Source organism: Muntiacus reevesi, chromosome 18, assembly GCF_963930625.1.
Source record: "Muntiacus reevesi chromosome 18, mMunRee1.1, whole genome shotgun sequence".
NCBI lineage: Eukaryota > Metazoa > Chordata > Mammalia > Artiodactyla > Cervidae > Muntiacus > Muntiacus reevesi.
In genome coordinates, this window is record NC_089266.1 from 19,152,183 (window position 1) to 19,215,555 (window position 63,373).

Consider the following 63,373-nt stretch of genomic DNA (forward strand, 5'->3'; position numbering starts at 1 on the left):
ATGTTTTGTCAAATAACTAAATGCCTTTACAATTTAAGTCATAATTCTTTAGGTATTGTATTACTTGCAACTGAACACATTTGAACATTTACAAATTAACTTATCCAACAAAAATTTAATGATCTCCTACTTGGTTGTTGCTAAGTCATGTCTGACCCTTTTTTAACCCCACAGATTGTAGCCTGCCAGGCTCTTCTGTTCAAGGGATTTCCCAGGCAAGAATACTTGAGTGGGTTGCCATTTCCTTATCCTGGAGATCTTCCTGACCCAGGGATTGAACCCGTCTCCTGCATTGACAGGCGGATCTTTAACCACTAAGCCACCAGGGAAGCCTGCTCCTACTTGATACTAGAGATTTAAAGATAGTTAAAATTCCAGCCCTCTGGGAGTATAAATTGTAGAGAAGACAGAGGGTTAAAACAAATAAACCCACGTGACAAGTGCTCTAGTAGAGGTGTGAATAAACTATTGCAGGATGACAGGAGGCAAAATGACTTCCTCTGAGAATAAGAGGGTACTTATTTATTTTTGTTTATTTTTGAATGTGTTTTTGGCCAGGCTGCAGGGCTCGTGGGATCTTAGTTCCCCAACCAGGGATCAAACCTGGGCTCTCAGTAGTGAAAGTGCAGAGTCCTAACCACTGGACCACCAGGGAATTCTCTGAGAGGATATTTGGATGGGATTTTGTTTTAGACATGAGGTTTGAGGGATATCTAGATGAAGATGTCTATAATGCTGCAGGCAGGTCTGAATTAAATATATATATTTGGGAGGCATTAGCAGAGGGCTGGTAGTTGAAGTCATGGGAGATGTTAGAATCTCCCTACCTGTGGATCAGCGATAATATCAGCAGTTTAAAAATGAGAATAGCACGCCCAGGCTAAGACTCATGCATTCGCTGGTTTAACTATATCAAAGCTCCAGTGCAACATCTTATGATTGAACCTGTTGATCTTCTCCCCAGGCTCACAAGATCGATGCCAGGGCTTCAGGCACCATATTCTCACATTTTGTTTAAAGGCACCAAAGTCTGCTTGTCCAACTGTCCCCTGAAGTGCCTCCCACCTAAACTTCTGCTAGTGCCCCACTGACCAGGGCTATGTCGTATGTCCACCCTTAAACAAAGCACAGGTAAAGATGAATTATTTATTGTGACTTCTTGGACCAATCATGATTTGCCCCTGGCATAGAGGAGAGGTCACCTTCCCTGAACAAGAAGGAAAAAGAATAATTGCTGCATGGGCGACCAGCAGTATCTGCTACTCACTAAGGGACCCAAGAGATTAGACAAAGGCCTAAGACAGAGAATTGGGAACTTGTCAACATTTTCAGGACAGAAAAGGAAGGTGGAGATGAAAAAGAAATGATCAGAAAAGGAGGAGCAGGAAGTCCCAGGAGAAAAGAAAAGACAGTTTCCAGAAGGAAGACAAAGCCTACCGCTTCAAACATTATAGGGAAGTCAAATAGATAAAAACAGTCCTGGAGGCCATTTGTCTTGGTTAGTGTGAGTTTACTGTTGACTTTGATAAGAATGTTGCCAAGAACATAAAAGCACATTAAAAGGGGTGAGTGGGAGGGGAAGTAAAGTGTTCAGGAAAAGGGAAGAACCAAAACTTGCAACCACTGGGAGAGGACTTGGAGGGAAAATTGTATTGAACACAGAATCTGCCAGAATCCTCAACTACAGTTAGACTGGATTGGAAAAGCAGGAAGACTGACCAGCTTCCTCTACTGCATATTCATCAGGGACCTTCTTGCCAGCTTGAGAGAGGATGAGACAGAAGAGCCCCTCCCACCCTGGCTCCATGATTAATTTCGTCTCTCATGGGGCTGGGCATAAAAGAGGGACTAATCATGCTCTCCCACCATCTGGGCAATTATGGTCTCCCATCAGCTGGTACAAAATGAGGGGTTTGTGACACTTAATGGCAACCTTGCCCCCATCACATCTGGGCCTTAATCTCTTGAATTAGCTGAATCAAGGGAAATTTGGAGTTGTATTGTGATTCAAGTGATGGAATAAATAACCCCTTGGCCAGGCTGCACTCCAAGTCTCCCTGCCTTGGTGATGCTTAATTGGCACAACTGGCAGACACCTTATAGGGGACGCAGGAGTCTGGGCAATAGGGTTGTGGTAGGAATATGCCCAGCTTGGATTCCTCCTGCATGGAGCCTTCCCAGACCTTCCCCATCTGCTGTCCACCCCGAACCCAAGAGCTAGAGCAAAGGGATGTCACAAAGTGGGCTGGGGGATCCCATGCTAGGCAAACATCCACCGCTCCACAATTCGAGGATACTGTGATCCTAGGGTCCCTGTGTGTCCCCTTATCCTGGTGCCTGTATCACACGGCATCAGAATCCTCTGGGACCCTATCCCATTGATGACTGCTTGAGGGCAAGGGCCAGATCTGCCTTGCTGAGTTTCTTCTATGCCCAGAGCCTAAAATAGGCACTGGCATAGAGCAGAACTCAAGAAGTGTTGGCCACGTGAGCAAGCAAAGAAATAAATGAAAGAATGAGGGGCCGCAGAGAATATATTCTGACCACAAAACACTCCTCAAAGGGCATTTCTTCAAGAATCATCATGTGTTCATAAGGAGACACTGTTTCCCTGGGCCATGGTTTCTGATAGGTAGATAATGCTTGGGCGCCTCTTCTGGTTCCCTTTTGATTATGAAGCATCTTCCCATCTAGTATCTCATGACATTCTCAATCACATTGATAGGTTGGAAAAGGAGAGAAAACAACCAAATGAAATTCCAAAACAGATTCAGCAGGGACCTTCTTGCTCCTATCAAGGATGTGATTAGGGCAGAATCCCCTTCCTATTTGTGATTCATTATTGCTGACAAAGGTCTGTATAGTCAAAGCTATGGTTTTTCCAGTAGTCATGTACAGATGTGTGAGTTGGACCATAAAGAAGGCTGAGCGACGAAGAACTGAAGCCCCCCTGGACCCTGAAGGACACAAGGCCACCTTGACAGTTAACAATAGCTACAAAAAATGTCTCAAAGTTCACCTTTGATCTCAGTATATAACCAAAATTTGCTATTCTGCTTTGACTTCATCCTTTGGAAAACTGAGTTGTTAAGTGTGTTCTTCAATGACATTTCTGAACTTGTATGTGATGGGTAATCATGTGGCCACATATTTTGCCATTATATCTTGTCAGTTATAACATCAGTTACACAAACAAGGCATGTCATACCAATTTATTAGTATATGTGAATATTGTTTTTCCGTGGAGATAAACATTCCCAATATACCTTGGAGTAAAAATCTCCTGTATGCTCTATGTGTTGAAATTATTGTGTCAAGGTTAAAATTTTCTAAGAATGAATGATGAATGTGAAAACCAATAGTTCTATGTACAAAAATAGTATACAACTTTCAAATGGTGATACAAAGAAACAGGTGAGCAGCTATGTAAATATCAAAGAGTGTGTTGACTAAATCAGTGCTTCTCAAACTTAGAGACTATCTGGAAATTTGGGGCAAGGAGAACTTATTCTCCAGACATCTGATTGGATAGGTCTCTGCACCAGCCCAAGAATTTTCCTTTAGAACAATTTCCAAAGGTGACAATGATGCTGCTGGTCTGAGGACCTACACTGAGTAGCACCAAGTGAGAAAACTTTGCAGAAAATATCATAGTCTTTTTGAACTGTGAAACAATTATGAAAATATAAATGATAATATAAAGCAAAATGATAGCTGTGCTGTGCTTAATCACTCAGTCATGTCCGACTCTTTGTGACCCCATGGACTGCAGCCCACCAGGCTCCTCTGTCCGTGGGGATTCTCCAGGCAAGAATACTTGAGTGGCTTGCCATGCCCTCCTCCAGGGGATCTTCCCAACCCAGGGATCAAACCCAGGTCTCCTGCATTGCAGGCGGATTCTTTACCGTCTGAGTCTCCAGAGAAGCCCAAGAATACTGGAGTGGGTAGCCTACCCCTTCTCCAGGGGATCTTCCCAACCCAGGAATTAAACCAGGGTCTCCTGCATTACAGGGGTATTCTTTACTGTCTAAGTCACCAGGAAGGTGCCTCGTTAGCGCAGTAGGTAGCGCATCAGTCTCATAAGTCACCAGGAAAGCCCAAAACTGAGATATGGAGAGATAAAGTAAATTTTCTAATGTCATACAGTAGGTAAGTAGCAGATCTGGAATTGACCCCAAGGCTCCACTCCCTTTTCTACACACACACCTGCAGGGCTATTGGGAAAAAAAGAAGGAAGATGAAAGGAAGGAAAAAAGGATTTTACAATAGATATTGTCCCAATTTTTTAGCTCATTGTAATGTCTCTTTTGGGAGTGCTTCTGGGGAAGATAGAATAGTTCATAGCAAGTCAACACTTTCTCCAGGAAGAGCTAGAAAAGTCAGATAAACCACAGAACTAACATTTATAAAAACATTAGATGTGGACAAAATTGTAATTCTAGAAGACACATGCACCTTTATGTTCATAACATAATTCACTATAGCCAAGACAGGGAAACAACCTAAATGGCATCAACAGATGAATGGATAAAGAAGATGTGGTATATACACATACAATGGAATATTACTCATCCATAAAAAAGAATGAAATAATGCCTTATGCTGCAACATAGATGTAGCTAGAGATTATCTTACTAAGTGAAGTCAGGAAAACAAATACCATATGATATAACTTATATGTCAAATCTAAAATATGACACAAACGAGAACACACTTGTGGTTGCCATGGGGGAGGAGGGTGGGATAGGGAAGGACTGGGAGTTTGGAATTAGCAGAGGCAAACTGTTATATATAAAACGGATGAACAACAAGGTCCTACTGTATAGCACAAGGAACTGCATTATGGCTTAATTCTTTCAGTATCATGAATTAAACCATAATGGAAAAGAATATAAAGAAAGAATGCTTACATGTGTATATAAAACTGAATCACTTTGCTGTATAGCAAAAATTAACACAACACTATAAATTAACTATACTTCCAAAAGAAAAGCATTAGAGAGCTGCAGAAGTTCGCTAGACAGACTAATGTTCTGGGGGCTAGAGGGGGATTTTATAGAAATGACTGAAAGTCTATAGCTCCTTTTCCCCTGGGAGCATTCATGAATTCTGAGCAGGACCAAACACTGATAATCTGGGCTCATCCTAAACAGAGGGCTTTGCTGCCAAGCAGAAAAGCCATTAGAGCTTCCAACAGTCACATAAGAACCAGAAAATCAAAATGAGAGACTTTAGGGACCTCCCATATGCAGCCAGTTTCTCCTCCAAACCCATGCTGAATTCCAAAGGTATGCAGGGAGGAAAGCTAAAAAGAGACACTGACAAACCTCTGAAAAGCAAAGCAGAAATTCTTATATTTCTCTTGGTGTTGAGGACACAATCTGCCAGGCCTCAGCTGGAAGCTGAGGATGGTCACATTTAAAAATAGGGCAAATCCAAGGTGCGCTGAATCTCATCAAATCTGTAATAGAGCCTCACCCGCACAAGACCCCCATTGGATTAATGGGACTGGCCACACTTTGTGTCTTACAGAGCTAGAATAAACTGTCTCTGGTGGAAAACAACCATTTTGTGGAGACTTTACAGTGCTTAGATACATAATTTCTAGCACACAATAAAAAATTACTACCTATGTGAAAAGACAGAAATATAAGACTGATAATCAAATGAAAAAATTACATAATAGTAGATTCGCAGTAGCATCTACTGTGAATTCACAGTAGAAGACAAAGGTTTTTAATTAATTATCTTAACAGGTTTGGAAAATAGAAAGTATACAAAATAGATGAAAAATGGAGAATTTTAACAGGGAATAGAAAATTTTAAATTAAGTGGTTATTTGATAGCAAAAAAATCAAATGGACACTGAAAATAAGATATTGATGGATGGGTTTACTAGCTATAACAGAGACAGGACAAATGCACTGAAATACAAGTCAATATCTCTTTTGAGAGGAACAAAGGAATTGGAAAAGAATATTCCTAAATACCTCCTTACTTCTCCTCCCAACCCCCACAAACTCATTCTATTTCCTGCCTTATATATATGTTAGTCACTCAGTCGTGTCCAACTCTTTGCAACCACGTGAACTATAGCCCACCAGGCTCCTCTGTCCATGGAATTCCCCAGGCAAGAATCCTGGAGTGGGTTGCCATTTCCTTCTCCAGGGTATCTTCCCAACCCAGGGATCAAACCTGAGTCTCCCACACTGCAAGCAGATTCTTTACCATCTGAGTCACCAGGGAAGTTTCAGCTTTATAATTTTAGGTGATATTTTTTAGGAGTAACTGCAACAGATATTGTTGTTGCTGTTATTATTATTTTTATTTTGAAATAATTTTAGATTTACCAAAGAATTGTAAAGATAATAGAAAGAGTCCCTGCAAATCTTCACCCAGTTTCCTCTAGGATATATATATATTTTTAGCAAGTACTAAACCTTTGGGCAAGTAAATGATCTTTGGTTTTTATTTCCTCTTATGTAAAATTAAAAGGTTGGACCATATTCTTTAAGATCTCTTCCAACTCTAATAACCTATGATCTGAATTGAAGATATATTTTAAATTCTGCCTAGTGGCCACTAAAAGATAATGAAGATGATGATTAATATTTTATATGCATGAGCTATTATTACTATGTGCCTACCACTCTCCATACATTATCCATCATTTAATCCTCACAAAACTGAACCTATGGGCTAGGTTCTATTATGATGTCCATTTAAGAGATGGAGAAATTCTTCACACAGACGTTATGAATTGGTGGAAGTCCTACAGCTCTCTATGCTGTGAAAAAGCAATCAGATTAACTCAACCAACCCAATTGTAATGAGTATTTACCTGGAGAGGGTGAGGGGGATAATGAAAGAGTGGAAATAGAAGAAGGAATTGGGATAGTCGTGGTATAAGAGAAATGGTCCTTGGGACTTCCCTGGTGGTCCAGCGCTTAAGAATTTGCCTGCCAATGCAGGGAACAGAGATCCAATCCCTGGTCTGGGAAGATACCACACGACACGGAGCAGCTAAGCGCACGTGCCACACCTACTGAGCTCGTGTGCCCGGGAGACCATGCTCTCCAACAAGGGAAGCCACCACAATGAGAAGCCCATTAACCGCAACTAGAGAAACCAACAAAGACAGCACAGCCAAAAAACAAATGCAATTAATTAATTTAAATAAAAATTAAAATGAAGGGCTGCATAGTTATGCAAGATATGGACCCTGAGGGAGGCTAAGTGACCTCCCTGATATTTTTTAAAAAGACAGAAATGACCTTTGATTTAGAATAAGCAGTCCCATTTTAAGCTCCAGCTCTACCATGTTTTGGCTTTGGGACTTGAAGCAATTCATGTCAAGTGCTCTAAACTTCAGTTTCTACATCCCCCAAATAAGGGAGATTCTATAATAGTAGCTGTTATAGACTAGATGTTTCTATCTGCCCCCCACCAACACACACTCAAAATTTATGTTGAAACCCTAATCCCCAGTGTGATGGTATTTGGAGGTGGGGCGTTTGGGAGGTAATGAAGGCTAATTAGGTCATGAGGGTGGGGCCCCATGATGGGATTAATGCCCTTATTAAAAGGAAGAGACACAAAATCTGTCTTGGCCTCATGGGGATGCACAAGAAGGCATCTCTTTGCAACTCAGGAAGAACCAAATCAGCCAGCACCTTAATCTTGGACTTACCAGCCTTCAGATCTGTGAAGAAAAATGTTGTGTGTCTAAGCCACCCAGTCTACAGCATCTTTTTTATAGTACCCTAAAGTGGCTCAGTGGTGGAGAATCCACCTGCCAGTGCAGGAGACCCGGGTTCGATCCCTGGGTCAGAAAGATCTCCTGGAGGAGGGCATGACAACCCACTCCAGTATTGTTGCCTGGAGAATCTCATGGACAGAGGAGCCTGGCAGGCTACAGTCCATGGAGTCGAAAAAGAGCCAGTACTGATTGAGCAACTGAGCATACACACAGTCCAAACTGACTATGGGAGCTAACACCTACAGGACATACTGTGCGCCTGGCTTGCTCCAGGTTCCTTCATTCATTGCACAAGTATTTTTTGCAAGCTTCTCTGTGTCAGGCACTGTTCTAAATGCTCCAGACACTCAGCAAAAAAACCAGATCCCTCCTTTCTATAGTTTATGGTTTAATTTGGAGAGATGAGCAATAAACAAGCAAACCATTAGTCCTTACAAAAACTATACAGAGTAGGTACTATTATTAGCCTCCTTATTTAAACAAGGAAACTGGGGCATAGCAGGTGAGGGGATTTGCTCACTCCCACAGCTGGCAAGTAATAAAAACAGATTCAAATGCAGACTGTTTGGCTCCAGAGGCCACACACTCCACGTCTACACTGTTCTGCCTGTCTGGTAGTGGCTTCACAAGGTTCTTGTGAGAATCTAGTGAGAGAAATGTACTAAAATTCTCTGCGGGACTTCCCTGGTGGTCCAGTGGCTAAGACTCCACATCCTCAATGCATGGGGCCCAAGTTTGATCCCTAGTCGGGGAACTAGATCCTGCATGCTGCAACTAAGACCCCAGCACAGCCAAATAAATAAAAATAATTTTGTAAAAAGTCTCCTTGTAAACTGGAAAGCACTGTACACACACTGGGGTCGATGGTGCGGCTGGCCAGGACCTGCAGAGGCGATGACTGTGGTGGGAAAGTACCTCCAGTGTACTGCTCACTATGAGGCCCCTTCAATTCCAGAATTCTCTGGGATACTCCTGATGTGAGTGGTGAGGGGCTGGCAGGCATGCAAAATAATGAATTTGGCTGCCTTCCTCGTGGCTCAGATGCCCCACAGAGACACAGTCTGAAACACTACCTTGATCTTCACTCATCTTATTTTGGGTCACCATCCTGTCAGAAGAGAAGTCCCGTAGGCAGAGTGACTCAGGCTGGTGAGTCATGCCCCCTGCCAACCTCCTCCATGTACCAGCATCCCTCAGGCGAGGGAAAGAGAGGAGAGCTTGTGCCTACCTGCACCCAGTGTCGAGGGCTGGGGGCTAGGGAAGCGAGGACTTCCCTTCAGACGAGACAGAAGCTCTCTATAGTCACTCACAGACCCTCACCCACACACACACACACACACACATGCATGCATGAAACAGTCTCCTGCCACAAAGAGGTACTTGTCAATCCTTCCTTAGAAAAGGGCCCTCGGACTTCCCTGGTGGTCCCTTGGTTAAGACTCTGTACTTCCACTGTAGAGGGCACAGGTTCGATCCCTTGTTGGGAAAGTTCCACAGGCCACATGATGCAGCCAAAAAATAAGAAGTCCCAGTAGCTACTGGCTGGCTGAGTGAGTGCATAAGCGGAAGGACAAATAACAGATCACATTTGCAAAGCGATTAACAGCTTACAAACAGTTGTCCCATATACTAGTTCATGTAATCTTGAAAAAAGAATGAGGTGGGTATCACCCGAATCCCAAATATATAAATAAAAATACTGATGCTCAGAGAATTACTGTCAACTCTTCAAGGTCTCACAGCTGATTAAGGGCGTTTACTGAATGAATGAATGAATGAGTTGGCGAATCAGGATCTGAAACCATGTTGTCTTCTCTGAATTCAGTTATTCTCTTTACCATATATGATGGCACTCTCCTCATGAAGAATTAAACACAGTCTCAGGTGGCTCAGATGGTAAAGAATATGCCTGAAATGTGGGAGACACGGGTTCAATCCCTGGGTCGGGAAGATCCCCTAGAGAAAGGAATGGCAACCCAGTCCAGTACTCTCACCTGGAATTCCATGGACAGAAGAACCTGGCGGGACACAGTCCACCAGGGGTCTGTAAGAGTCGGACACGACTGAGAGGCAAACACTTCTCCTTTTTCCTCTGAGGGAGGGAAGCTGGAGGCAGTAGTGATCATCAGGCAGTGCAGGAAGGTGTCCTGCAAACCAGTGTCACCTCAGCTGATGCCTTTCCACAGAGAGAATGACCCACCCTCTGAGTCCACCAAGTTCGTGCTCTGGCAGCCACCCCAGACCATACTGTTATAACATTTTCATTTACAGACTCACCCCATTTAGACTGTGAGCCCTGAGCCTTGTTCATCTCTGGGTCCCCAGCATCTCTGGCATCACCCAGGTAATGAATAAATGAATGAATGTGGCAGAACTCCTTATATTCTCCAAAACAAGGGATCAGCAGTAATCTGACCCCCAAGATTCCATACAATGGTTTGGTAGCAAGAAGATGTACAGGGCCAGTTCTGAAAATCCAAAATCTGCCTCTTCTCCCTGCCCCCGCCCACCTCCCTCTGTCTCCCTTAGAAAGCCCACTGATATTTAGGAGGCTAATATCAACAGGGCAATCTCCACTTGCAGAGAACAAAAGAGAACAAGGACATCCCAACTGCCCCACCCCAGACATCCCAGAGAGCTAAATTCTCTTTCTCCCTCAAAAGGGCCCACATAGCATGCTTCCACCCACGACTTGGCTCTCCCCCACACACACACATATACCCTTTTCTACCTCCCTGCAGACAGCCTGCTGCTGCCACCTTCCCACCCAGTCCTCAGCTATCAGAACTCTGAACACCCAAAAAGGGAAAAGCAATTTGTGCTGAGAGAAGATAGAGCCAGGGAGGAAGGGAAGGGCTGTTTGCTGCCAGCTGACGTCCTGCAGACTGAGCTGCCTGGTCTGTGCCAAGGGTGTGGCCACCGGCAAAATCTGATCAAGACGGGAGAAGGAGAGAGAGAAATGTATATTGACTCCTACAGCACTTTCTGAGTTCTAGCTTAAACTGTCCTGAATTGGCCTCACCGAGAAAGAGGATGATATCAAAGGCTGGGGACTTTCCTGGTGGTCCAGTGGTTGAGAGTGTGTTTCCATTGCAGGGGACATGGGTTCGATTCCTGGTCGGGGAACTAAGATCCTGCATGCCACCTGGTGAGGTCAAAAACAAACCAACAAACCAAAGGCTCACTCATGATGACAGATGGGAGGTCATGCATTCATTCAACAAACAATTACTCGGCATACTACATGCCAAGCAGCACAATCAGCACAGGGATGCAGCTGTGAAAGACAGCACACCTGTCCTGGGAAAACTCTCACTGGAGCGGGAGAGACAGACAAGTAAACACGCCACTGTTCTGCAGAGAGATCAGAGGAAAGGAAGAGACACTGGGCACAGTAAGAGGTCAGAGGAGGGGCACCTCACCCAGAGTCAGGAGTGAAGAGGTAGTCAGGGAGTCTGCCTGGAGGAGGCCACACCCAACACACTGAGTCAAGAGGAACGAGGAGGAATTAGATCAGTGATTGCGGGAGGAGAGGCATTTCTGGGCAGCAGCAGCAGCCTGTGCAAAGGCCTGGGGCTGACACAGAGAGAACCCTGCTGGCATGGGCCATGATCTGGAGCAGCCCAGTGAGGGGCTAAGCAGAGGAAAGGTCAAAAGAGGAGTGCCTTTGTCGCAGATGTTAAGGAGTTTGGATATTGTTTTCCAAGACAGCTGGGCTTTCATCAAAAGGCTTAACAGGAAGAGGTGACTGACCCAATTTGCATTTTGGAAAAATGAGTCTGGCAACCAAGTGGGGAAGAGAGTCCCAGGGTTCAAGAGGGGGAAGTAAGGGACTTTTCTGGGGGTTCAGTGGTTAAGACTTCACCTTCCAATGCAGGGGGTGCAGGTTTGATCCCTGGTCGGGGAGCTAAGATCCCACATGTTTCAGGGCCAAAAAAACAGAAAATAAAACAGAAGCGGTATTGTAACAAATTCAATAAAGACTTTTTTAAATGGTCCACATTAAAAAAAAAAAAAAAAACTTTAAAAAAATAAAGGAAAAAAAAAAGATGGGCAAATAAGAGAACACCAAGGAAGCTAGGATTGTAGCCCAGTGAGAAATGATGAGGACCTGAATTTAGGATGATTCTGAGGGCAGGAATAGGAAGACACAGATCTGAACAGGATCTAAGAATTAGACTTACTGGACATGGTGACCAGCAAGGGAATTTGGGGGTCGGGGGAGGGAGAAGAAAATGATGCTCAGGTCCTGTTTTTGGTGTTGAGTGAATCAAATGAGCGTGCCTTAGATAGAGTTGGGGAATCTGAGCAGAGGAGAAATTTTGGGCTGGAAACAGACAAGTTCAGCATGGAGACTCTTGAGTTTAGCAAGATCTCTCTTGCAGACATCCAGATGCAGCATGGGGTGGAGGTAAGGTGTGGGGCTAGAGGTGAACACAAGAGCTGATGCATACCTGCTGTGGTTAAAATTCTGGGTGTGGATGAGATCTTTGGAAAAGAATTTGCACATCTGAGAGTGTATAGACTCCGTCTTCCTGCCCCCAGGCAAGATGGGCTGAGATAATGTAAGTGAAAGTGCTTGGCCTGACACATGGGTCAGAGTGGAGGCTCAGTAAATTGCAGTTGAATGAACAGCAGGTCCAGAATCATGAAGAATCATTTAGTCTAATGTTTTGCTTCCCAGGTGGAGCTAGTGGTAAGGAACCTGCCTGCCAATGCAGGAGACATAAGAGATGAGGGTTCGATCCCTGGCTCAGGAAGATCCCCTGGAGGAGGGCATGGCAATCCACTCCAGAGAATCCCATGGACGTAGGGACCTGGTGGGCTACAATCCATAGGATCACAAAGAGTCAGACACAATTGAAGCAACTTAACACACAATGTTTTGCTTCAGAATACAATCAGCATCATTCCCCTCTTTCTTTCAAAACTTTCAGTCCTGTTATCTCTCCTTTTTTTTTAATCCTATCATCTCTTGATCCTAATTGAGAAGTTCCACACCTCATACACCTTCTTCCTATCAGATTCCAGTCTTTGAGTCCTGATCGTCTTGCTCGCTATATTCACCAACTGCTCACCCTCTCTCCCTGCCTCCTACACTCTCCCTTTGCTGATATTTTTAAACTGTTTATTTTCAGATACTCTTCGTCACTGCCATCAGCTGCCTATTTGAGGTATTTTCATCAAATATCGTATTTGTGTAGTTAAATTGTAACTTTTCGTACAGAAAAGCAATGACACAAGTAATCCAAAAAAATGATCAGTTTAAATGACTCTTAATTGGGTTGGGCTTCAGTCGTTGCATCTGAATATGGGTTTATTAGATAATCCAAAAGTCAAATTCAAACAAAATGGCCATATTAGGGAAATTGATCCAAGAGGAACTTGCTTAGAATTTGCCCAATTGTTCCATTCCAAAGCCTTCAATATGGCACCCAGACTTCCACCTATCCATCTTTCTATCCACCTATCCATTCCATCTATCAATCTTCCCATCCATCTATCCTCCAAATCCATCTGTCTGTCCATCCATCCATCCATCTATCTAAAAACACCTTCTGAATGACTGCTCTAGTCCAGACACTTCACTAGGTGCTGTTTGTTCAGTCACTGTCATTTCTGACTGCAGCATGCCAGGCTTCCGTGTCTTTCACCATCTCCCAGAATTTGTTCAAATTCGTGTCCTTTGAGTCGGTGATGCCATCCAACGTCTCATCCTCTGTCGTCCCCTGCCTTCAATCTTTCCCTGCATCAGTGTCTTTTCCAAAGAGTCAGCTCTTCGCATCAGGTGGAAAGTATTGCATTAGGTGCTGAGGGCTATGAAAATAAATGTGACATGGAACTGAGAGTCTCCCAATCCAAGTGGGAGACTCAAGATTAAATGCTCTAAAAGAAGAATTAGAAGAGAAGGCATAATAACTCTTTCCAGAGGAATCAGGGAAGGCTTCACAAGAAAGGCTCTGATGGAGGAGAAAATTTTGGAAGAGGATAACTGTACCTCTCACAGGGATACAGGACAGAGGGGCAAGAGGTGAAATGGGAGGGAGAGCTGGGATGTTGTTTCCAACTGCTTCTCATGGTCCCCTCTCAGCTCGTGGTCCCACCCTGAAACAAGAGGGTTTTTTTGTTTGTTTGTTTGTTTGAAAAAAAAAAAGAGATTCTTTAGGGTGATTCATTGTCCCCTTGTCTCTACGTATTAAAAACCAGAGACATCACTTTGCTGAAAAAGGTCTGTATAGTCAAAGCTATGGTTTTTCCAGTAGTCTTGTATGGATGTGAGAGTTGGACCATAAAGAAGGGTGAACACTGAATTCTGATGCTTTTGAATTGTGGTGTTGGGGAAGACTCTTGGGAGTCCCTTGGACTGCAAGAAGATGAAGCCAGTTAATCCTGAAGAAATCAACCCTGCATATTTATTGGTAGGACTGATGCTGAGGCTGAAGTTCCAGTACTTTGGCCACCTAATGTGGAGAGCACACTCATTGGAAAAGACCCTGATGCTGGGGAAGATTGAAGGCAAAAGAACAGAGTGGCAGAGATGAGATGGTTGGATAGCATCACTGACTCAATGGACATGAATTTGAGCACATGCCACACCTGGGCATGGGGAATCTAACCACAGGACTTCAAACCATGTCCCTTCTCTTCGCCTCTGTATAGTCATCATTATGTCAAAGGGTTTGTAATGCCCTTTTCTAACTATGCTCCACTGAAGGTAGAGTAACCAGTTGTCTCTGTTTACCCTGGTTTGGGAGATTTCTTGGGATTTGGGAGTTTTGATGCTAGAACAGAACAGATCCAGGATGCTGGTCACTGTAACTGAATGGTGATCCTCACAGATACCATCGGGAGGTCATAGAGGCAGGAAGCAGGGGAGGCAGGACTCAGGGGAAGGAAGGTCCAGGGGACTCAGAGCCCCCACTTCTCCTCTCACCGGATCAGTCATGATGCTTTTTGCACGTGGAGTTTCTTTGTTAGATTTTGTTGGAAGAAACATTGCTGTTAGTTTTTTAAACAGTTTGAAAGTCATTGGACTGAATGGTCTCTAGTGTCCCTACCAGTCTTTTGAAATTAAAATTATGTATCTATGGGAAGTTGATTTTTCTCTCTCCTTTCCATCATCCTACCTTGTATTTTTTTCCCCCTTTGTCTAATGAGAGGTACAGGGGCCTATAAGACAGATATAAGTATTTTGGCTCAAAAGTCTTCCTTCCTATAGGACTTTTAGAAGCTCTAAAATAAATGAGAAAATACTAAGCTAAATTAAAATTGAGGGGGTTTTGCGTCAAGGTTTCTTTTTTGATATGGACTATTCTTTAAAGTCCTTATCGAATTTGTTACAATATTTCTTCTGTTTAATGTTTTGCTTTTTTTTTGGCTGTGAGACATGCAGGATCTTAGCTCCCTGACCAGGAATCAAACCCGTACCTCCTACATCAGAAGGAGAAGTCTTAATCACTGGACCACCATGCAAATCCCAAAATTGAGTTTTAAAATCCATACCATTCCAGCCTAAAGGAAGGTATCTTTCATTTTATATCTTTCTCTCTCTCCACCTATCACCACTTGTTCTGAAATTATATTTCTGGAGATAAGTTTGGTGGTTGGGGACAATTATTCAATTGTGTCCAACTCTGCGACCCCATGGACTATAGCATACCAGTTTCCTCTGTCCTCCACTATCTCCCAGAGGAGAGTTTCCATGTCACATTTATTTTCAAATCCCTCAGCACCTGGTGCAATACTTTCCACCTGATGCAAAGAGCCAACTCTTTGGAAAAGACCCTGATGCTGGGAAAGATTGAAGGCAGAGGACGACAGAGGATGAGATGGTTGGATGGCATCACAGACTCAATGGACATGAGGTTGCTCAAATTCATGTCCATTGAGTCGGTGATGCTATCTAACCATCTCATCTCTGCCACTCTGTTCTTTTGCCTTCAATCTTCCCCAGCATCAGGGTCTTTTCCAATGAGTGTGCTCTCCACATTAGGTGGCCAAAGTACTGGAACTTCAGCCTCAGCATCAGTCCTACCAATAAATATGCAGGGTTGATTTCCTTCAGGGTTAACTGGCTTCATCTTCTTGCAGTCCAAGGGACTCCCAAGAGTCTTCCCCAACACCACAATTCAAAAGCATCAGAATTCAGTGTTCACCCTTCTTTATGGTCCAACTCTCACATCCATACAAGACTACTGGAAAAACCATAGCTTTGACTATACAGACCTTTTTCAGCAAAGTGATGTCTCTGGTTTTTAATACGTAGAGACAAGGGGACAATGAATCACCCTAAAGAATCTCTTTTTTTTCAAACAAACAAACAAACAAAAAAAAACCCTCTTGTTTCAGGGTGGGACCACGAGCTGAGAGGGGACCATGAGAAGCAGTTGGAAACAACATCCCAGCTCTCCCTCCCATTTCACCTCCCTCTGGCAGCTCTAATTGAGGCCTGTCACAGGGAGAGAAGCCAGCTGCAAATTGCATTCATCAACGAATTACCGCAATTACAGCCCCAGCCCCAGCCTAATGGGGGTGACACGTCCGGTCAGGCAGTCCCTTCCTCTGATTCAGAGATGCCAAATGCTTTGGACTGCCAGGGTCACTTTCCCCAATCCAGACCCAATGCTTTATCCTGGCCCCACACCCTGCCTTCTGTCAATACAGTAGGAAGGATGAATGCTCCCCCAAACTCCTCCCGGGTGTTTCCATCTATCAACTTTCACTGAAATTCACCCAGCAATCTAGGGCCTAATCCCCTGCTGTTTTTTTTTTTTTTTTCCCTCTTTTTGGCCATGTCTCACGACATGCAGGATCTTAGCTCCCATGCCCCCTGCAGTGAAAGCTCAGAGTCTTAACCACTGGACCTCCAGGGAAGTCCCTCTGCTGCTGTTTTTTAAGCTGAGTTTCCTCCAGATTTGGTCCTTGGAAGAATTGATTTGCTGACAGTTCAAGGGCCTGTTAAGAATGTTTTCCTTGTTGGCAGAGGGCCAGCCCACCTCCTCCATCCCTCCTGCCCACCCTGACACACAGGGCCAGGTCTAGGGTGAGGTTCAGATGAAACCTGTGGAGGTGTAGTGGAAGTGTCACCTCCCAGAGGGAGAAGTATGTGGCCACCCACATCTGTCCGCAGCTGCTTCCTCACTCCCTTCCCTGGAACCAGCAGTCCTGGTTTCAACAAGGGGTGTGTGTGTGTGTGTGTGTGTGTGTGTGACAAACCACAGGAAATCCACATGCTAGAGACAGGAGGGTTATGGAGCGCATGACACCGCATCCCTCTGTGTGATTTGGGGTATGAAAACACAACCAAATGCCCTCAGGGAATTCTTTCTTTTTCTCTCCATTGCTTTTTTGATGAGAATTCTGGCATCTCTACAAACAGGGCTGTGCCAGAGAAAAGTGAGTTTCAGAGGTCAGTCCATCCATCCCCCAGCCTCTGACCAGAAATAATCATCTCTTCCTTTCTCCCAGTCTCTGTTTGAATTTGAGAGGGGACAAGGAAAGGAGGTGTCTTTCCAGTGCTGAAGTTTTTAAGGAAGCCAGCCCAGATTCCACCCTTTCCTTCCAGAGAATGTATCCTGTGATGTTTAAGTAGGAGTCAAGCCTTGAGAATGAATTTCTCCTGAAGTGTCCTTGTTCCAAGAGAGGAGGTGGGGATGGGTACACCTAGTAAAGGAAGCATGCAACAGAAGGGATTTGAGTCAAATGTCCCCTGGGCCCCCAAAGTTTTCTCTCTAGGGGAACAGTAGGGTTCAACTGACCCATTGACAAGGAAAGAGGTCCACATGGGCAACCCAGTATCCCAACTTCCTGGAGGCTTTCAAAGAAACTCAGCTTTTCATTCTGAGTTTCAGAAGAGAAAGGGCAGCTCAGAGGCAGGAACCAAGGATGCCGGGGGTGGGGAGGGACCAAGAAACAGAGAGAGAAACAAGACGGGACGAGGGCAGATAAGGGCTGAGGTTGAGACCCAGAGGGAGAGTAGAAAGAGGATGGGATTGCCAAACACAGGCAGCAATCAGGGCTCTGGCGTGCCCAGGTCAGCGACTTCTCCTCTCCGTCTACACCCTGAGTGGATGCCTTGATGCCCCGCCCAGGCCCCTCTACTGGCTGTGAGTGCTGGTTCCAATGACTCCAACCATTTGTGGTGGCCTCTTCTCTGGAGACCTGAGCAGTCAGCAGCCTATTGACTGACTGATGGGATGGGGGAAGTGTACCAAAGACCAGCTTCCCTGCCTCAGGGGGCTCCTCTCTGTGGTTTCAGGCTCCTTCCAGAGCTTTCCTGCTGGATGAAGTCCAAATCAGTCCAGTCCAGCTGTGAGAGGGGGCTTTTGCTGAGCCCCTCTCCTGCCCCATCCTGCTTCCCTCCCTCCTCTTCTCCTGAGACTTTGCCCTCAATAAACCTTGCGCCTCTGAATCCCTGTCTCAGACTCTGCAGTGAGGATCTAGAACGTCTCTGAGTACAGATTATACCTTTAGCTCCAGTGCCAAGGAAGGTGTATCTGTGCACAATAAAACTAAACCTTAAGATATTATAGGCGATTTTTTGAAAGAATGAGTGATTGATTGGACTGATGCTCTGGGTGGGAGACAAGAGGGTGGAGGGTTTTGTTGTAGAACTGACCTCTCCCACTACACATACACACACATTCAGGCCACCTGCAAATGTTTGTGCAAACTCAGGAGCAGATAATCCAGACCCCCCAACTGGCATCTTCCCCTTCAGTAGCTCCTGCCTGAGCTCTCTTTCTGATCCAGCACCTTTCAGGGGTTGGGAGAGGGCTGGGCTGAGGAAGGCAGCAAGGGATGGGAAGATGATGAAACTTCAGTCTATCAACACTGTTGCTACTATCTCAGCAGTATGATGAAAGGTCAAAAGCTACTGAGTAAAATCAGGTTAGGAATTTTCTGTGGATTCTAGTTAAGTGGGCCCCATCAGCAAACAGAGAGTTAAAGAGATGGTTTATAGCATGAACACACCCTGATTGAAGCTATAAAATCACCTGCGAAGTAATCAGGTTTGAATCAGTGAGAATCATAGTTTGATAAGGTGTTTTCAATTAAATTGAGGGAATTCCCTGATGGTCCAGTGGTTAGGACTCAGAACGTCCACTGCAGAGGGCACAGGTTCAATTCTTGGTCATGGAAGTAGATCCCACATGCCACAACTAAGAAGTTTGAATGCTGCAACTAAGACCCAACACTGAATAAATACATAACTTTTAAATAGTAACAATATTTTTAAAAGAAATTGAATATGAACAATATATGTAATTTAAGAATTTCTGGGAGCCACACTTTTTAAAGGTAAAATGAAGCAGATGAAACTAATTTTAATGAAGCATTTTAACTCACTATATTCAAAAACTCAACATATCTATATAAAAAAGTATTTATGAGATGTATACATTCTTTTTTCATACTGAGTCTTCAAAATCTGTTGTATATTTCACATTTACAGGTCTCAGAGCAGTTACATTTCCCCTGCTCAGTGGCCATGTATGGCTGGTGGCTGCCATATTGGATATCACAAGTCTAGAACTTGGGAGTCCCTTTCCTATCTCCTGCCCTACACTGGGCTCCTCTGGAGTGCCGAGGCAGATAATGGGATCTAGATACAGTTTGACTATCCTGGGGTGACCTTGGGAGGAGCTGGGGGAGGGGACTGGTGAACAGACTCTAGGCAGCATCCCAGGCCAGGTAACTCATTCCCGGAAAGGGAGGAACGAAACTGTCTGTTAAACCTCAACCTCAGGTCTTGCCTCCTGAGCAGTAGGTAGGACCAAGAAAATACTTCCAATCCCATGGTCCTCCAAGCCCCTACTTAATCAGAATACTTAATTCCAGTTCTAAATCTGCTGCTTTTCCTCACCTCCTCCAGGAAACCCTCCCAGATAAACTCCCTAACCTTATTTGATAGTATCTTTCCTGAATGCTATTAGCATTTATAGACTAAAACAGATTCCTCACTGAGGTGACACCCCAACCCTCCAACCCTTGGGTGGACACCCCGCATTCCACAGATACAAGGTGATCACCCACCACACTTATGAGTGTGCCTGCCATTGTCCTGGGGATATAGCGGTGTGCAAAATGGAGGAAGGCTGTCCTGTACAGCCTGGAGATGAAGGCAGACAGTAAACAAACTTAAAAGCAAAACAAGGTCATTTCAACAAGAGATAAGAGGAAGACAGAAAGATCATTAAGGAGTTCCCCATGCCCATCTCCTACTCAGGACCAGAGAAAGAAAACCAGAAAAGATAATTATGTATTCAATCCCCTCCCTTTACAGACGGGTAAACTGAGGTCAGGGGACAAGAAATGACTTGGTCAAGGTCACAGAAGTCTTGCTTCGTGGGTTACTTTCTGAGGTGCTGCCTGGTCCAACCGGTGGCTCCATTCCTCCCCCATTACACTGGGAGAGTTCCAGGGAATGAGCAAGCACTTATGCCTTCTCTTTCCTGAGGGATAAGAGTCAGCATCTGGGATGGAAAGCAGGGCATGATCTTATAAAAACAAACACAATCAAAAGCACAAAACCTCACTTTCAGCAATCTTTAAAACCAGCTGTCAGCCCCACCCTACTCCACCAATCTTTTCACCAGATTTATTACGAGGGGGATGGGAGGTGCTAAAGAGATAAACCCTCCTTCCTCTCCCTCTTCACCATCACACCACTCTATCCAGGAGGGGCAGAGACCCGGATTAGCGCAGAGACCTGAATGAACTAGAGATGCAGTCCCAAACAGCCCAGGGTAGCTGAGAGATCTGATACTTCACACTTTGGCTTCCGGGTTCTGGTTCTGGGAGCCCCTGAGTTATAGCGGCTGGTGGGGGGTCCTATAGGGTAGTAGGGGGAGGTCCTGGACCCCAGCTGCCCTCCTTCAAGCTCAAATCTGTTCACATTCCCTTCAGAGCATGCGCTCCTATCTCAGCCTCACTCCCTCCCTGGGCCAAGTCCCAGGGATTTATTTCAGGAACTGTTTCGCCCACTCTGCCTGCCGCTTGTGAGGAGCTGGGTGCTTAGGGTGTCCTCACCATCTGCCCACCTCCATCATCAGCCAAGCACCCCTGGGTGGAACTCAATCCTCAGGCCTGCAAATCCTCTACCTTCGCTGGTGATTGTATTTCTTACCTCCCATAAAGCAAGAGCACTGTGAAGTCTATCCGCTTCCACCCCTCCCACTCCCCACCCCCCAACCCCCCAACTTCCCACCCTCAATCCCCCACCCCCATCCCTCCACCCCTCCCACCTGCTCAGGCACACACACACATACCCTGCAGCTTAAAGAGGCCTTAAAATCTGAGGTTGGAGGACCAGAAGGCTGGTTTAAATTCTCCACCAACACACACACTCAAACACTCTCTAAGGGCACACACACATACTTGGTCACTATCTAGAAAAATTTGAAATAAGTGTACCCTTTGACACAGCAGTTCTACTTCTAGGAATCATCTTACAGGAAATCCCCAAGTGTACAAAGAAATATATACAAGGAAGTTCATTGCTGGAGACACACTGTGGATTTAATTCATAAATGAAGGTCCATTCATACGATGGAATCTCATGTAGTCATCAAAAAGAATGAGAAAAATCCATATGTCCTGACATTGAATTATGCCCAAGATATAACCTGAACAACAATATGCCTGAGATAATCCCATATGTGTCATATATATATGTGAAAGATTATATATAAAAATCTGTTCAAAATGTTTAGCTAGCTCTGAAGTTTAGACGATGGCGTGTTCCATTTTCTAAGTTTCATAACAAAAACCTATAACTTTGGTAATCAAGAGAGGCAGGGAAGAGCAGTTTAAAAAAAACAACAAACACATTTTTTAAAGGAAGGAGGGATGAACAAACACCCTCCTCTGTCTTAGCTTGGGGAAGAGTTTCCATGACACCCATCCGCAAACTCCCCAGCCAGGTCCTGCAGATGGCCTTGGAAATGATGGGTGGCTACATACAGACTGCCCATCCCATAGCCCATTGGTGGCCTGGGCCTTCCTTACTGCCTTCACTCCCTCCCCTTCCCTGGCCTCCATTCAGAAAAGGTCCGCGTTAGGGAACAGGCTGTCCTGTGTACTCCTAGTTCTTCAGTGGAACTCATTGCTTCCCAGGCCATGGTGGAGGTGTCCATCTCCAGAAAGACTTGGCATGATGCAAGGTCAATGCGAAAGGAGGGTGGGGACTTCTGGCCAGATTTGAGGCCAGAGCTCTGCTGGGCTTTGAAGATAAAGTCCCCGCTCTTCAGGAAGGGGAGTGGGGGAGCGGAAAGCTGGCCCCTAATCTAATCAAGGCAGGGAGGGAGGGAAAGAGCTCTGAGGTCCTGGACTTGCTCCCTGTCTCCTATCTCCTGTTGTCTGCCGAGAGAATCCAAAAAGCCAGCCTGAGAGGAAGGATCTGGACACACCACTAAGTAGCTTTATCCTCTGGCAACTCACTGCCTGCTTAAGGAATTCTTTCCTCCCTTTTTGCTACTTTTTTCCTTTCCTTGTTTTGGTCTCGCCAAGCAGCATTCAGGGTCTTTCTTAGTTCCCTGACCAGGGATCGAACCCATGCCCTCTGCAGTGGAAGCACAGAGTCCTAACCCCTGGGCCACCAGGGAAGCCCCTCTTTTTGCTACTTTTTCTTTGCCTTGAGCACACGCAGCATGAGGGGACAGGCGGGGGAATGGAAAGGTGAGAGACCACTGCCATCTTTGCCCTCATGAGGGCTTTGGGGAAGCACAGGGCACCCAGAGAAAACGCCCTCCACCTGGATTTTACCATCCAAACTGTGCGAGACGAGGTGGCTGGGGCAGGGGCTTGCAGTTCCGAAGGGAACCCCAATGCTGGGTCCGCTGATTTCCTTCAATTTCATCTCACATGCAGTCAGTCCCTGACCTCCACTCCTGGCCCCTGGACATCCTCGGCCCTGAGGGATCCTCTCCCTCAGTACCTATTCAGGGACTCAAAGAAATTCTCCTGGGCTTCCCTCGTGCTCCAGTGGTTGGGAATCCGCCTGCCAAGGCAGGGGACTCGGGTTCCATCCCTAGTCGGGGAAGATTCCACATGCCTCGGGGCAACTGAGCCCATGCACCACAATTACTGAAGCCCGCACACCCTAGAGCCCATCTTCCACGACAAGAGACGCCACCGCAATGAGAAGCCTGCATACTGCAACTAGAGAGCAGCCCCTGCTTGCTGTGACGAGAGAAAGCCCGAGCACAGCAAGAAAGGCCCAGCACAGCCAAAAATAATAAATAAATAATTTTTTTTTTAAAGAAGATTTATAAAGAAGCTGAGACAAATACCCTCAATCCTGATCCCACTCCCATCCCAAGCCAGCTGGCCCAGAGTTCAACACACAGAATCCCTGAGGTGATCACCTCCCTCCCACCTTTCTGTCCCTTTGATGGACTAAGGCAGAAGGATTATTTCAAAGCTCTGGATCCCCACCCAGCCAGAATGTAGCTTTCTAGTCAGAATACCCCAGTGCTACCTTCTCCCTACAACCCCTTCAGAGCCACTGGCTTCCCCATTTCACTGTCACTTGTCGCCAGTATCCTCTCCCTCCACCCCCCAGGTGGTCAGGGCACAGGGCTGTGGGGAAGAGCTGGGACATTCACAGGTCTGCTGGGGACCATGACCCTTCCCCAGGGCTGGAGCATGGTGGGGCAGTGGGGGGAGCAGAAGACAATCTAATAAGATGGGGAGGGAGGATAGTTGGCAGAGCCGTAGAGCTGGCACTGTAGAGGCCTCTCCGCTAGAGATGGGGGAGCACCTCCGCATTATGTTGCATGCATGCTGTCGCTCAGTCATGTCCGGTTCTTTGCAACCCTGTAGACTGTAGCCTGCCAGGTTCCTCTGTCCCTGGGATTCTCCAGGCAAGAATACTGGAGTGGGTTGCCATGCCCTCCTCCAGGACATCTTCCCGACCCAGGGACAGAACCCTTCTCTTATGTCTCCTGCATCGGCAAGCAGGTTCTTTAACATAGTCCCCCAAATCCAGAGACCTCAGTCCCACAGGCGACCAAAAATGGAGAGAACAGATCCTTGGAGATTTTAAGACAGAAGAGAGGATTGGGGTGGAATGGGGAAGAAAGATCTCCCAGCAAGAGCTTAGGGTCCTTCCAGCCAGGGCCTCCCCAGCCTGCTCTTGGGCTGCAGGAGAGGACTCTGCCCCGAGGACTGGGACAGATGAATCACAGGTGTGTGTGGACGGGGGCCAGGTAGCACGTGTCCCCAGCAGAACCAGTCCAGCAGCTCTGCCCAGCAGGCCCCAGTGCTGACGCAGACTTGGGCACCCTTCCGGATGGATGCACACCCACCCCCATCCTACCAGGCACCTTGAGGGCTGGGGGAGGGACGGTGCACAAGTTTAGCAAATCTGAATTGGCCCCAACTCAGCGAAATTCCGCTTCTGCCAACTGGCTAGGAAGAAAGGAGTTCCTTAGGAAGGCTCCCCCAGGTTGGGGTTGCCAGCACCTCCCCTCCGTCCCCAGGTTCTTTCATTTGATTCTGGAGCCAGGACTCTGAAGTGGCTCTTGGGAGCCCTTGTTGGCACAAAGGGTGGCAGCAAGACTGAGGGATTGGAAAGAACTGATGGTGTTTGGCTTTTACTTACAACTCCCACTCAGATTAGGAGGATCTAATTGTCCTCAGACACAGCTGGCCCTCCTGCTGGTGAGGAGGGGGTGGCCTTAAGAGTCTGAGCAGGCCCTCACGACATCAACATTTTATTCTTTCCATCATTGCTAACATTGGTGGCCTACATCAATATCCAGCAGTCCTCACTCCCACCTGGCTCAAACAGCTACTAGATTTCCCCTCTCGTGGGAATAGCTACCATTCCCAGAGCTGGACGACTCAGGGCTTAGTCACAGGTGCCAGGCTGGCTCAATCCAGCACAAGCCTCCCCAGCACCAGTCACTGCCATTGCTGCCAGTGAGCTGCAGTCAGCAGAATTGAGCACATAGAGGTGGCTTCAGGCCAGGAGGAAATTACTTTCCATTCTCAGCACATCCCCCAAGGTGTGTGCTGGGTTGGGGGAGGAAATCAGACTAACCACTTGAGTGCTGGGGGTGGGACAGAAGGCCCTTTGAGGATTTACCTATACAGACCTAAGAGGTGGCCCCAAGGGCAAGAACATAGGAACACCTGCAAAACTTGAAGTTAAATCTGCAAGGGGACTTTCCTGACAGTCCAGTGGTAAAGAACCTATCTGCCAATGCAGGAGACACAGGCTGGATAACTGGTCCGGGAAGATTCCACATGCCTTGGGGCAACTAAGCCCATGTAGCACAACTACTGTGCTCACACACCCTAGAGCCAGTGCGCCACAAGAGAAGCCACAGCAATGAGAAGCCTGTGCGCTTCAATGACGCGTAGCCCCCACTCACTGTAACTAGAGAAAGCCAAAAGCCCGCACACAGCAACAAAGACCCGGCACAGCCAAAAATGATATATTTTTTTTAATGCCTGTAAGGGGCCAGTTAGTATCAAGTAAGAGTAAATAAGAGCCAGAGGATGAGGGAAGAAAGGGATTAAGCAATGTGATGTGATGTGTGTATGTGTGTGTGTGTGCAACCCCACGAACTGTAGCACACCAGGCTCTTCTATCCATAGATCAGGCAATAACATGGAGTTACTTCAACTCTCTCTAATCCCCACCAGCTGCCCCATGAACACACAATCTAATTTTTTAGAAAAGGGCTTGCTTTGCAAATCCAGCTTCAAGATAAGTCCCTCCTCCCCACCCCTGCCTGCCCATCTGGAAATCTTGGACTATCCCTGAGGCAAGGTAACGAAAGGAAAATGCCAAACCAAGGTTAGAGCTACAGCATCATCAGTCTTTAATAACTTATAGGCAAACGCTAAAAAATAGTTAATAATTATACAGAGGACATACATGGCTTATAAAAACGGTTGTAAGTCTACAAAGGGGGGATTCTTGGCACTTTCATACAAACACAAAAATATAGACAATTATGACTGGCACCCCTAGAAGAGCAACCTAGGGACACCCCTCAGTTGGGGGTGGGGGGGAGCCAAGAGCTAGTTCTCATTTATTCCATATGCATCCTCCAAGCAAATTTCCTTTGCCCCTAAACACATCTAATCAAAAAGCCAGAGAAGAAAAACAGGAAACAGGGTCGAGGTAGAGTCAGTTTACATTTAAGCCTCCACAGTCCTGCAGCCTCCACTTCCCCAGAAGTGAGGATGAGGGAGAGATGTGAGAACACATCCCATCTCCCGTCACCCATCCCGTGCTGCCCCCAAACAGGACCCCTGTTGTGCTTATTGGTCCTCCATTGAGGCGGACAGGTCCTTCCGCCTGGCTGTCCAAGTGTGCAGACCCCTATTGGTGAGGAGGGGCAGCCTCAGGTCACCGTCGCTTCTTGCCTGCCCAGGTCACCGTCGCTTCTTGCCTGCCCGGGCAGCCTTCTTCCTCTTGAGGATCATCTCATACAGGCGCTCCAGGCCTGGCTGCAGGCCCAGCCCGTCCACAGCACTGCAGCCCTGCACGTAGGTGAGTGTGGCAGTAGCCAGCTCCCGGACCGCCAGCCTCTTCTCCACCTCAGCGGCGCTCAGTGCCCCGGGCTGATCCTGCTTGTTGGCCAGGACCAGCACAGGCACCCCCTGGTTGTCCGAGGCCCGGCTGATACGGTGGAGCTCCACCTTGGCCTCCTCCAGCCGCTCAGCCTCAGCAGCATCCACCACAAACACCAGGCCATCTGTCCGGCGTGTGTAGGAGCGCCACAGCGGTCGAAGCTTCTCCTGCCCCCCGACATCCCACACTTGGAAGGTGATGCCACGGGACCCCCCCAGGGGCACCCGGATCTTCTCTGTGTTGAAGCCTTTGGTGGGGACGCTCTGGACAAACTCTTTGAACTTGAGGCGGTAAAGAAGGGAGGTCTTTCCAGCTGAGTCCAGCCCAATGACCACAACATGCAGGGCCTGGAAGTGGGGCAAGAAGGAGGTGGTGGGCGCCATCTCAGTCAAATGGTTCCCCATGTTGAACTCTAGCTAAGATGCAGGTCTTGGGGCTCACAGAAGAGGCAGGGAGGAAACCTTGAAACTGCAGGCTTTGGGGATCACAGCTGGGTTATCTGAACAGGGAAAGGTCATGGAAGAAAACAGGAGGATCGATGTTAAATAACAAACATGAAATTTACAACTTCTTGATCACGTCCTAAATCAGCAACCCACTTTTTAAAATTTCTTTTTAAAAATTTGTTTTCGTGTGTGTGTGTGTTTTCTTTTAAGCAGCAGCAGGTATAACAGAGGCTCTCCCCCGTACCCTGGGGGCCATGACAGGGGTGATGAGACTGAGAGAAACCCCTGGGACACTGGGACACTGAGGTTGGAGAGAGAGGCCTGGATGGGGGACAGTCAGCTTCCGCGCTTGCGGTATGGCAGCAGGCACCGCGACCCCAGCTCCCAGGAGAGAATCCTCGGGGGAACCTGCATCTGGGAGGCAGTGACCCGAAATTAAGAATCAAGGTGCGGGTGCTGAAATCGGAGAGAAAGGCCCACTCCCACTCGCCTTCCACAACCCCACGGTTGACACGCCCCTCCTTACACTGAGACCCCCTCCCCACTGCCCCGCGACACGCCGCTGCCCGCCTTCCTCCGATCGCCGACTCCAGATCCCCGGGCCCCGTGCCCAGACCGCCTCGGCTCGGCCTGAGGAGCGCCTTTACCTCCCGTAAGCCGCGCTCTCCCCGTTCCCCTCCAGGCCAGCCCCGCTAGTCTCCACGCCGGTCTCCAGCGCGCGGGCACTGCGGAGCTGACAGGGGCACTCGGCCTTAAAACCCGAATGTGACGTCACGTGGCATGGGCCAATCAGCGGCCCTGCGGCAGCGAGGCGGGGCGGAGCGTGGAGTTCCGCGGATTGCACCCGGGTCCCCACTGTAATCCCCACTCTGATCAATTGGTGACCGTTTTATTTGATCTTTTCTACCATTGCCTGTATTTGCAATTAAACTCGGGATTAACCCGGAATGGAAGGTGGAAAGGGGGTGGCAGCGTTTGGCTAGGGAGGAGAGGTGAAGAGCATAATACTCTCAATACTCCCACATGCCCCTCACACAGGCAGAGATATTCACCCTACGTGTGCGCTTCCTCTGCCAGGGTCTACTCGAGAGATGTTGACAAGTCTTCCTCCTTTATCTTTCCTAATTCAATGTTCTAACCTGTGTGAACCTGGAACCCCATAAAATAGTCTAAACCTATTACCCCTATTGATCCTCATAACAGCCCAGGAGGTAGGAACTGGTGTGGTCTCGCTACACAGGTGAAGAAAGCCCTGAAGGGCTCAATGACTTGTCTAATGCCGAGCGTGCGTGCTCAGTCAAGTCCAACTCTTTGCCACCCCATGGACTGTGGCCTGCCAGGTTTCTCTGTCTATGGAATTTTCCAGACAAGAATACTGGAGTGGGTTGCCATTTCCTTCTCCAGGGGATCTTCTCAACCCAGGGATGGAACCCTCGTCTCCTGAGTCTTCTGCATTGGCAAGCAGATTCTTTACCACTGGGCCACCTAGAAAGCCCCCAACGTCACACATAGCTAGTAAATGGCTGAGCAAGGATACCTCTGAATCCAGTACCTCAGCCCCTCACCACTTACCTATTCAGTCTCTCTAATCAGGAAGATTATTAGCAGAATTCCCCCAGTTTCTGGTCAGAGTGCCTGCCATAGCAGACCCCACCTTGTTCAAATCGATAAAGGCAGAATTCTTCACAGAGTGTTTACTGACTTCATTCATTCAGTTTGCACTGCATGAGCCAAAGAAACTATGAAGACACAGCGAATGTGCAGACCACAAACGCGTGGCCTCAGAGGGCTTCTACTCTAGCGAGGGAGACAAGACTTGTCACTGACAGGGAACACTGGGACTTTGTAAATCGTGAGATAAGCATGTGTAGGACTTCAGACGGAGAAGGCAATGGCACCCCACTCCAGTATTCTTGCCTGGAAAATCCCATGAACAGAGGAGCCTGGTAGGCTGCAGTCCATGAGGTCGCTAAGAGTTGGACACGACTGAGCAACTTCACTTTCACTTTTCACTTCCATGCATTGGAGAAGGAAATGGCAACCACTCCAGTGTTCTTGCCTGGAGAATCCCAGGGACAGGGGAGCCTGGTGGGCTGCCGTCTATGGGGTCACACAGAGTTGGACACGACTTAAGTGACTTAGCAGCAGCAGGACTTCAGAGGAGGGAGAGAAAGTATCAACTAGAAGCTCCTGGAAAGGTTTCCAGAAATTAATGAGTCCTGTGTAGGACTGGCTGGGAGGTGGACAGCACTGTGTGACATCTTCCCAGTCACTATAGCCTAATTTAATCTGGGCAGCACTGAAGAGGAGATGTCACAAAGGAGCAGTGTGACCAAGGGCTAACAGTGATTACCTGCAGGGAGAAAGGTAAAACTGACTGTGGAGAAGGGGATCAAAGGAGAAGCAAAGTTTAACTATACTTTTCCATTTTTACAAGGAAGCCGGATTCCTGCATTTATTATGCATCACAGTATTAACTTTTTAGAAAACTGTCTGTAAGGGTGATTAGAAAAGAGGAGGGTGGGGACTTCCCTGGTGGTCCAGTGGCTAAGACTCTGCCCTCTCAACACAGGGTACCCGGGTTTGATCCCTGGTCATGGCTAGATCCCACATCTTGTAACTTAGAGTTTGCATGCCACAACTAAAAGCTGATGAAGCAAAGATCACAAAAAAAAAAAAAAAAAAAAAAAGGAAGAAAGAAAAAGAAAAGGAGAGGGAAGCCATTGCCAGACCGGAGGGCTTAGCCCTTCCTACCCACCAGCTTCCATCTGTTTAGCACCAGCCTGCCTTGCCACCTCCTCTTCCCCTTCCTGCTACAAACCAGCCACCTGGTTTCCCTTAACTATGCAGGGAGCTTCCCCAAATCCCTTAAGAGATCAAGACCTTAAGTAATTAGCTTGTTACACCCCCTATGTTGGGGGCTGGCAGGATGCAACAGGAGCTAAGGAACAGGGAAGGAACTGAATTAGCAGAGGGGAAGACAGCACAGACCAGAAGGTTGGGAATGATTGGCCCATTTAAGTAGCCACTGTATGCTAAGCTGTGGTCAAGGAACTTTGCATACTTTTCCTTTTATTCTTTCCTTTCTTTTAAAAAAAATTATTTTTGGCCTTGAAGCTTGCAAGAACTTAATTCTGTGACCAAAGAGGGATAGAACCCTCACCCTCAGCAGTGAAAGTGCAGAGTCCTAACCACTGGACAACCAGGGAATCCCCAATACTTCTCCTTTTTAAATATACAACTCATACCATATAGTAAGTATAGTTACTCTTAAAAGAGGACAGCAAGCCACAGAAAGGTGAAGCAACTTGTCCAAGATCACTTAGCTAAAAATTGGCCAAACTTGGCTTGGATAAAATGGTTGTGAAACCAAAAACACAAAGAGAAACAGAGAACACAGGAAAAGAGAACACATGAAAACTGAAAACAGACACATTGTTTTGTGTTTCTTCCACAATCTTTGAAACTTCTTTGACATTTCTCCTACATCTCCTGGGTCTCACACAGGAGGGAAATTATAACTTGATAATCTGATAAGGGAGTTGAAACTGGCAGTCTCACTCCACCCTTCATCCTTTGCCTTTGCCCAGAAAGGTGTTGATGAACAAATGGGAAGGAGGAGGTGGGGCAAGGCGGGGGTGAAGGAAGGGGCCCAGTTTGTCAGGGCAACACCAGTCTGAGAGCCTATACCAGTCCAGTCTCCTTTAAAATGGGAACTCCAGTTCCCATTTCCACAACCAGCCTGGGGCCCAGGGAGCCTTCCTCCATTAGCCACCATTGTTGATACTGGCAGCCTCAGTTCTTCAGCCCTTTCTCTCCACAAGACCACAGCCCAGGTCCTAGTACATTGGAGGATTCACAATGCTCAAGAACATTCTTACTTTGAGCATTCATGGATGGAGTGCTTGCCAATCTGAAGGCCGCAGTGAAATGGATAAGGACCTGCTCTCATAGAGTGGACATTATAATGAGGAGTAGGGAGAGACAGACAGTGACTCTAGAGGGTCATTTCAGATAGTGACATAAGCCATCGAGGAAAATAAACAGGGAAATGTGCTGGAGAGTGACTGGAGGGAGAGCTACTTTACACGGAGGAGGGGTTGCTCATGAAGGCCTCTTCGGTGGTGACATCAGAGGCAAGATTAAGTGGCCAGGAGGCAAGGAAGCATCCCAGACAGAAGGATAGACTAGCTGGGACCTACCTGCTTCCTCCCATTGGCTCCCTTACCTGGGTCAGATTCAGCTGCTGAGTGGAGGTTCTTCCTCAGAGCTGTCTCCCCACCAGACTAAGTGCTGAGCCCAGAAGCTGGTTCTTCTCAGCCACAGCTCCGCAGTGCCCAGCGCTGTGCCTGCCACACAGTAGGCAATCATGAAACCCTCCATGATTCCTGACTACATGATGGATTGACTAAATGTATTCAAGGGTTTCCTTGAGTGTGGGAACCAAGCACCTGGCCTTAGCTGAGAGTTTCCTGGTCTGAGGTCCCTGACACCTTGGGGCTTGGGAGGGATACCTATAAAACCCTGCACTTCCAGGAAAGGTCTGGGTAATCCTGAACCTTCAGGCCTTGGGGAAGAGGGATTTCTTAGAGGAGAAAAACAGAGACCATGTGAGGGATGACACTGGAGGGATAGGGCCCCCCTCAAGGCCTGGTGTGTTGAACCCTGGGCTGAGAGTCATCATGACTCCTGTCCTGACAAGTAGGCTGACTTAGAAAACCACTTTCCCCTAGGAGCGTTGATTTCCTCAGCATGTAATGAGGGGCTTAGAGATTCCAGGTCCCTTTCCGCAGGACAGCTCAGGCTTTGGTGTAGGGGAGGGTACAGGATGGGTGAAGCTCACCTAGGAAGCAGCTGAGGACATCCTTGTGTCCACTGCATCCCAACCGAGTACCTGAGTACATAACTGAAGGGAGGAGAGGAGTCTGCAGGAGGAGGGATGGGAGGGGAAAGGAGGTCCCGGAGCGGCTTCAGACTGGAAATCACAAAGACACGTATTTCAAATCCCAGCTTTTCTTCCTCAGGAATAACACAAAGAGGGAATTCCCTGGGTGTCCACTGGTTACAACTGTGTTTTCCACTGCACAGAGCACGGTTACATCCCTGGCTGGAGAAAAAAGATTCCATGGCCAAAAAAACAAGAATGAAATGGGGAAAGCACAACCTACTACTTAGAATGAGTGTGAAAAGAAAAAAGAAAAACTGAGACGAAGGGGCCTTTAAAGACCCCTTGCTCCTACCAGGGGCCCATTCAGAAGCAGCTCATCCAAAACCAAGTTCCAGAGCCCAGGCGAGGGCAGAAAAGGAGAGATGCTGCCCCCTGGTGGATGAGTCTGTCAATGCCTAAACCTGAAGCAGAGGGGCAGAGTAAAGTTGGACAGGTTCCTTTCCTTCCTTCTGGGGTCTTTTTGTTTGTTTCTTTTTCTGGCCATGCCACCCAGCTCGTGGGATCTTAGATCCACTACCAGGTATTGAACCCTTGCCCTTGGCAGTGAAAGCTTGGAGTCCTAACCACTGAACTAATCACAAGGGAATTCCCCTGGAGTCTTCCTTTCAGACAGTACCTTCACTACAACTTGAATGTACAGAGGGAATGGAAAAGCCACCCTTTCAAGTTGTTTTTGTGGAGGTAAGATCCGATGTAAATGAACATTTTCTGAGCAGGAAATCTGATTTCAGTGACGTTTCTGATGCTTTTACTGAGGGCCTAATAGCTGGTGCTGGGAAGGCAGAGGCGGGAGGAGGCTGGAGGGCGGAGAAGGCTGTGAAGAGGCAGGTGCAGCAGGTTGGTGTCTTAGGAGACAGATCCACACGGGACAGATTCCAGATTCCATCTGCACAGGAGACTGGCACTAGGGGAGACCTTGGCCTCAGGAGGGCCTTGGGTGATCAGCAAGAAACAGCAGCCAGAGCCCCAAGAGGGTGACGGTGCCCGGGGAGCAACAGCCAGCAGCTGCGAGGGGAGAGGAACAAGCCCACCAGAGAGACAGAGAGGTGAGCTGAGGGGAGAGAGCCAGGCTCACGCTGTGCGGGGAACTGGCTGTCGGCCAGTTATCCGAGTTGAGGGACTCTTCAGAGCTTTAACAAAGGGGCTAATCCCCAGAGACCTTAAATGTTTGATTCAGCTTTTTAAAACTGTATCTACTTTCTGGCTGTATCCGATCTTAGTTGTGACACAGAGGCTCCAGAGCACTCAGACTCAGTTGCCTCATTGCAAGGGGGAATCTTAGCTCCACACCAGGGATCGAACTTGTGTCCCCTACATTGGGAGGCGGATACTTAACCACTGGACCACCAGGAAGTGCCTGATTCAGCTTCTTGATGTCATACATTTCTGTCAAGTCACCCATGTTGCTTGGCCCACACGAATGGGTGCATTCTTATATTGGGGAGTTTGTCAGAATCATCTGGGGGACTTGATAAACACAGAGCTGGGGCCTCCTTCCAGAATTTCTGATTCAGAAATTTGAAGACTTTGTCAGACCCAGGATAAGCACAGTATACATTGTCTCATTGGACCCTCATCCAGTCATTCAACACATATTCATCAAAAATCAAGTACATTCAGAGCACTATCATAGGTGGTGAGAATGGACCAGCAAACGAAAGTTTTCCCATCAAGGTGAAAGACAACACAGCACTAATGGCTGTATGTTTGTGAATATACCTACATTCTATGTGTCTGTGTCCAAATCTACATGTGTATCTATGCCATGTGAGCATCTGGGGTGTCAAAGCCACTTGGCAGCCAGCAAAAATACAAGACCAGGGAGAGGGGGATATGAAACAGGAAGGCTCAGGTCGAGTAGATATAGATAGTTTGCAAGACTGTCAAATGGAATCATTTCTATTTTACAGGCAAGAAATGACTTTCCCTAGGGTGTTCTCATTGGGACTTTCCCATGTGCTTGCATTTCCACGGATAGATTGCTCATCGGAGAGGCATTCTTATCATCCACAGTTAAAATATCAGGACCCCGGGTTTAAAAAAACCCGAGGCCCCAGTGGTTAGCAGGATGCTTGAATGCAAATCCTTACTTCTTTTCACATTAGTCAAGATGCTTAGCCTCTCAGCACTTCCATCTAAAACAGTGCTTTCAAGAAATAAGTGAGTCACACACATAAGTTTTTTTTTAACTTTGGCCACTTTGTGGCCTTTGGGATCTCAGTTCTCCAACCAAGGATGGATGCCTAACCACTGGACCCCCAGGTAGTTCCCTCCTGCAGGTAAATTTAAATATTCTTAGGCATACAAAAATAAATAAATAAATAAAGAGAAGTAAGTGAAATTAAGTTTATTTTTTTTCCATTTATTTTTATTAGTTGGAGGCTAATTACTTTACAATATTGTAGTGGTTTTTGCCATACATTGACATGAATCATCCATGGATTTACATGTGTTCCCTAAAAAATATGGAATGCTTCACAAATTTGCGTGTCATCCTTTTGCAGGGGCCATGCTAATCTTCTCTGTATCGTTCCAATTTTAGTATATGTGCTGCCGAAGCGAGCACTGAAATTAAGTTTAATATGTTCTTTAACTCAAGATATTTCAGAAATTCTCTGGTGGTCAGTGGTTAGAGCTCCATGCTTTCAAAGACAAGGCAGGTATTCCATCTCTCCTCAGAGTTCTTGTAAATCCTGAGGCACATCTCCCCCCCTCCCCCACACCAAAAAACCCCAGATATCTAAAGCATCAATTTTTCGGCACTCAGCTTTCTTCACAGTCCCAACTCTCACATCCATACATGACCACTGGAAAAACCATAGCCTTGATCAGACGAACCTTTATTGGCAAAGTAATGTCTCTGCTTTTCAATGTGCCATCTAGGTTGGTCATAACTTTCCTTCCAAGGAGTAAGTGTCTTTTAATTTCATGGCTGCAGTCACCATCTGCAGTGATTTTGGAGCCCCCCAAAATAAAGTCTGACACTGTTTCCACTGTCTCCCCATCTATTTCCCATGAGGTGATGGGACCAGATGCCATGATCTTAGTTTTCTGAATGTTAAGCTTTAAGCCAACTTTTTCACTCTCCTCTTTCACTTTCATCAAGAGGCTTTTTAGTTCCTCTTCACTTCTTGCCGTAAGGGTGATGTCATCTGCATATCTGAGGTTATTGATATTTCTCCCGGCAATCTTGATTCCAGCTTGTGCTTCTTCCAGCCCAGTGTTTCTCGTGATGTACTCTGCATATAAGTTAAATAAGCAGGGTGACAATATACAGCCTTGACGTACTCCTTTTCCTATTTGGGACCAGTCTGTTGTTCCATGTCCAGTTCTAGCTATTGCTTCCTGACCTGCATACAGATTTCTCAAGAGGCAGGTCAGGTGGTCTGGCATTCCCATCTCTTTCAGAATTTTCCACAGTTTATTGTGATCCACACAGTCGAAGGCTTTGGTGTAGTCAATAAAGCAGAAATAGATGTTTTTCTGGAACTCTCTTGCTTTTTCAATGATCCATCGGGTATTGGCAATTTGATCTCTGGTTCCTCTGCCTTCTCTAAAACCAGCTTGAACATCCGGAAGTTCTCGATTCACGTATTGCTGAAGTCTGGCTTGGAGAACTTTGAGCATTACTTTACTAGCGTGTGAGATGAGTGCAATTGTGTGGTAGTTTGAGCATTCTTTGGGATTGCCTTTCTTAGGGGTTGGCATGAAAACTGACCTTTTCCAGTCCTGTGGCCATTGCTGAGTTTTCCAAATTTGCTTGCATATTGAGTGCAGCACTTTCACAGCATTCTCTTTCAGGATTTGAAATAGCTCAACTGGAATTCCATCACATCCGCTAGCTTTGTTCATAGTGATGCTTTCTAAGGCCCACTTGATTTCACAATCCAGGATTGTGAATCCACAATCTGGCTCTAGGTGAGTGATCACACCATTGTGATTATCTGGGTCATGAAGATCTTTTTTGTATAGTTCTGTGTATTCTTGCCACCTCTTCTTAATATCTTCAGCTTCTGTTAGGTCCATACCATTTCTGTCCTTTATCGAACCCATCTTTGCCTGAAATGTTCCCTTGATATCTCTAATTTTCTTGAAGAGATCTCTAGTCTTTCCCATTCTGTTGTTATCCTCTATTTCTTTGCATTGATCGCTGAGGAAGGCTTTCTTATCTTTCCTGGCTATTCTTTGGAACTCTGCATTCAAATGGGAATATCTTTCCTTTTCTCCTTTGCTTTTCGCTTCTCTTCTTTTCACAGCTATTTGTAAGGCCTCCTCAGACAACCATTTTGCCTTTTTTTTTTTTAACCATTTTGCCTTTTTGCATTTCTTTTCCATGGGGATGGTCTTGATCCCTGTCTCCTGTACAATGTCATGAACCTCTTTCCATAGTTCATCAGGCTCTCTGTCTATCAAATCTAGTCCCTTAAATCTATTTCTCACTTCCACTGTATAGTCATAAGGGATTTGATTTAGGTCATACCTGAATGGTCTAGTGGTTTTCCCTACTTTCTTCAGTTTAAATCTGAATTTGGCAATAAGGAGTTCATGATCTGAGCCACAGTCAGCTCCTGGTCTTGTTCTTGCTGACTGTATAGAGCTTCTCCACCTTTAGCTGCAAATAATATAATCAATCTAATTTTGGTGTTGACCATCTGGTGATGTCCATGTGTAGAGTCTTCTCTTGTGTTGTTGGAAGAGGGTGTTTGCTATCACCAACTCGATTCATGGGATTGTGATTCATGGGGTCACAAAGAGTCGGACACGACTGAGCGACTGAACTGAACTGAAAATATCATTTCAATATGTAACTAATATCAACATTACAGAGATATTTTACAATTTTTAATACTAAGTCTTTTTAATCCATGTGATTTTTCCACTTTCAGTACCTCTGAATTGGGCCGAACCACCTGCCCAGCTCTCCCTGGCTGCATGTGACTAGTGGCAGTGACAGTTCAGATCAACAGAATGTTTCCTGTTGTTTAGTTGCTAAGTAGCGTCCTACTCCTTGGGACCCTGTGACCCGCCAGGTTCCTCTTTGTCCATGGGATTTCCTAGGCAAGAATTCTGTCATGGGTTTCCATTTCCTCCTCTAGGGTGTCTTTCCAACCCAGAAATTGAGCCCGTGTTTCCTGTCTTGCAGGCGGATTCTTGACGATCTGAGCCACTAGCGAAGCCCACTGCTGAGGAGGAGGGGTAGGGAAACGAGGTCCTAGGCGGAGGGACCTTTCGGTAGGAAGCCCGGGATCGGTTTGGTTCCTAGAAGCACCGAAGGACGCGGGCGCTGGAGTTGGAGTGAACCCCTCCCGCGGCCCGGCGCCGCCCTCCGCATCCACACGCCCCCTCCCTTCCCCGCTGTGGGCCATCCGCCTTCCGCCTGGCAGGGGAGCCCCCTCCAGACAGCCGACCCTACGAAGCCCCTCTGTCCGCAGGCGGAGGCCTGTGTAACACACTGCAGTCCGGCCGTTTCGAGCGAGTCAGCCTTGCGACCTCGTCTTCAGGAAAGCTCTCGGCCAACAGCTCCTCTCACAGGTCCCTCTCGCCGCCCACCCCGCACCCCCTCCGGTCGGGTCTCTCCTCTCCCCCTGCACCAAGGAGGAGCTCCCCTGCCGCAGCCCCGAGGCCGTCCCCAGGGCGCCGCGGTCCCGCCGGAGCCACGCCTTCCTGGTGACAGGGGGCGGGGCATGCAGATTCGAGACGGCGCTTCTGCCCGGGAACGACAGAGCCACAGCAGATACGGAATTTCTCTTTTACAATGTGGAGAATAAAGCCTGCTCGAGAGTCTGGTGTGGTGCCGCCATAGCACTGTCAACGAGGCAAAGGCAGGGCGCCCTGGAGTGAGCGGGGACCCGGGTCACACTGAGTGCAACATGCTCGACAGCAGGACGGTGACAGCGACGGGCGGTGCCGCAGTATCGCTTCTCGGCCTTTTGGCTAAGATCAAGTGTAGTATCTGTTCTTATCAGTTTAACATCTGATACGTCCTCTATCCGAGGACAATATATTAAATGGATTTTTGGAGCAGGGAGTTGGAATAGGAGCTTGCTCCGTCCACTCCACGCATCGACCTGGTATTGCAGTACCTCCAGGAACGGTGCACCCCCTGGGGGACAACTATGGTATCCAAAAGCAGAAACTGGTGCATTTCTCTTGTGGATTGAGTCAGTTTATAAGGTTTACTTTTACCCATAGCTGGTTCATGTCAACGTACAGCGAAAAGCCACTACAATATTTTTAAGTGATTAACCTCCAGTTAAAGTAAGTTTTTAAGAAAATTTTTCTTTTCTTAGGTTTTCTTATAGTTTGCAAGGGATCTTATAGTTTACAAGGGATCTTGGCATTTATGTGAGAAATAACTAAGTTGGATGAGGGGAAACTATGAAGTTAAAAACCTCACTCTCTTTTTCTAAACATTCTAGTGTGTGTGTGTGTGTGTGTGTGTGTGTGTGTGTGTGTGTGTGTGCTTTGTTTTGTTTTTAATTTAAAAACCTGTTCAGTTCCTTAAGAATTTCTCCATTTCTCTGCCTGGTAAAGTGCAGCCTTATATGGTTCACTTGAGCCTTGAGGTCTCTTAAAGACAGTCCTTTCAGCTCTGCAGTCTTGGAAGGGGTGCTTTCTCCCCGCCCACAGTTGTGTCCGACTCAGAATACTGGAGTGGATCAAACCCAGCTCTACCACCTGAGCCACATTCTCCAAAAGACAGCGCCTCTGCCCTGCAGTCCAAGCTCCCACTTAATATTCCTTCCCAGTTTATCCTCACGGCATCCTCAAAACAAAACTAGAACACTAGCTTGACTTTCCTGTCTTCCATCTCTGGTTGTCTCCAACATTACTTAAGTGTTCATGTTTCCTGATTTCAAGCAGTTCCTGCTGAGTCACTGAGATCCACCTGGAGTCTAGGTTAAAACGATGGGCTTTCAACTCAGTGTGTCAGTTGTACTGACTGGGATTTCATTTATACAGGTAACTGACTGACAAGGAGAGGTCAGTACCACTGAAGGAGATTGTATTAGTCCTTAGCATTCCAAAGAGAAGAGTGCCTCCAGTAAGACCAGTGTGTCTTCTGTCTTTTGGATACATAAGGCAAGGTGTTCAGGGCAGCACAAAGTTCAAATCATGTATAAGCCAGAATGAATTCCCCATATTGTCTCCTTTAATCCTTTTCCATTGATTCTTGGGCATTTGACCAAGATTTAGGTGCAGGGCGCTGTCCCCGTGTGGATCTGTCTCCTAAGTAACCAAAACCTGCTGCATCTGCCTCTTCACAACCTTCTCCGCCCTCCAGACAGTGTGATACACCAGACAGTATGGTGGGAAAAGCAGCCGCTGTGGGAATCTCCCCAGGAGGTAAGTTCAGATGTAAATAAACACTTTCTGAGCAGGAAATCTGATTTCAGTGATGTTTCTGATGCTTTTACTGAGGGCCTAATAGCTGGTGCTGGGAAGGCAGAGGCGGGAGGAGGCTGGAGGGCAGAGAAGGTTGTGAAGAGGCAGGTGCAGCAGGTTTTGGTGTCTTAGGAGACAGAGCCACACGGGACAGATTCCAGCATCCATCTGCACAGGAGACTGGCACTTGGGGAGACCATGGCCTCAGGAGGGGCTTGGGTGATGAGCAAGAAACAGCAGCCAGAGCCCCAAGAGGGTGACGGTGCCCGGGGAGCAACAGCTAACAGCTGCCAGATGGGAGGAACAAGCCCGCCAGAGAGAGACAGAGAGGTGAGTTGAGGGGACAGAGCCAGGCTCAGTCTGTGCAGGGAACTCGATGCTGGCCAGTTATCCAAGCTGAGGGACTCTTTAGAGATTACACAACAGGGGGCTGATCCCCAGAGACCTTACATGTTTGATTCAACTTTTAAAAAATCTGTTTACTTTCTGGCTGTATGGGGTCTTAAGTTTGACATACAGGCTCCAGAGCACTCAGACGTAGTTGCCTCATCGCATGGGAGAATCTTAGTTCTGGACCAGAACTGGTGTGGACCGGGTGTGTCCCCTGTACCCGGAGGTGGATACTTAACCACTGGACCACCAGGAAGTCCCAGATTCAGCTTCTTGATGTCATAGATTTCTGTTAAGTCACCCATGTTGTTTGACCCACACAAATGGGTGCATGCTCAAATTTGGGAGTTTGTCAGAATCATCTGGAGGACTTGATAAACACAGAGCTGGGGCCTCCTTTCAAAATTTCTGATTCAGAAATTTGAAGACTTTGTCAGATCCAGGCTGAGCACAGTATACATTGTCTCATTGGACCCTCATCCAGTCATTCAACACATATTCATCAAAAATCAAGTACATTCAGAGCACTACCATAGGTGCTGAGAATAGACCAGCAAACAAAAGGTTTCCCATCAAGGTGAAAGACAATACAGCGCTAATGGCTGTGTGTTTGTGAATATACCTACATTCTATGTGTCCGTGTCCAAATCTACATGTGTATCTATGCCATGTGAGCATCATGGGTGCCAAAGCCACTTGGCAGTCAACAGAAATACAAGACCAGGGAGAGGGGGATGTGAAATAGGAAGGGTTAGGGTGAGTAGGTGTAGATCATTTGCAAGACTGTCAAATAGAATTATTTCTGTTTCACAGGCAAGAAGTGACTTTCCCTAAGATATACTCATTAAGACATTTCGATGTGCTGCATTTCCTCATGTAGCTTCACAAGTACCCTCATCAGAGAGGCATTCTTATCATCCCCAGTTAAAATATCAGGACCCCTGATTTTAAAAACCTGAGGCCCCAGTGGTTAGCAGGATGCTTGAATACAAATCCTGACTTCTTTTCACATTAGGCAAGATACTTAGCCTCTCAGCACATCCATCTGTAACAGTGCTTTCAAGAAATGTGAGTCACACACATAACCAAACTGGTTTTTTGTTTGTTTGTTTGTTTGTTTTAGTTTGGCCATGCCTGTGGCTTCTGGGATCCCAGTTCTCCAACCAAGGATGGAACCTGGACTCCCATACTGAAAGCACTGAGGCCTAACCACTGAACCACCAGGGAATTCTCTCCTGCAAACATTCTTAGGCATATTAAAAAAAAGATAAAGAGAAGTGAGTGAAATTAAGTTTAATATATTCTTTAACTCAAGATATTTCAGACATTCTCTGGTGGACAGTGGTTAGAGCTCTATGTTTTCAATGACAAGGCAGGGAAGGTTCCATCCCATCCCTCCTCAGGGTTCTTGCAAACCCTGGGAAACACTCCCCCCCGCCCTGCTCCACGCACACATGCCTGCCAAAAAAAAAAAAAAGATATCTAAAATATTTCAATATGCAATTAATATCAACATTGCAGAGATATGTTACAATTTCTAATAGTAAATCTTTGAAATCCCAATGTTTTCCACTTGAAAGTGGAAACCTTTGAATTCTCTGGTGCCTCAGGATTTAGTGGTACCTCTGAATTCGGAGGAATCACCTGCCCAGCGTTCCCTGGCTCCATGTGACTAGTGTCTGTGACAGCTCATATCAACAGAATGTTTCTTCTTGTTTTTGGTGTGTAAGTAGTGTCTGACTGGGACCCTGTGACCCGCCAGGATCCTCTGTCCACTGGATTTCCTAGGCAAAAATACCGGAGTGGGTTGCAATTTCCTTCTCCAGGGGATCTTTCCGATCCAGGAATCGACCACGTTTCCTATATTCCAGGCGGATTCTTGACAATCTGAGCCACCAGCGAAGCCCACAGCTGAGGAGGAGGGGCAGGGAAACGAGGTCCTAGGCGGAGGGAACTTTCGGTAGGAATCCCGGGTCGGATTGGTTCCTAGAAGCACCGAAGGACGCGGGCGCTGGAGTTGGAGTGAAGCCCTCCCGCGGCCCGGCGCCGCCCTCCGCATCCACACGCCCCCTCCCTTCCCCGCTGTGGGCCATCCGCCTTCCGCCTGGCAGGGGAGCCCCCTCCAGACACCCGACCCTACGAAGCCCCTCTCTCCGCAGGCGGAGGCCTGTGTAACACACTGCAGTCCGGCCGTTTCGAGCGAGTCAGCCTTGCGACCTCGTCTTCAGGAAAGCTCTCGGCCAACAGCTGCTCTCACAGGTCCCTCTCGCCGCCCACCCCGCACCCGCTCCGGTCGGGTCTCTCCTCTCCCCCAGCACCAAGGACGAGCTCCCCTGCCGCAGCCCCGAGGCCGTCCCCAGGGCGCCACGGTCCCGCCGGAGCCACGCCTTCCTGGCGACAGGGGGCGGGGCATGCAGATTCGAGATGGCGCTTCTGCCGGAGAACGACAAAGCTACAGCCGATGCGGAATTTCTCTTTCACAGTGTGGAGAATAAAGCCTGTTCGAGAGTCTGGTGTGGTGCCGCCATAGCACTGTCAACGAGGCAAAGGCAGGGCGCCCTGGAGTGAGCGGGGACCCGGGTCACACTGAGTGCAACATGCTCGACAGCAGGACGGTGACAGCGACGGGGGGTTGACTCGGTATCGCTTCTCGGCCTTTTGGCTAAGATCAAGTGTAGTATCTGTTCTTATCAGTTTAATATCTGATACGTCCTCTATCCGAGGACAATATATTAAATGGATTTTTGGAGCAGGGAGTTGGAATAGGAGCTTGCTCTGTCCACTCCACGCATCGACCTGGTATTGCAGTACCTCCAGGAACGGTGCACCCCCTCGGGGACTATCACTTAAGTATCTAAAAGCAGAAATATCTAAAAGCAGAAATTTTTTTTGTTCAGGGTTTAATCATCTCAAGAAATTTACTTGTTGTGTTTTTCTGATAATGCTTTCAATCCTGACAATTCTGGAGAACAATTGTGAGAGTTTCTTCACTTTTCTTTGTGATAAAACATAACTGTGAGATTTGCTCAAACTGATTTGCTTGTATTTTGAAAGACTGCCTTTTGCCCAGCAGCAGTCTTGGGAAGAGATTTTCCCAGGTTTTTGCCTGGCCCAAGCTACAAAAGGAAAGGGTGGCCAAGCTCCCACTTAATATTCCCAGTTTCTTCTCCAAAGTACTGGCTTGGCTTTTCTGGTTTCTGTCTCTGGATGTTTTCAGCATTCCTCACGTGTTTTGATTTCAGGCAATTCCTGCAGAGAGCCACTAAGATCCACCTGGAGTCTAGGTTAACATGATGGGCTTAAAAGTCAGTGTGTATTGGTTGTACTGGGATTTCATTTATACAGGTGACTGACTGACAAGTACTGGGATTTCATTTATACAGGTGACTGACTGACAAGAAGAGGCCACTGAAGAAGTTGTATTATTACTTAGAAGAGAAGAGGGCCTAAAGTAAGACCACTGTGTCTTTTGGATACACAAGGCAGGCTGTTCAGGTCAGCGCAAAGTTCAAATCATGTTTAAGCCAGAGTGACTTCCCCATATTATCTCCTTTTGTCCTTTTCCATTGACTTGGGCATTCAATCAAGGCCTAGGTGCTGGGTGCTGTCTAAGCGCACCAGATGGTGTGGTGGGAAGAGCAGCCGCTGTGGGAATTGGAAAAGACCATGATGGTACGAAAGACTGAAGGCAGGAGGAGAAGGAAGACAGTCGATAAGATGGTTGGATGGCATCACCAAATCAATGGACATGAGTTTGAGCAACTCCAGGAGACAGTGAAGGACAAGGAAGTCTGCTGCAGACCATGGGGTCGCAAAGAGTCAGACAGGACTTAGCAACTGAACAACACCACATCCTCTATCCCAGGACATTTTAGTAAATGGAGTTTTGGAGTAGGGAAGTTGGAGTAGAACCTTACTCTCTCCACTCCACCCATCAACCTGGTATTGTAGTACCTTCAGGAACAGTGCACCCCTTTCAGGGAAAAGAGAAAGTATGAACTCCAGGCTTGTTGCATCTTTTTTAGTGTCTTCCTCGTTTTGTTCTGGGTACCTGACTCATATGAAGATTTCTGTTTTGTTTTACCAACATGTGAATTTCTGTTTTCTTGTTGGGGTGATATACTTAGGAGTACTATTTCTTGTGAGGGTCATATCCGTGGACCAATATTATGCAAATTTTCTTTTATCTTTCAAAACACTGTAATAAGTAGGTGTCCAAATCCTTTAGTAGTTTTCTTTATTTTTAAAACTGGATTATTTCTTCTATCCTGTGGACAAGGCACTGCTCCCAACATCCAACAGATCTCTGAAATAGTTTAAGTTACCGGAGTCCCCAGGGAGACTCTCAGCTCTAGGAATGTTTAAAATTCTCGACCCCACCCAAGTGTATTTTCCCTAAAAGAAAAAACTGAAGAACAGAAAGGTTAAGTAACTTGTGAAAGTCACACAGCTAGAAATTAGCTGAAGTGGGCTTTGAACAAGATATTGTTTCCTCCACGATCTCTGAAACTTCCTTAGCACTTCTCTTACATCTCCTGGGCCTCTCACCAGAGAGGGAAGTTGTCACTTGATTAAAGATAAGAGAACTGAAACTGGCAATCTCACCCCACCCTTCATCCTTTGCCTTTGCCAGGAAAGGCCTTGATAAACAAATGGCAAGGAGGAGGTGGGGCAAGGTAGTGGTGAAGGAAGGGGCCCAATTTGTCAGGGCAACACCGGGGCCTGACTCAGTCCAGTCTCCTTTAAATGGAAACTCCAGTCCCCGTCTCCACATCCAGCCTGGGGCCCATGGAGCCTTCCTCCGTTAATGACCACTTTGTTTCCTGGCAGCCTCACCTGCAGCTCTTTCTGTCCATAAGATCATAGCCCAGGACAGAGTGCATTGGAGGATTCCCTAGAGAGAACATTCGAACATTCTTACTTTGAGCATTCATGAATGGAGTGCCTGCCAAGTTGAAGGCCGCAGTGAAATGGATAAGGACCTGCCCTCATGGAGTGGACATTATAGTGAGGAGTAGGGAGAGGCAGACAGTGACTCTAGAGGATCATTTCAGATAGTGACATAAGCCATCGAGGAAAATAAACAGGGAAATCTGCTGGAGAGTGACTGGAGGGAGAGCTACTTTACATGGAGGAGAAGGTTGCTCATGAAGGCCTCTCCAATGGTGACATCAGAGGCAAGTTTAAGTGGCCAGGAGGCAAGGAAGCATTCCAGACAGAAGGACAGACTAGCTGGGACAGACTACCTGCTTCCTCCCATTGGCTCCTGACCTGGGTCAGATTCAGCTGCTGAGTGGAGGTCCTTCCTCAGAGCTGTCCCCCCACCAGACTAACCGCTGAGCCCAGAAGCTGGTTCTTCTCAGCCACAGCTCCCCAATGTCCAGCACTGTGCCTGCCACACAGTAGGCATTCATGAAATCCTCCATGATTCCTGACTACATGATGGATTGACTAAATGTACTCAAGGGTTTCCTTGAGTGTGGGACCAAGCACCGGGCCTTAGCTGGGAGTTTCCTGGTCTGGGGTCCCTGACACCTTGGAGCTTGGCAGGGGTACCTGTAAAACCCTGCACTTCCAGGAAAGGTCTAGGTAATCCTGAACCCTCAGGCCTTTACCAGGGAGGAGGGATTTATTGAAGGAGACAAAGAGAGATCATGGGAGGGATGACACTGGAGACAGAGGCCCCCTCAAGGCCTGGTGGGCTGAACCCTGGGCTGAGAGTCGTCATGAATCCTGTCATGACAAGTAAACTGGCTTGGAAAAGCCACCTCCCTTTGGGAACCTTGGTTTCCTCAGCATGTAATGAGGGGCTTAGATGATTGCAGGTCGCTTTCCCCAGGACAACCCAGGCTCTGGAGTAAAGGAGGGTACAGGATGGGTGAAGCTCACCTAAGAAGCAGCTGAGGACATCCTTGTCTCCACTGCATCCCAACCGAGTACCTGAGTGCACAACTGAAGGGAGGAGATGAGTCTCAGGAGGAGGGATGGGAGGGGAGAGGAGGTCCAAGAGCAGCTTCCACCAGGGAGTCAGAAACTATTTCAAATCCCTGGTTTGCTTCCTCAAGAATAAAACAAAGCGGGAATTCCCTGGCTGTCCACTTGGTACAACTCTGTTCTTCCACTGCACATGGCACAGATTACATCCCTGGTTGGGGATTTAAGATCCCAAGACCAAAAAAACAAAAAAAAAAACAAAGAATAAAATGTGGAAAACCAAACCTACTACTTAGAATGAGTGTGAATTTAAAAAAAGAAAAACTGAGGCTAAGGGGCCCTTAGAGATCGTTTGCTCCTGCCAGGGGCCCATTCAGAGGCAACTTACCCAAAACCATGTCCCAGAGCCCAGGCCAGGGCAAAGAAGGAGCGGATGCTGCCCCCTGGTGGATGAGTCTGTCACTGCCTAAAGGGGCAGAGTGAAGTTGGACAGGTTCCTTTCCTTCCTTCTGAAGTCTTTTGTTTGTTTCTCTGGCCATGCCACCCAGCTTGTGGGATCTTAGTTCCCCTACCGGGTATTGAACCCTTGCCCTTGGCAGTGAAAGCGTGGAGACCTAACCACTGAACCGCCAGGGAATTCCCCTGGAGTCTTCCTTTCAGACATCGCCTTCACTACAGTTTGAGGTGGGGAATGGAAGAGTCACCCTCTTCGAGTTGTTTTTGTGGAGGTAAGATCCGATGTAAATGAACATTTTCTGAGCAGGAAATCTGATTTCAGTGACATTTCTTATGCTTTTACTGAGGGCCTAATAGCTGGTGTTGGGAAGGCAGAGGCGGGAGGAGGCTGGAGGGCGGAGAAGGCTGTGAAGAGGCAGGTGCAGCAGGTTGTGGTGTCTTAGGAGACAGATCCACACGGGACAGATTCCAGCATCCATCTGCACAGGAGACTGGCACTAGGGGAGACCTTGACCTCAGGAGGGCCTTGGGTGATCAGCAAGAAACAGCAGCCAGAGCCCCAAGAGGGTGACGGTGCCCGGGGAGCAACAGCCTGCAGCTGCGAGGGGGGAGGAACAAGCCCACCAGAGAGACAGAGAGGTGAGCTGAGGGGAGACAGCCAGGCTCACGCTGTGCGGGGAACCGGCTGTCGGCCAGTTATCCGAGCTGGTGGAATCTTTAGAGCTTTCACAACAGGGACCAGTCCCCAGAGACCTTCCATGTTTGATTCATCTTTTTTTAAAAGTATTTCTTTATTTGCCTCTCAGCATGGGGAAATCTTAATTCTGGACCAGGGATCACACTCGTGTCCCCTACACTGGGAGGCATATTCTTAACCACTGAACCACCAGAGAGTCCCTGATTCAGCTTCTTGATTTCCCAGATTTCTGTCAAGTCACCCATGCTGTCTGACCCACATTGGAAGGGGGCATAACTTTGAAAGGGCACATGCTCTGATGAGAGTGGGTCAGAATCATCTGGAGGACTTGGTAAAAACAGATTGCTGGGGCCTCCTTCCAGAATTTCTGATTCAGTGTGTCTCAGGCTCTCAGGTCCAAGGATGTGCATTTCTTACAAGTTCTAAGGGGATAGGGATGCTTCTGGACTGGGGACCACTCTAGAGAGACCACTGACATGGAAGATGAGTTCCACTCCCGGCCTGCACATATCCAGAGAAGCCTCTGGGCAGATTACTTATCTCCCTCAGCCTCAACATCTTCTGTAAAATGGGATGAAAACATTTATCTCATAGTGTCATTATGAGAATTAAAGAAGGTAGAATGTGTGAAGGACTCAGCAGAGGAGTTGGCACAAAGTCCTCTTAGCTATTTAGCTTATCTCCATGAATATAAAAAAACTGGCCCAGGAAGCCAGTTTAATCTTCCTCAGAAAACATACAAAATGACATATGCAAATTGACCACCAACTGCCATTTCTTTTTCAACGTGTGTGACTTAAAGCATTGCTTTTAACCTTTAATGTTCCCACAAGGGACTTCCCTGGTGATCCAGTGGCTAAGACTACATGCTCCTGTGCAGTGGGGCCAGGTTCCATCCCTGCTCGGGGAGCTAGCTCCCACATGCTGCAACTGCGTGTTCACATGCTACAGCTAAAAGATCTCATGTGTTGCCCACATGCGACAATGAAGATCAAAGATCCCTCGAGCCTCATCTAAGACATGGGGCAGCCAAATAAAATTAAATTTAAAAGTGCACATAAGCAATAGAGACACAGACATAGAGAAAGGTCTTGTGGACACAGCAGGGGGAAAGAGAGGGTGGGATAAATTGAAAGAGTAGCACTGAAATATATATACAGTGTGTGCATGGGTGTCTGCTAAGTCACTTCCATCAAGTCCGACTCACAGCGACCCTAGGGACTCTAGTCCCCCAGGCTCCTCTGTCCATGGGATTCTCCAGGCAAGAATACTGGAGTGGGTTACCATGCCTCCTCCAGGGGCTCTTCCTGACCCAGGGATCAAACCTCTAGTGCCACCTGGAAGCCCCATATATATATTACTAAATGTAAAATAGATAGGCAGTGGGTGTTTGCTCCATGACCCAGGGAGCTCAACCTAGTGGGGTGGGATGGAAAGGGAGGTAGGAGGGACATTCAACAGTGAGGGGACATATGTATACCTATGGTCGATTCATGTTGATATCTGGCAGAAACCAACATCGATATGGTAAAGCAATTATCCTCCAATTAAAAAATAAATAAAGTACACATGGGTCCCCTGTGGACCCTACTAAATGCATATTCTGGATTGGATTGTGCCCCCGAATTTCATACTTGAAGCACTATCTGGAGGTGGGACATCTGGGGGGCAGGACGTGCATTTAGTTTAAGAAGAGGTCATGAGGGTGGGGCCCTCTTATTGGGATTAGTTCCCTTATGAGATAAGACACCAGAGAGCTTATTCTTTCTCTATCTAACACACGAAGACATGGAGAGAAATCTGCCATCTGCAAGCCAAAGAGAGGGCTCTCCTTGCCAGGCTGGACCCTGATCTGAGGACATCCAGTCTCCAGAACTGTGAGGAAATACATATCTATTCTTTAAGCCACCAGTCTATGGCATTTTGCTTCAGCAGTCCTGGCAGCCCCTTCAAAAAAAGCCAGAGGTCTGACTTGCGCCTGCATCCTGCATTTCTAACCAGCTCCACGGTGATGGGACTATAGCTGTTCACAGACCACACTCTGAGCAGGAAGGTCTAGAACAGATTTCTAGAGAGTTGCCCACAAGGCTGTATGTTTTCCCTGACAAATAGTACTTTCAGTGTTCTCCTGGAAATGGACAACAGAGATGTTATTATCACCCCAAACCCCTAAATGGAGAAGAGCATGGCAACCTACTCCAGTATTCTTCCCCGGAGAATCCCATGAACAGAGGAAACTGGCGGGCTACAGTCCATGGGGTCACAAAGAGTCGAGCACAACTGAAGTGACTTAGCACAATCCCCTAACAGCTCTGTCCCGTTAAAGGCACCCAGCAAATCAGCGTCAGATGAAAGAATGGATGAGTCAAGGTTTCTGTCTGACAGCTGGCTGCCTGGCCTCATGGGAAGACCTCTGGACTTGGAAGATCTTTAAAAGTATCATGGGTGAGTCCAGTGCCTCTCTTCCCTGAGACTTGGTGGATGGGAACATTTCCCCAGGGAAACGAATGATGTACAATGAGATTATGACCAGGAATGTGCCAAAAGCAGTGTCTGGTTCCCCCACAGGGACACTAACAAACCATCAGCGGATAGATCTGAGGCCTGGGAACAGTTTCTTCAGGGACTTTCCTGGCAGTCCAGTGGTTGGGATCCTGTGCTTCCAAAGCAGAGGTTGGGAGTTTGAACCTAGTTGGTGAAGTAACATCGCATGCCACATGTTGTGGCCACAAATTGTTTTAATAAAAAAAAAAAAAGCTAGTTCCTTGACTTCTGGATTGGAACTCCTTGATGCAAGGCTCAGTAAGTCTTCTTACCTGGAAGTTGGCCAGACCGAGTCAAGGTCGGTTGGACCCAGGTAGGAGGATAAGAATGAGTGTAGGGGAGTGGAGTGGGATAAGGGCAGGAAAATTTATATCTCACTGTAGTTTTTATTTAATTTTATATGTCTGCTTAAGAACCACTTTTTTATTTTCTTTTTTTTTTCACTTTTTTATTTTCTATGATGCAGAAAATATTTCTGTGCCTGACTTCACCCATTCTTTTCCTATTGAATGGTTCATCTTTTATACTAAACTCCAGGGGCTGTTTATACATTAGAAAGATAAATCTTCTGTGATTGAGATGGCAAATATTTATTCTTTTTGTATAGTTAATTTTCTCTCAGCACTTCGATTGATGGATTGTTTTTTGGCTGTGCGGCCACTTCTTTGCTGATCTCGGGCTCTCTCTAGTTGAAGCAAGCGGGGGCTGCTCTCTAGTTACAGTGCACAGGCTTCTCATTTCGGTGGCTTTTCTTGTTGTGGCGCACGGCATACAGGCACGCAGGCTTCAGTCGTTGTGGCTCATGGGCTCTGGAGTACAGGCTCAGTAGATGTGCCATGGGGATTTGTTGCCCTGAAGCACGTGGGATCTTTCCAGACCAGGGACTGAACCCGTGTCCCCTGCAATGGCAGGCAGATTTTTAACCACTTGACCACCAGGGAAGCCCACAAATATTTTTTTTCTTACTTTACCTATTTTGTCGTTAATCACCTATAAGGGAAGTGACACACCTGGGCAGGTGCTAGGAGTAGAGAGACCCAGGTCACAGGACAAGGAGGAAGTCTATGAGACGTGAACCGATGATGGAAGTGTTGGGACCATAGCAACCCCTTCTCAGGGAAACCAAATGAGTGAGCAGATGATGGTCTGAGCACCCAGATCTGAACAGACCTCATGGGATGGGAGGCCTGAAGAGTTATCAGGCTCAGGCTAAGCACATCTTACATTATCTCATTTGTCCCTCATCCATTTAGTCAACACATATTCACAAGAACTAAGCACATTTGGAGCACTGTCATAGGTGCTGACAAAGGCTCAGCAAACAAAAGGTTTCCCATCAAGGTGAAAGATAATACAGCACTATTGGCTGTATATTTGTGAATACACCTACATTCTATGTGTCTGTGTCCATATCTACATGTATAGCTATGCCATTTGAGCATCATGGGTGTAAGTCTGACCTGGCGGCCAGCAGAAATACAAGACCAGGGAAAGTGGGATGTGAAACAGGAAGGCTCAGGGTGAGTAGATGGAGACAGCTCACACACTGTAAAATGGTATCATTCCTATTTTACAGGCAAAATGTGACTTTCCCTGGGGTGTACTCATGAAGGCATTCCCATGTGCTTGCATTTCCACGTGTGACTTCACAAATACTCTAATCAGAGAGGTATTCTTAATCATCCCAATTGAAATATCAGGAGCCAGCCCATTCAGTCACTCAGTCATGTCCGACTCTTTGTGATCCCATGGACTGCAGCACACTGGGCTTTCCTGTCCATCACCAACTCCTAGAGCTTACTCAAACTCATGTCCATTGAGTCAGTGAGGCCATCCAACCATTTCACCTTCTGTCATCCCCTTCTCCTGCCTTCAATCTTTCCCAGCATCAGGGTCTTTTCCAATGAATCGGTTCTTAGCATCAGGTGGCCAAAGTATTGGGCCAAAGTATTGGACCTTCAGCTTCAGCATCAGTCCTTCCAATGAATATTCAGGACTGATTTCCTTTGGGATGGACTGGTTTGATCTCCTTGCAGTCCAAGGAACTCTCAAGAGTCTTCTCCAACACCACAGTTCAAAAGCATCAATTCTGGACCCCTGGTTAAAAAAACCTGAGGCCCCAGTTAGCAGGATGAGGTTAGCAGGATGCTTGAACGGGAATCCTGATTTTGTTTCACAGTAAGCAATTGCTTAGCCTCTCAGCACTTCTATCTGCACACTGCACACTTTCTATTAGAATTATGTGAGTCACACAACATAACTTTTTTCCGCCTTTGGACACGCTGTGTGGCTTTGGGGATCCCAGGTCCCCAACCAAGGATGGAACCTGGGCTCCTGCACTGAAAATGCTGAGGCCTAACCACTGGGCTGCCAGGGAATTCCATCCCGCAGGCAAATTTAAATATTCTTAGGCATATAAAAAAAAATAAAGAGAAGCAAGTGAAATTAAGTTTAATATGTTCTTCAACTCAGGATATTTCAGAAATGCTCTGGTGGTCCAGTGGATAGAGCTCCATGCCTTCGATAACAAGGGCCTGGGTTCCATCCCTCCTCAGGGTTCTTCCAAACCCTGTGGAGGCTCATCCCCAGGAAAAAAAAAATATCTAAAATATCATTTCAATATGTAATGAATATCAACATTACAGAGATATAGTACAGTTTTTAATACTAAGTCTTTGAAAGCCCATGTGTGTTTTACACTTTCAGTACCTCTAAATTGGGAGGAACCACCTGCCCGGGCGCTACCTGGCTGCATGTGGCTAGTGGCTGTGACAGCTCAATCAACAGAATGGTGGTGGTTGCTGTTTAGTCGCTAAGTCCTGTCTGAGTCTTTTGTGACCCCTGGACAGTAGGCCGCCAGGCTACTCTGTCCGTGGGATTTCCCAGGTAAGAATAGCAGAGTGTTTCCATTTCCTTCTCCAGAGGATTTCCCAACCCAGGAATCGAACCCAAGTTTCCTGTCTTGCAGGCGGATTCTTGACGATCTGAGCCACTAGCGAAGCCCACTGCTGAGGAGGAGGGGCAGGGAAACGAGGTCCTAGGCAGAGGGACCTTTCGGTAGGAAGCCCGGGATCGGTTTGGTTCCTAGAAGCACCGAAGGACGCGGGCGCTGGAGTTGGAGTGAAGCCCTCCCGCGGCCGGGGCCCGCCCTCCGCATCCACACGCCCCCTCCCTTCCCCGCTGTGGGCCATCCGCCTTCCGCCTGGCAGGGGAGCCCCCTCCAGACAGCCGACCCTACGAAGCCCCTCTCTCCGCAGGCGGAGGCCTGTGTAACACACTGCAGTCCGGCCGTTTCGAGCGAGTCAGCCTTGCGACCTTGTCTTCAGGAAAACTCTCGGCCAACAGCTCCTCTCACAGGTCCCTCTCGCCGCCCACCCCGCGCCCCCTCCGGTCGGGTCTCTCCTCTCCCCTTGCACCAAGGAGGAGCTCCCCTGCCGCAGCCCCGAGGCCGTCCCCAGGGCGCTGCGGTCCCGCCGGAGCCACGCCTTCCTGGCGACAGAGGGCGGGGCATGCAGATTCGAGACGGCGCTCCTGCCCGAGAACCACAAAGCTACGGCAGATACGGAATTTCTCTTTCACAATGTGGAGGATGAAGCCTGCTCGAGAGTCTGGTGTGGTGCCGCCACAGCACTGTCAACGAGGCAAAGGCAGGGCGCCCTGGAGTGAGCGGGGGGACCCGGGTCACACTGAGTGCAACATGCTCGACAGCAGGACGGTGACAGCGACGGGGGGTTGACTCGGTATCGCTTCTCGGCCTTTTGGCTAAGATCAAGTGTAGTATCTGTTCTTATCAGTTTAATATCTGATACGTCCTCTATCCGAGGACAATATATTAAATGGATTTTTGGAGCAGGGAGTTGGAATAGGAGCTTGCCCCGTCCACTCCACGCATCGACCTGGTATTGCAGTACCTCCAGGAACGGTGCACCCCCTCGGGGACACATACGGAAGTACCCAAAGGTAGAAACTGACCCTTTCTTGTAAAGAATTGAACAACAGGAAGGTTTTTTGGGTTTGTTTACATGCTTTGCTAGTGATTCTGAAGATTGTAGAAGGATTTGTAAGTAACTAAGTTCAATGAGCATAAAATGTTGCCAAAGCTGTGACTTAAAACTCACTTCTCTTCTGAAGCTAGAACCATGTCCAGCTCTTTAAGAGGTTCTCTATTTCATCATCTCTTGAGTACAATTTTGCAGAATTTGCTCAAACCTTGAACTCTCAGAAAGACAGTTCCTTCTTCCTGACGTGAGACCTGTCTCTATGCGCCCCTGCCTTCTCTTGGTATCTCTAATGTTACCTCTGTTTTCATATTTTCTTATTTCAAGCAGTTGCTGCTGAAAGCCACCAAGATCCACCTGGAGTCTAGGTAAAAATGATGGGCTTTCTGCTCAGTGTGTGTTGTTTGTTCTGGGATTTCATTTATACATGTGACTGACTGACAAAGAGAGATCAGTACCAGTGAAGAAGTTGTGTTATTACTTAGAGTTATTATTACTTAAAAATGAAAAGGCCTAAATAAAGTAAGGGCTACTGTGTCTTTTGGATACACAAGACAGGCTGTTCAGCTCAGCACAAAGCTCAAATCATGTGTAAACCAGAATGACATCCCCATATTATCTTCTTTCCTCCTTTTCCATTGACTCTGGCACTCGACTAAGATTTAGGCCTAGGTGCTGTGCACCAGGAATGGTGCGCTCCGTCCATCAGGGACACTTACTGAAGTACCCAAAGGCAGAAACTGGCTCTTCCCTGGATTCAGCTAGATCAGGAACTTATTTTCTTAAGTTTTTCTACAGTCTTTGCAAGTGTACTTTCGTGGGGTCTGCTTAAACCTCTATTTTTCTGAAAGAACCCCCTTCTGCTTTACGGTCTTCGAACAGTCTTCCCGCCCTCATTTCTCACCTGATACAAGCTACAAAAAGAGCTGGTGTCGCACTGTTTATAATAGCCAGGACATGGAAGCAGCCTAGATGCCCATCAGCAGATGAATGGATAAGGAAGCTGTGGTACATATACACCATGGAATATTACTCAGCCGTTAAAAAGAATTCATTTGAATCAGTTCTAATGAGATGGACGAAACTGGAGCCCATTATACAGAGTGAAGTAAGCCAGAAAGATAAAGAACATTACAGCATACTAACACATATATATGGAATTTAGAAAGATGGTAATGATAACCCTATATGCAAAACAGAAAAAGAGACACAGAAGTACAGAACAGACTTTTGAACTCTGTGGGAGAAGGTGAGGGTGGGAAGTTTCAAAAGAACAGCATGTATATTATCTATGGTGAAACAGATCACTAGCCCAGGTGAGATCCCTGAGACGAGTGCTCGGGCCTGGTGCACTGGGAGGACCCAGAGGAGTCGGGTGGAGAGGGAGGTGGGAGGGGGGATCGGGATGGGGAATACGTGTAACTTTATGGCTGATTTGTGTCAATGTATGACAAAACCCACTGAAATGTTGTGAAGTAATTGGCCTCCAACTAATAAAATAAAATTTTTTTAAAAAAGTGTTTTTAGGCATGGGTAACTGTAGCCAAATAATCTTGCCACTGATCAGAGCATTTATTTTTAATTATTGAGTTCAATGAAATGTCATGGCAATTCCAGATTTAAAAAAAAAAATAAATAAAGCAATGTGACAAACTTAAAAAAAAAAAAAAAAAAAAGAGCTGGTGTCCAAGCTCCCACTTGATATCCCCCGTTCCTCCTGATGCCATCTTCAACATAGAACCAGGACACTAGCTTGAATCTTCTGTTTCTATGCCCCCGCCTTCTCTTGAGGTCTCTAACATTTCTCCTGTGTTCTGTTTTCTAACTTCAAGCAATTCCTGCTGAAAAACACCGAATTCCACCTGGACTCTAGGTTAAAATGATGGGGTTTCCACTCAGAGTGTCAGTTGTACTGGGATTTCATTTATCCAGGTGACTGATTGATAGGAGAGGACAGTGCCACTGACAGAGTCGTATTATTACTTAGAGTTCTGAAGAGAAGAGGGCCTAAAGTGGGACCAGCATGTCTTTTGGATACACAAGGCAAGCTTTTGAGGTTAGCACAAAGTTCAAATCATGAATAAGCCAGAATGAACGACTTTTGCTGACGGTGAAGGAGGAGAGTGAAAAAGCTGGCTTAAAACTCAATATCGGACTTCCCTGCTGGCCCAGTTGGTTAAGAATCCCCTTGCCAATCACAAGAGATTGGTTCACTTCCTGGTCCAGGAAGATTCCACATGCCATGGGGCAACTAAGCCTCTTTGACACAACTATTGAGCCTGTACTCTAGAGCCCATAAACCACAGTAAGAGAGTAGCCCCCGCTGGCAACTAGAGAAGCCTCATGCATCAACGAAGACCCAGTGAAGTAAAAAATAAATAATTAATTAAAAAAAACCTCAATATTAAAAACACTAAGGTCATGACATCTGGTCCCACAACTGCGTGGCTAATTGAATGGGGGAAATGTGGAAACAGTGACAGATTTCCTCTTCTTGGGCTCTAAAATCACTGAGGATGGAGACTACAACCAGGAAATCAGAAGATGATTGCTTATTGGCAGGAAAGCTATGACAAACCTAGACAGTGTGTTAAAAAGCAAAGACATCACTTTATCGACAATGGTCCCTATAGTCAAGGCTATGATCTTTCCAGTAGTTAGTTATGTAAGGATGTGAGAGCTGGACTATAAAGATGTCAGAGGCCAAAGAACTTTGGAAGTGTGGTGCTGGAGAAGACTCCTAAGAGTCCCTTGGAAGGCAAGATCAAACCAGTCCATCTGAAAGGAAATCAACCCTGAATTCTCCTTGGAAGGACTGATGCTGAAGCTGAAGCTCCAATACTTTGACCACCTGATGAGAAGAACCCATTCACCAGAAAAAACTGTATGCTGGGACAGATTGAAGGCGGGAGAAGGAAGACAGAGCATGAGATGGTTGGATGGCATCACCACATCAATGGACATGAGTTTGAGCAACTCCAGGAGATACTGAAGGACAGGGAACTCTGGGCATGATGCAGTCCACGGGGTTGCAAAGAGTCAGACCGGATTTAGCAACTGAACAACACCAAACAACACCACTTCCTCTTTGCCAGGACATTTTAGTGCATAGATGTTTGGAGCAGGGAGCTAGAATAGAACCTTGCCCTGTCCACTCCACCTGTTGACCTGGTATTGTAATACCTTGAGGAACAGTGCACCCGTCTCAGGGGAAAGAGAAAGCATGGACAGCAGGCTTGTTGCATCTTTCTCAGCGTGCTCCTCGTTTTGCCTTGGGTACCTGTCTCATGGGAAGGTTTCTGTTTTGTTTTACCAACGTGTGATTTTCTGTTTTCTTCCAGCGGTGGTATACTTAGGAGTACTGTTTCTTGTGAGGGTCATATCCATGGACCAATATTATGCAGATTTTATTTTAACTTTCAAACCACTGTAAAGGAGGTGTCCAGATCATTTACTATTTTTCTTTATTTTTAACACTGGATTATTTCTTCTATCCTGTGCACGAGGCACTGCTCCCAACACCTAACAGATCTCTGAAACAGTGTGGGTTTACTGGAGTCCCGAGGGGAAGATGCTCAGCTCTAGGAATTTTTTAAATTCTTGACTCCACCCAAGTGTGTTTCCCTAAAAGAAGATACTGAAAAACAGAAAGGTTAAGTAACTTGTGAAAGTCACCCAGCTGGAAATTAGCTGAAGTGGGCTGTGAACAATATCTGTGAAGCAGATATTGTTTCCTCCACGACCTCTGAAACTTCCTAGCTCCTCTGTTACATCTCCTGGGCCTCTCACCTGAGAGGGAACCAGTCACTTGATTAAAGATAAGAGACCTGAAACTGGCAATCTCTCCCCCATCCTTCATCCTTTGCCTTTGCCAGGAAAGGCGTTGATAAACAAATGGCAAGGAGGAGGTGGGGCAAAGTCGGGGTGAAGGAGGGGACCCAGTTTGTCAGGGCAACACCGGGGCCTAGCCCAGTCCAGTAGCCTTTAAATGAGAGTTCCAGTCCCCGTCTCCACATCCAGCCTGGAGCCCTGGAGCCTTCCTCCGTTAATGACCACTTTGTTTCCTGGCAGCCTCATTTCTGCAGCCCTTGTCCACAAGATCACAGCCCAGGACAGAGTGCATTGGAGGATTCCCTAGAGGGAACATTCAAACATTCTTACTTTGAGCATTCATGGGTGGAGTGCCTGCCAGGTTGAAGGCCTCAGTGAAATGGATAAGGACCTGCCCTCATGGAGTGGACATTATAATGAGAAGTAGGGAGAGGCAGACAGTGACTCTCGAGGGTCATTTCATATAGTGACATAAGCCATCGAGGAAAATAAACAGGGAAATGTGCTGGAGAGTGACTGGAGGAGGGGGCTGCTCATGAAAGCCTCTCCAATGGTGACTCAGAGGCAAGTTTAAGTGGCCAGGAGACAAGGAAGCATTCCAGGCAGAAGGACAGACTAGCTGGGACCTACCTGCTTCCTCCCATTGGCTCCTGACCTGGGTCAGATTCAGCTGCTGAGTGGAGGTCCTTCCTCAGAGCTGTCTCCCCACCAGACTAAGCACTGAGCCCAGAAGCTGGTTCTTCACAGCCACAGCTCTGCAGTGCCCAGCGCTGTGCCTGCCACACAGTAGGCATTCATGAAACCCTCCATGATTCCTGACTACATGATGGATTGACTAAATGTACTCAAGGGTTTCTTTGAGTGTGGGAACCAAGCACCGGGCCTTAGCTGGGAGTTTCCTGGTCTGGGGTCCCTGACACCTTGGGGCTTGGGAGGGATACCTATAAAACCCTGCACTTCCAGGCAAGGGCTGGGTAATCCTAAACCCTCAGGCCTTTTCTGGGGAAGAGGGATTTCTTAGAGGAGAAAAAGAGAGGCCATGGGACGGATGACACTGGGGAGAGAACCGCCCTTCAAGGCCTGGTGGGCTGAACCCTGGGCTGAGAGTCATCATGAGTCCTGTCCTGACAAGTGAAATGGCTTGGAAAAGCCACCTCCCCCTATGGAGCCTTGTTTTCCTCAGCATGTAATGAGGGACTTAGATGATTGCAGGTCGCTTTCCCCAGGACAACCCAGGCTTTGGAGTAAAGGAGGGTACAGGATGGGTGAAGCTCACCAAGGGAAGAAGCTGAGGACATCCTTGGCTCCACTGCATCCCAACGGAATACCTGAGTGCAGAACTGAAGGGAGGAGAGGAGTCTCAGGAGGAGGGATGGGAGGGGAGAGGAGGTCCCAGAGCAGCTTCCGCCAGGGAATCACAAAGACACATATTTCAAATTCCAGTTTTGCTTCCCCAAGAATGAATTGGAGAGGGAATTCCCTGGTGGTCCAGGGTTACAATTCTGTTCTTCCACTGTACAGGACACAGGTTATATCCCTGGTTTGGGAAATAAGATGCCAAGGCCAAGAAAAGAAAGAATAAAATGGGGAAAACACAACCTACTACCTAGAATGGATGTGAAAAGAAAAACTGTGGGAAAGGGCCCCTTAGATATCCTTTTCTCCCGCCAGGGGCCCATTCAGAGGCAACTCATCCAAAACCACGTCCCAGAGCCCAGGCTAGGGCAGAAAAGGCGCAGATGCTGCCCCCTGGTGGATCGGTCTGTCACTGCCCAAGTCTGAAGCAAAGTGGTGTGACGTTGGACAGGTTTCTTTCCCTCCTTCTGGGATTTTTTGTTCGTTTCTTTTTCTGGCAAAACCACCGGGCTTGTGGGATCTTAGATCCCTTACCGGATATTGAACCCTTGCATTGGCAGTGAAAGCATGGAGTCCTAACCTCTGAACTGCCAGGGAAAACCCCTGGAGTCTCCTTTTCAGGCAGGACCTTCAGAACAGTTTGAGGTTGGGAATGGAAAAGTCACCCTTTTCTAGTTGTTTTTGTGGAAAGGTATGATCAGATGTATGATCTCCAAGTCAGGCTTCAGCAATACGTGAACCGTGAACTTCCAGATGTTCAAGCTAGTTTTAGAAAAGGCAGAGGAACCAGAGATCAAATTGCCAACATCCGATGGATCATCAAAAAAGCAAGAGGGTTCCAGAAAAACATCTATTCCTGCTTTATTGACTATGCCAAAGCTTTTGACTGTGTGGATCACAATAAACTGTGGAAAATTCTGAAAGAGATGGGAATGCCAGACCACCTGATCTGCCTCTTAAGAAACCTGTATGCAGGTCAGGAAGCAACAGTTAGAACTGGACATAGAATAACAGACTGGTTCCAAATAGGAAAAGGAGTACATCAAGGTTGTATATAGTCACCCTGCTTATTTAACTTGTATGGAGAGCACATCATGAGAAATGCTGGGCTGGAGGAAGCACAAGCTGGAATCAAGATTGCTGGGAGAAATATCAATAACCTCAGATATGCAGATGACACCACCCTAGAGGCAGAAAGTGAAGAAGATCTAAAGAGCCTCTTGATGAAAGTGACAGAGGAAAGTGAAAAAAGTTGGTTTAAAACTCAGCATTCAGAAATCTAAGATCATGGCATCTGGTTCCATCACTTCATGGCAAATAGATGGGGAAACAGTGGAAACAGTGGCTAACTTTAATTTTCTGCACTCCAAAATCACTGTAGATGGTGACTGCAGCCATGAAATTAAAAGACGCTTACTCCTTGGAAGGAAAGTTATGACCAACCTAGACAGCATATTGAAAAGCAGAGACATTACTTTGCCAACAAAGGTCCGTCTAGTCGAGGCTATGGTTTTTCCAGTGGTCATGTATGGATGTGAGAGTTGGACTATAAAGAAAGTTGAGCCCGAAGAGCTGATGCTTTTGAACTGTGGTGTTGGAGAAGACTCTTGAGAGTCTTGGACTGCAAGGAGATCTAACCAGTCTGCTGGGAGCCGGCACACGAGATCCCACCCATGACAAGGTCATGAGAAGAAAACCTGACAGGCAAGGCGGATCAGATTTTCAGGGATTCCGAAAAGCTGCCCCCGGTGCTCACCTTAAAGATGATATCTGTCTTTCTGATGCTTGCTTCAATAGACTACTCCCTAATTTCTATGACACAGGCAGAAGGCCTTCCCTGATCTCTTCCCAAATAAGAATCAATTTACAACTTTAATCAATAACTTTCCCAGGTGGTGGTATTTTATGAGATTATCCAGCGTGAAAGGAGTGTTTTAATTTAAACTCCTTTGCTGGTATTTTAGTTTGTTTGGCAAATGCATTTATGCCCTTGGGGCTAATATGCATGACTGCTCACAATACCCTAATCATAAAACAGCGTAAAGAACCTGATCATATAAAGGCCCTAATAGACATAGAGCCTTTTTGGGGGGTGAAGGAGTCCTATTAGAAAACATAAGAAAAATTATTCTAAAGGTGGTTATTGGGTTAACGTTTGCTTGCTGTGTTCTTGCTCTTAATGTGCTAAGGTTGTGTTATAGAAACCATTGTTAATATAGTTATAGATCTAGAAAAATAAGAGCTTAGCCCTAGTGTGGTAACAATGAGATGGTTGTTAATTGTCAGCCAGGAGTGCTAGGCAGAGGCTGCCTCACCAAAGGCGCAGAGTCAGTGTGGGGTAAACTTCTTAGATAAACTCAACTGACAACTTCTGCAGAAGGATTAATTTTTATGTTAGCAAGGTTATACTTCTACTCAGTACAGTTGCCCTATGAGACTGACACCTTTCAGTTAAGGTCACCATAGAAACAGAAAATAGGTTTACATTCACCTGACCTGCATAAAATGTTAATAGGCCCCAAGGCCAGAAGATAATGTACAAGACCCTCATAAACAAAGAAGTATGCAGAAAACACCCTGGTTTTGTGAAGAACAAGCTGATGTAATGTTAAACTATCTTCCCCTTAGAAATGTAGTAACATAGGGTATAAAATCTACGGTAAAAAATAAAGCATTGCCAGACCCTGCAAACACCCCTGTCTGGTCACTCTATCTCTCTCTCTTTCTCTCTCTCTCCCTCCCAGACTTGGCCCTATCAAGGCTGGTCTCACGTGTCCTCTCTCGCCGTTGACGTTCCTCCCAAGGGTACCCCCTGGATCCTGCCGAGGCTGGACCCCGGCACCAGTCCATCCTAAAGGAAATCAGTCCTGACTATTCATTGGAAGGACTGATGCTGAAGCTGAAATGAAAATACTTTGGCCTGATGCAAAGAGCAGATGTATTTGAAAAGATCCTGATGCTGGGAAAGATTGAGGGCAGGAGGAGAAGGGGACAATAGAGGATGAGACGGTTGGATGGCATCACCAACTCAATGGACATGGGTTTGGGTGGACTCCAGGAATTAGTGATGGACAGGGAGGCCTGGCGTGCTGTGGTTCATGGGGTCGCAAAGTCAGACACGACTGAGAGACTGAACTGATCCTGATACTGATCAGATGTAAATGAACATTTTCTGAGCAGGAAATCTGATTTCAGTGACATTTCTGATGCTTTTACTGAGGGCCAAATAGCTGGTGCTGGGAAGGCAGAGGCGGGAGGAGGCTGGAGGGCGGAGCAGGCTGTGAAGAGGCAGGTGCAGCAGGTTGTGGTGTCTTAGGAGACAGATCCACACGGGGACAGATTCCAGCATCCATCTGCACAGGAGACTGGCACTAGGGGAGACCTTGGCCTCAGGAGGGCCTTGGGTGATGAGCAAGAAACAGCAGCCAGAGCTCCAAGAGGGTGACGGTGCCCGGGGAGCAACAGCCTGCAGCTGCGAGGGGGGAGGAACAAGCCCGCCAGAGAGAGACAGAGACGTGAGCTGAGGGGAGAGAGCCAGCTCTCTCCCCTATGTGGGGAGCTAGTAGTTGACCAGTTATCCGAGCTGATGGAATCTTTAGAGCTTTCACAACAAGGGTCAATCCCCAGAGGCCTTACATGTTTGATTCAGCTTTTTAAAAAATGTATTTACTTTCTGACTCTTTCGGGTTTTCATTGTGACACACAGGCTCCAGAGCCACTCAGACTTACTGACCCCCATGCACGGGGGAGTCTTAGTTCTGGACCAGGAATCAAACTGTGTCCCCCGCACTGGGAGCCGGATACTTATCCACTGGACCATGGGGAAGACCCTGATTCAGCCTCTTGATTTCATGGATTTCTGTCAAGTCACCCATGTTGTTTGGCCCACACAAATAGGTGCATGCTCAAATTTGGGAGTTTGTCAGAATCATTGGAGGACCTGATAAACACAGAGCTGAGGCCTTCTTTCAAAATTTCTGATTCAGAAATTTGAAGACTGTCAGACCCAGCCTAAGCACAGTATACATCGTCTCACTGGACCCTCATCCAGTCATTCAACACATATTCATCAAAAATCAAGTACACTCAGAGCACTACCATAGGTGCTGAGAATAGATCACAAACAAAAGGTTTCCCATCAAGGTGAGAGACAATACAGCGCTAATGGCTGTATGTTTGTGAATATACCTACATTCTATATGTCCGTGTCCAAATCTACATGTGTATCTATGCCATGTGAGCATCATGGGTGCCAAAGCCACTTGGCAGTCAACAGAAATACAAGACCAGGGAGAGGGGGATGTGAACTAGGAGGGCTCAAGGTGAGTAGGTGTAGATCATCTGCAAGACTCCAAACAGAATCATTTCTATTTTACAGGCAAGAAGTGACTTTCCCTAGGATATACTCATTAAGACATTCCGATGCGCTGCATTTCCTCGTGTAACTTCACAAGTACCCTCGTCAGAGAGGCATTCTTATCATCTCCAATTAAAATATCAGGACCCCCAGTTTAAAAAACCTGAAGCTCCAGTGGCTAGCAGGATTCTTGAATGCAAATCCTTACTTCTTTTTTCACTAGGCAAGATGCTTAGCCTCTCAGCACTTCCATCTGTAACAGTGCTTTCAAGAAATATATGAGGCACACACATAACTGGTTTTTTTTTTTTTAATTTGGCCACACCGTGTGGCTTTTGGGATCCCAGTCCTCCAACCATGGATGGAACCTGGACTCCCACACTGAAAACACTGAGGCCTAACCACTGATCCACCAGGGAATTCCTTCCTGCAGGTAAATGCAAACATTCTTAGGCAGATAAAAAAAGAAACAGAAGTGGGTGAAATTAAGTTTAATATGTTCTTTAACTCAAGTTATTTCAAAATTCTCCAGTGGTCAGTGGTTAGAGCTCTATCCTTTCAATGACAAAGCAGGGAGGGTTCCATCCCATCCCTCCTCAGGATTCTTTCAAACCCTGGGGCACATCGCCCCGCCCCCCCACAAAATCGATATCTAAATATCATTTCAATATGTAATTAA

The 63,373-nt window shown here is 47.0% G+C and overlaps 1 protein-coding gene and 5 non-coding genes across 6 annotated transcripts; 3 read left to right on the forward strand and 3 right to left on the reverse strand.

Annotated features, from left to right (window-relative positions):
- Positions 1-582: 582 nt before the first annotated feature.
- TRNAE-UUC (transfer RNA glutamic acid (anticodon UUC)) lies at positions 583-655 on the reverse strand. The gene has a single exon. It is a non-coding gene; the product is annotated as a tRNA-Glu (tRNA).
- A 25,474-nt stretch (positions 656-26,129) lies between these two features.
- Positions 26,130-27,519, reverse strand: ARL4D (ADP ribosylation factor like GTPase 4D). The gene is made up of 2 exons (XM_065909762.1): positions 27,445-27,519; positions 26,130-26,850 (listed from the first exon to the last, which is right to left on the reverse strand). The coding sequence occupies exon 2, from the start codon at positions 26,753-26,755 to the stop codon at positions 26,153-26,155; it is 603 nt and encodes a 200-aa protein (XP_065765834.1). The 5' UTR covers positions 26,756-26,850; positions 27,445-27,519; the 3' UTR covers positions 26,130-26,152.
- Positions 27,520-34,204: 6,685 nt separating this feature from the next.
- Positions 34,205-34,311, reverse strand: LOC136150350 (U6 spliceosomal RNA). The gene has a single exon (XR_010659785.1). It is a non-coding gene; the product is annotated as a U6 spliceosomal RNA (small nuclear RNA).
- Positions 34,312-37,659: 3,348 nt separating this feature from the next.
- Positions 37,660-37,850, forward strand: LOC136150480 (U2 spliceosomal RNA). Its single transcript, XR_010659898.1, has one exon. It is a non-coding gene; the product is annotated as a U2 spliceosomal RNA (small nuclear RNA).
- Positions 37,851-42,163: 4,313 nt separating this feature from the next.
- On the forward strand, positions 42,164-42,354 carry LOC136150485 (U2 spliceosomal RNA). Its single transcript, XR_010659903.1, has one exon. It is a non-coding gene; the product is annotated as a U2 spliceosomal RNA (small nuclear RNA).
- A 10,540-nt stretch (positions 42,355-52,894) lies between these two features.
- Positions 52,895-53,085, forward strand: LOC136150487 (U2 spliceosomal RNA). The gene has a single exon (XR_010659905.1). It is a non-coding gene; the product is annotated as a U2 spliceosomal RNA (small nuclear RNA).
- Positions 53,086-63,373: the final 10,288 nt, after the last annotated feature.

Coding starts and splice junctions, on each gene's coding strand:
- ARL4D (XM_065909762.1), bottom strand. CDS start 26,755: ATGGGGAACCATTTGACTGAGATGGCGCCCACCACCTCCTTCTTGCCC.